This window comes from Mytilus trossulus, chromosome 7 (assembly GCF_036588685.1).
Source record: "Mytilus trossulus isolate FHL-02 chromosome 7, PNRI_Mtr1.1.1.hap1, whole genome shotgun sequence".
Classification (NCBI taxonomy): domain Eukaryota; kingdom Metazoa; phylum Mollusca; class Bivalvia; order Mytilida; family Mytilidae; genus Mytilus; species Mytilus trossulus.
Genome location: NC_086379.1, coordinates 22,525,120 through 22,590,384, shown reverse-complemented (window position 1 = coordinate 22,590,384; position 65,265 = coordinate 22,525,120). Strand labels below are relative to the sequence as shown.

General features: G+C 30.6%; 4 protein-coding genes across 6 annotated transcripts in view; 2 read left to right on the top strand and 2 right to left on the bottom strand.

Annotated features, from left to right (window-relative positions):
- Positions 1-6,762: 6,762 nt before the first annotated feature.
- On the top strand, positions 6,763-42,263 carry LOC134724792 (ras-related protein Rab-26-like). 3 transcript variants are annotated; one of them, XM_063588041.1, is made up of 8 exons: positions 6,763-7,055; positions 22,961-23,071; positions 23,475-23,516; positions 28,573-28,639; positions 33,466-33,518; positions 40,207-40,329; positions 40,715-40,791; positions 41,633-42,263. In XM_063588041.1, exons 1-8 carry the CDS (start codon positions 6,993-6,995, stop codon positions 41,733-41,735), a joined length of 639 nt encoding a protein of 212 aa, XP_063444111.1. In that variant the 5' UTR covers positions 6,763-6,992; the 3' UTR covers positions 41,736-42,263. The 3 variants fall into 3 exon arrangements, with proteins under 3 accessions (XP_063444111.1, XP_063444110.1, XP_063444109.1); XM_063588040.1 differs by lacking the exons at positions 6,763-7,055; positions 28,573-28,639 and adding exons at positions 18,397-18,625; positions 28,825-28,891; XM_063588039.1 differs by lacking the exon at positions 6,763-7,055 and adding an exon at positions 18,397-18,625.
- A 16,154-nt stretch (positions 42,264-58,417) lies between these two features.
- LOC134724791 (putative ATP-dependent DNA helicase Q1) lies at positions 58,418-61,475 on the top strand. Its single transcript, XM_063588038.1, has 3 exons — positions 58,418-59,491; positions 60,092-60,233; positions 60,869-61,475. Exons 1-3 carry the CDS (start codon positions 58,556-58,558, stop codon positions 61,441-61,443), a joined length of 1,653 nt encoding a protein of 550 aa, XP_063444108.1. The 5' UTR covers positions 58,418-58,555; the 3' UTR covers positions 61,444-61,475.
- Positions 61,476-61,942: 467 nt separating this feature from the next.
- LOC134726259 (uncharacterized) lies at positions 61,943-64,759 on the bottom strand. Its single transcript, XM_063590660.1, has 3 exons — positions 64,724-64,759; positions 63,352-64,438; positions 61,943-62,763 (listed from the first exon to the last, which is right to left on the bottom strand). Exons 1-3 carry the CDS (start codon positions 64,757-64,759, stop codon positions 62,021-62,023), a joined length of 1,866 nt encoding a protein of 621 aa, XP_063446730.1. The 3' UTR covers positions 61,943-62,020.
- Positions 64,265-65,265, bottom strand: part of LOC134724790 (uncharacterized) — a 4,494-nt gene continuing 3,493 nt past the window's right edge. Inside the window, exons 3-4 of the mRNA XM_063588036.1 lie at positions 65,072-65,148; positions 64,265-64,438 (exon numbers count right to left, since the gene is read on the bottom strand). Coding sequence (XP_063444106.1) covers positions 65,101-65,148 — 48 coding nt within the window. The 3' untranslated portion in view covers positions 64,265-64,438; positions 65,072-65,100. The remainder of the gene's footprint in view (positions 64,439-65,071; positions 65,149-65,265) is intronic.

The window sequence follows — 65,265 nt, the reverse complement described above, 5'->3', positions numbered from 1 at the left end:
CACCTACTTATCATTTGTCAAAATTTAAGCAGATTGCTGATTTTCTTTCTTTTGATTTGAGACCTAAATAATACCAATGCAAATATAAGGTAAATGTCCGAGTCAGCTTTTCCCGCCATATTTTCGAAATCAAATATCACGTAAAGGAGCTCTATGACCCATCAAGGTGTAATACCACCATTGATTTTCCCCTATTAGTCTTTGTTAAATTTGCACTTTTCAAAAATTGTGCAGAATTTATCTTTGTTTCAAATCAAGAAATACTTGGCATGAGTAAAGTTTTATCCTGTCCAGTTCTATAGAAAAAGTTTCACACAACATTTCATTGCATATAAGAAAATAACCATCATTGGAAGTTAACCAATCATATTTCTCCCCTTATTCTATCTGTGTACAAGGTTTAGTCACCATGTAACCTCAAGAATACAAAATTTTCTATAGAAATCACAAATAAAAATAATGGTGTTTCGAAATACCCAAGACATATGTTTATGACACAGAAATAGTTTTACTGCAATAAAATGTAGGATTAATTACCTACAACGGTCAAATTCAAGGGAATATTTTTTTAGACCTACTTTCGTACTTTCTGCAACCGGATGTGACGTACCATGATTTGGTGGTATTACACCTCAATAGTTTTAGCTTATTTTGAACTAAATTATACTCTTCCAGCGTAAAGTATCAATTTTGAATTCTTCGTTTATTTTTATTAGCTCACCGGGCCCGAAGGGCCAAGTGAGCTTTTCTCATCACTTGGCGTCCGTCGTCCGTCGTCCGGCGTTAACTTTTACAAAAATCTTCTCCTCTGAAACTACTGGGCCAAATTAAACCAAACTTGGCCACAATCATTATTGATGTATCTAATTTAAAGTTTGTGTTTTTGACTCGGCCAACCATCCAAGATGGCCGCCATGTCTAAAAATAGAACATAGGGGTAAAATGCAGTTTTTGGCTTATAACTCAAAAACCAAAGCATTTAGAGCAAATCTGACATGGGGTAAAATTGTTTATCAGGTCAAGATCTATCTGCCCTGAAATTTTCAGATGAATCAGACAACCCATTGTTGGGTTGCTGCCCCTAAATTGGTAATTTTAACGAAATTTTACTGTTTTTGGTTATTATCTTCAATATTAGTATAGATGGAGATAAACTGTAAACAGCAATAATGTTCAGCAAAGTAAGATTTACAAATAAGTCAACATAACTAAAATGGTCAGTTGACCCCTTTAGGAGTTATTGCCCTTTATAGTCAATTTTTAACCATTTTTCGTAAATATCCATGATCTTTTACAAAAATCTTCTTCTCTGAAACTACTGGGCCAAATTTATCCAAACTTGGCCACAATCATCATTGATGTATCTTGTTTAAAGCAGGTGTTTTATTACCCGGCCAACCATCCAAGATGGCCGCCATGACTAAAAATAGAACATAGGGGTAAGATGCAGTTTTTGGCTTATAACTCAAAAACCAGAGCATTTAGAGCAAATCTGATAGGGGTAAGATTGTTTATCAGGTCAAGATCTATCTGCCCTGAAATTTTCAGATTAATCAGACAACCCATTGTTGGGTTGCTGCCCCATAATTGGTAATTTTAAGGAAATTTTACTGTTTTTGGTAATTATCTTGAATATTATTATAGATGGAAATAAACTGTAAACAGCAATAATGTTCAGCAAAGTAAGATTTACAAATAAGTCAACATGACCAAAATGGTCAGTTGGCCCCTTTAAGAGTTATTGCCCTTTATAGTCAATTTTAAACCATTTTTCGTAAATCTCCATGATCTTTTACAAAAATCTTCTCCTCTGAAACTACTGAGCCAAGTTAAACCAAACTTGGCCACAATCATCATTAATGTATTTAGTTTAAAAAGAGTGTTTTTTTACCCAGCCAACCATCCAAGATGGCCGCCATGGCTAAAAATAGAACATAGGGGTAAAATGCAGTTTTTGGCTTATAACTCAAAAACCAAAGCATTAAGAGCAAATCTGAGAAGGGGTAAAATTGTTTATCTGGTCAAGATCTATCTGCCGTGAAATTTTTAGATGAATCGGACAACTTGTTGTTAGGTTGCTGCCCCTAAATTGGTAATTTTAAGGAAATTTTGCTGTTTTAGGTTATTATCTTGAATATTATTATAGATAGAGATAAACTGTAAACAGCAATAATGTACAGCAATTTAAGACTAAAAAATAAGTCAAAATGACCAAATGGTCAATTGACCCCCTAAGAAGTTATTGTCCTTTATTATCAATTTTTAACAATTTTCATAAAATTTTTAAATTTTTACTAACATTTTCCACTGAAACTACACGGACAAGTTCATTATATATAGAGATAATTGTAAGCAGCAAGAATGTTCAGTAAAGAAAGATGTACAAACACATCACAATCACCTAAACACAATTTTGTCATGAACTGTCTGCTTCCTTTGTTTAATTCTGACACATATACCAAGGTGAGCGACACAGGCTCTTTAGAGCCTCTTGTTTTTTTTTAACCTTAGATCAAAACTTGGCCGTGTTATATCTGATCCTGGAGGACTATCGGATAAAGTCCACACGAACCATATTTTATTATTTGATATAAGTCTTGTTGACGCATGTGATTTATGCTTATCAAATTTGATTTGCATATAAAACTCCTCATGATTTATCAAATTAACTCATGAGGAAAAGTTGTTTCCAGTTTATTAATCGCATGCACATTATAAGGGAAAATTTGATATGGATAATACTACCAAAACAGTTTACTGAATGAAACTCATGCTTTGTTTTTCGACAAAAATCAACAAATTTAATGAGATAGGCAAGAAAGAAGAACTTCAATCTTTAGTTTTAAATGGCCTTTTTAAAAAATGTATTCAATTTTGTATATCAAAAACACCATGTAGCAGTGGTTTTGCAATGTTATGTATTTAAGTGATTTTAGACTCATATTTCATTAGTTTATAAAAAATGTTGTTGTTAATTTGTAGTGACGAGCATAACCAACCTCGTTTTCATAAATCAGTTACCATTACTTCTGTGAATATTGGATGGTAAGGTAATAAAAGACATAAAAACAATATGGCAATATCCAAAGGGATAATTATGATGTGTAGTTATAGCTGCTTTAATCTCAGTATTACATAATTATGACTCATGGTTGATATTGATAACAGCGAGCTAGAGAAACAATTTGCACAATTGTATGTGCAGTGGTGGCAAAATTATTATGAATAAAAGAGATGTCGAGGAACGGTAAACGAGGCAGCAAGCATTCCGACACCAAAAATATCAAGAAACACATGAGTTTAGCATAACACAGTTATCTTCTTTGTATACAGAGGTATCGGAATGGCATCAAGTCGGAGTAAGAATAACGTGGCTTACTTTGACTGTTTCCTTGTTAGTTAGCACATTGAAAATCCGGCTCAGCGTGACGATCTAGTGCAAAGCATTGTTTAAATTAATGCCACATTAATATCATGTAATTTGTTTCATCGGACATCGGACGTAAAACAGCCATCCATCCATCGTCTCAAACAGTATACAGAAATCAACAAGGAAATAACAACACGTACTTTCTTTCTATCTTTCTAGTATATGGACAATAAGATTCTTTTTTTCCGTACTGAACATGCATGAAATGTTTGCCACTCGACGTTTAGTAACCAACAATAAATCTGTTTATTCATAGCAATCAACAGTTTGTAATTTACGTCTTTAGGAAGGATACTGGATCATAGACCAGTGTTTGCCTTTTCCTCGTTTTTTTTCCAGTTTTTGTTGTTGTTGTATATTGTCGGCTTAGGATTATATATGTCTCTAACGTATCTTTTATCTCTTTCTGTCAGTATTTTTCATCTCTTCTATTAAAAGTACTTATTGCCCACATCCACTTGCCTCAGAATGTTTTTTTTTTACCTTTTTTTACTTTAATGTTATATTAAGGTAAATATGCTGTTTTTGTCTGAGACAAGTTCCTGTGCTATCGCAAATCAAACAAATAAAATTGAGAATGGAAACGGTGAATGTGTCAAAGAGAATACAAGCCGACCATGAAGGCATTTTTAAACCAACATGTGTAGAGTTATTAATAAGCTTCTTTTCGAACTAAATATTAACCTTCTTGTGCGACTAAATGTTGACTTTTATAGCGGACTGTACGGTATGGATGTTACTCATTGAAGTCTCATGACTGCTTAAATCCGCTTCCTTATGACAATGTTTGATATGTTTCTAATGTCAATGATACACATCTTCTTATTATTTAATATCTTACGCTGTTTTTACTAATTTTGTTTACTTTTCTTTTTTTGTCGTGTCTGGTACACGTACTGTTATGTAGTACCGCTCCGTGCTGACATGAATTGTCATTGATATGGTCATATTTACTGTTTATATTACAAGTTTTTGAAATTTTTGAAATACTAAAGCTTTTCTATCTCAAGCATAGATTGCCTTAAGCTAGCTGTATTTGACAAAACTGTTAGGAATTTTGGTCCTCAATGCTCTTCATCTTCGTACTTTATTTTGCATTTTTAACTTTTTTGGATTCGAGCGTCACTAATGAGTTGTTTGTAGACGAAACGCGCGTCTGGCGTATATACTAAATTTTACGGAAGCGAATAGGGACATAGAAAAAATAAAATTGGCAGTGAACATTTTTTTTTAAAGTCGAAATTATGACTTTTCAAATCTCGAAATTTTGACTTTAACTTGAAATTTTGACTTTTCAAATCCCGAAATTTTGACTTAAACTTGAAATTTTGACTTTTTTGAAACTCGAATTTTCAACTTATAAACAGTCAAAATTTCCACTTTAAACTCGAAATTTCGACTTTTTAAAAACTCGAAATTTCGACCTATTTTTAAACTCGAAATTTCGACTTATTTAAGACTCGAAATTTCAACTTATTTTAAACTCGAAATTTCAACTTATTTTAAACTCAAAATTTCGATTTTTTTTTAAATCGAAATAGCGACTTTGATCTTAAAATTTTAACTGTTGAAATCTCGAAATTTTTACTTTTTCTAAGTACTTTTAAAACTTTGATGTTAGTATTCAAACAGGTATTACAATTTCAGAAGAAGTAGACATGGACGCAAATTATTAAAGCGTCATTTACTTATTTTGGCAATTTATATTCAGAAACTGGTTTTGTTCTTAAATTAAGATATGGATTAGAATAAATATTAAAGAAACCATTCGTAAAGAACATGCATGTTGACAGAATCCCCCCCCCCCCCCATATTCCATGTTTTAGTTTCCACGACACTGTCATAGGATCGTCAGATCTGAGGACATTTAGCATCACAGTTGCAAAGGCCTGTTTGGTATACCAATAGCAAGTCACTGACTTTGCCTTGTTTAAACAATGGTAAATCAAGTAGCAAAAAATGCCATGCATATTCAGAACGACCAATGAGCTGTCCCAGTTTTCTAGTTTTGGAAGTTTGCATTCTTATAACCCAAATATTAACCCTTGTCTTTATATATCAAACTGTTGAATAAAAGTATGTCGTAATATAGGTGTGTCGGAATAGCGGGGTTACTTGATACACATATCTGAAGTCCAGACTTGAAATATGTATTTGAACGTGAAACATATTTTATTTATTCTTTGGCAAGAACAAGATTTTCTATCTAAAATGACCTCTTTAAAATGGTTTAGATAATTAAAATATGCTTATGAATCTTTTGTGGATAGTTGTCTTATTGGCAATCATACCACATCTTCTTTTTTTTATTATGAAGTTTATGATGTAAATGGCTCTCCACCTCGTTGATATAAATGACTGTGAATGTGGTAATCGCAAACGTATAAATACTGAGGAAAAGTCGAAATTTTAAGTTTTAAAAAAGTCGAAATTTTGAGTTTAAAAGAAGTCGAAATTTTGAGTTTAAAAGAAGTCGAAATTTCGAGTTTAGAAAAAGTCGAAATATCGAGTTTAGAAAATGTTGAAATTTCAAGATTTTAGAAAGTTAAAATTTTAAGATAAGAAAAGTTAAAATTTCGAGTTAAAGTCGAAATTTTGAGATTTGAAATGTCAAAATTTCGACTTTGAAAAAAAAGTTCACAGCCAATTTTATTTTTTCTATGTCCCTAATACGCTTCCGTAAAATTTAGTCCTGGTATCTATGATGAGTTTATTTGACATGTGATTTGTGTTGTTCCTCTAGTTACTTCTCACTTTTTCTACCGATTTTGCTATTCAATAAAAGTAATTGGTATGCATGTATAATGCATTCAATTGTACTCGTTTACACTCGATAGATCATGTAGAAAATCGTTACTTGAATAGAAAACTGATAAATAGGCTATTGCTGCTGAAAAAGGAATTAATAAACTCTGTTTTTCTCATTAATACTTTAATTACCTGGGTGATGAACTGTTCTAAAGCCGAGACAATTATTTCTGGGTTGAAGTCTTTTGTGCATATATATCAGTCTCTGTAGCAGTTAATAATAATTCACCTTTATTAATGGACTAAAGTTTATATTTTTTGTTTTAAAAGATCACGACATATGTTAACGAATTTGTGATGTAGTTCTTAAAATCAAATTAATACTCGGGGAATCAACTGACATTTATTTCAATTGAAAACAGCAACTGTTAGCAAATAAAAAGTCAATTTGGAAGAAATCAGAAATCATTTCTATCAACAAGAAGATGATGAACTCACCAAAACAATTCAATTTACGTCTATACACAGAATTTATTTCCTAGAACTGTAATCATTATGTGTTTTTCAATTTCTATGCTTTGGTGACAGTATCAGTGAGCGTTGACAGGGAACAAGATGTCTGTCACATACAGTATGGGCTCATTAGGGTTTCACAGCTTGTAGAAGGAACCAGTTAATAACGTGAAATGGACATATGCTCTGTAGCATTTAGTTTGACTGTGATCACCTGTTGCGTCAAGAATTGATGAAATAACAAAAAAATCCATAGGTGGAAATTTACAACAGATAGTTCTGTATTAAAGGCAGAATATTTATGTATAATCAAATGGGGTTTGTCTACTCTGATGTTGAACATGCGGATGAAGTTTTTTATAAGGTAAATAACAGATTATTTATTTTGTTTATCTTTTTTTTTATATACATATCAGCTTATTTTTCATTCCTAGTTTATATGTCAAGTGTTTTTCCTAAAGTTGGATGGTTTCGATTCCATGTTTTTTTGACTTACATGTGTAACTTTCTACATAAAAACACATATGTTTATTATAATATATCCGAACGATTTTTGTTTTATCGTATCATACTTGAGTTAAAAGCTGGCGATTTGTAATGAGTTACTTCAATCATCAAGCTTGTGTTCTATATCGTGATTGCAATGTCATCTAGAACATTAAACACAAGTTTAAATTAATAAAAAGTGACATTGCATAGTATATGTAAATGAGACATCATACTCTAATATGATCAAACAAGTATGAAATAATAGAAAATCACACAGTGAACAGCGCGTGGTCTATAGCTCGAAACAAGTATCTGTATAGACCATACGGATAATTCTAAATCGAATATAGTCGAGATAGATTGAGAAAAAATATTGGTTTCTTAAATAACAAACACAGATGAAGTCCGACACCGGGTGCTGTGTTGAAGACCCATTGGTGGCAATCGTTTTTTTTTTGGACTGATTGTTGTCTCTTTGACACATTCCCAATTTACATCCTCAATTTTACAGATCAGTAATAAACCGTGAAAAATCTTTAGAGAACCATGCCACTAAGATATTAATAATTGAAATCACTGTGGTGGTGCGACGCAAGCTTTTTTTTTACCTACTTACATATGTGAATCTGTCGACGACTATATGAGTAGTCTTTCGTTCTCAATACTTTTAACAAGTAGTTTAACAATAGAATAAACAAAGGGGCTGATAACTGTAAACTCAGATAAAAATATTAAACCCACTCGGATTAAACCTGTGATATTGATAAATTTTGGAAGTACGTACGCCAAAATAAATGGTACGAGAAACATACAATAAATCATTGTTTTTACATAAGTAAAAGTTTATTTACTTTTAAAAAAAATGGATCTCAAGCTGTGATTCTTGACTCTTATTATTTTTTAAAGAGTGAGACAAAGACCGCTAGTATATATGAAACAAGAACCACGCATATCGATTGTATAACAGCATAAAGGAATGTGTACCTCTCGTAGTAAAACTCAAATTTGATTCTATACTACGCGACTTTGGCATCAACAGGTGCGAATTATTACTGCAATTTTCAACATAATAAATACTGCTAGTGGACTATTAAAGTGATAAATTGTTACCAATTCGGAGCACCACGTTATTGACAGGCAAGTGTGGTATATATTTTCTTCCACTTTGAGATTGTCCCTGGTCTCTTTTCCCGTTTGGTTTTTAGATCGTATCGTAATACCCCTCTCCGACAAAAAAAAAGAAATAAAAATGAAAAGAAAGACGAGGTAATTGCCTTTAATTAAGTTTTATATGATATTATATATGTTACTAACTTCTATGTTATTTGGTCTGCGTTTGAGAGTTGTCTCATTGGCAATCATATCATATCTCCTTACTTTTATATAAACAATCTGATAAGTTTGATGTAATAGGTCTGTAAAAGTATTATCAAGAACAACTACGTGATGTTTTGTTCATTTTGCAAAAACGTCCTTAAGAGATTAAAACGTGTTTTTGGTTTGAATAAGAAACCGCAGTAAATCTCATTTAGCTGTCTCTGCTGGTTTGTTTTAATTATTTTTCTTAAAAACTACCAACCATAGTTTTGAGCAACGAACAGTTCATTGCTTTAAGCACCAATAATAGACTGGGGAGTTCAGCAAGTATATGATTTCAATTACTGTAAATTACGGCAAGCAGAATGATTATACTGTATATTGGCCTATTTTGTTATGTAATAATTACGTTTCATAGAAATTTACAAACGGTTCCGTAATTTTGATTAGAAAATGCATTGTGAAACACAAACATTTATGATTGCACGTGCTCTCCTAGACAACATTAAAAGTAATGCATAGAAAAACAAACGAAGTGCTGCATTAAAACGTATCATAAAACAAATATTGAATAAAACTAAATGCCTCTTTTGTAACTTTGATTGGGATTTGAAAGTGCTGACCAACGCACATTACGTATGCTCTTAGGTGAACGATTCATACAAAATACGCTTCTGTCAACGCTTCAACACACATTAACATTATAAAAAAGTGTTTTATTCTCAAACAAATTAGGTTAATAAAAGCCCCAAAAATTTCTGCTATTTGTTATATATTTTTGTAAAAGACTTCAAGTTATAATCCCTAATCTTATCGACAGAATTTTGTTTCTCCTATGTAACCTTTCAAAGTATAGCTAGAAATCAAATAAAGTTTTTATAAGGTAGCCTTTTATAGGCTAAGCCTTGTGCATTTGTAGCTGAGGACCAACTCTGGGTGCTGTATTTTCTTGCTGCGTTGAAGACTCATTAGTGGCCTTTTTTTGTGAAAAATTATAATGGTTTAGCTCAACCCTTTAACAAAAAACGCCAAAGTCCTAAGAAAATGAAAAATATTTATACGTCCATAACTGGTCAATACATTTCACGCTGCCTGATAATAATTGTTATAATCACTAACATTACCAGGGATAATACCTAATAGTTACTATGTATCCATGATATAGATGACGAACAACGGTATATACAATAACTATTAGATACCAATAAAAGTGACCAACGATTTAATGGGCTCGCTGACAAGCTGTTAACGAATATATAAAACTCGTTCGCAATATAGACAGTTTGCTTTATAATCAAACTCTGTCTGTTTTCCTCGCAAAATTACAATTTACTCTGGTTTATAGACAGGCACCGCACTTATTCTTTATATCGATTTACAAAATGTAGTTCTCTGTGGAACAGTATAATAATTGGTGTAAATGTGTCCTTCACGTATAAATAAACAACTGCATTTCTATTGAATATATAAGTGTGATTTGTACAACATGAAACTACGTAATGAGATTGTGCAGATGTTTTTGTATTTTGTATTTTTATTTAGAACAAAATGCTGATAGGTTTACCATAGTTTACCTCACTGTTAACTATCAAGCTTTAAGCACTCAGTCTAGAAGCATTACTCAATTATTTCTAGACTATGACTGTGATTAATCAAGTTGGCCCTGCGACGATGAACCAGGTTCAAAAATAATGCTGATATATACCCAACCTTTTAGGGCCTAGTCCCTTTCAAATTGTTAAGGGTATCGATAGCATAAATTTATATAGTATCGATTTCTAAAGATACTATTAGTTACACAGTGTGTAATTGTCCTATTACGAGCATTTATCGGGTCAATAAAATTCATATCGGGTGAGGCGAAGCCAAACCCGATATGAATTTAATTGACCCGATACATTCCGTATTAGGACAATTGAACACTGTGAAACGAATTTATCCTGATTTTGTTATATTACATATTATTATATTTAAATTCAATATAAGGACAATATCAACCAAATATATTTGGATATTTAATCTAAAACTGAAAAATTAAAATATTAGGACTATGAAGCAACTCATTTTTTTTATTAGGTCAATGGTATAAGGGAGATAACCCAATTGACGTAATAAATAAGGGAGATAATTCCTATCGACGTAATAAAAAATTGTCCTGAAATTTATAAGGACAATATCAGCCAATTAAATTGCGAGAAATTTCTCTAAATCAGGATAAAGTATATTTTAGTGATATTGATAGGAGGAATAACTTTTCTGTTAGGGTGTTCTTTGCATCATCAAACTGTTGTTATGCCCAGTTTATGCGTTCGTTCGTCCGTCTGTCCCGCTTAAGGTTAAATTTTAAAATTTTAAAGTTGAAGCCCAATCAACTTGAAACTTAGTTCACATGTTCCCTATGATATGATCTTTCTTATTTTAAGGCTAAATTATACTTTTAACACCATTTTCACTGTCCACTGAACATAGAAAATGATGGGGCATCCGTGTACTATGGACACATTCAATAAATGGGACATAAAAACCGATTTTATGTTACCAACTTACCACATCAGCGTATATCATCGAAGTACGCCGGGCATTATCAAAAAGCATGTACGCTGCCAATCGGTGTTATCAATATTTTATTGACTATTCGATTGATGCTTGCTTAATGCCGCATCAGCACAAAAAGGCTTTATCGCGGTGATATCAGTATTTGAATTTACTTTAATAATATGTTTTGAGCAAAATAAAAAAATGTTGACCTGTCAATGAGACAACAATATAAATGCACCAACGAACAAATGACCTAGATGTTAGCAACTCTAGGTCACCGTGCGGCGGCAAATAATGAGCAAAGCCATATATACATTTGAAATCAGTTATGGAGAGACATTAGACAAGTATACACTGTTTTGATTTTCTTGAAATATCTTATAACCTCTAAATTAGCTCCCTCTTAGTGGTATGACAAATAGACGAAGGAAGCCGTAAAATAGTGTTTACTCACTAAGATTTTTTTTTGTTCATTTCGATGTCAATTTGTCAATATCTACAAGACGTTTGCATTGTATTTATAGATGGCTTCTTTCTTTCTGATAATGACAAATCACTACAGCTTTATCTCAGCACGTATTTAGATAAAAAGATAATAATTTTTCGTGTCTTTCTTAATTTTTCTTCTTGTCAATTGTACATGAGGTTTCATTTATCTCTTGCGTCTGACAATTACTGTTTGTTTGAGATTCCATTTATCATCAGCTAATATTTTATGTCTTCTTTTATGGTTTCCGATCTTTCAAATGATTTTGTCATGCGTCAAATCTATTCTGTTTATTAGACATGACTACACATTGTGTGAAATGCTTAAAAGAGGGGGAAAGTTACAAAACGCATACATAGAAAATAAACTGACAATGCCATGCCTAAAAAAAAGAAAAAGACAAACAGACAAAATTTATAATAGTACAAAGGACACAACATAGAAAATTAAGACTAAGCAACACAAACCCCACAAAAAAACTCCGGAAGGGTAAGACGTTACGCACGATATTGCGTCCCAATTAAATTGGTAACGTCAAAATTTGACGTTTTACGTCGGTAATCGAGTATACTTTGTTCGTTTTGATTGTAATCATTTTTGATCGATATGGATACTTCAAAGTCCTGAATAATATGAAATATTTGCTACTTGTAGATACGCAAGCAAATGAACTTTTCGGACTTCTGATTCGGCTTGTGTTGTATTTTTCTTTATATTTATTGTAACTTTTATTTTTTTTGCTCTTTTTCTTTTTAGTTTCTTTATCTCTTTACAATATTTAATTTTCTCTGTCTCGGATATGAAATTCTTTTGTTCCGTAATTAATATTTTACCTATTTATTGACAAATTACCATATGTGTTTTTTCATTATAGATAATTATTCATTTTCTATTTGATTATAACTACTTTTATATATAGCAGTTCTTATCGTGGTTTCTATGATTCTATCTATTTTCGAAATTTGTAATTTGGTTATTTTGTTTTGTCCTCTGATCTTAAAACATAAAATATAACCGTATTTGTTATTTAAAAGCAATGAAATATCGTTCATATATCATATGATAATACGAACTGCTTTCAAATTCGATGGCCTAGGAGCATGATTGGCCTAATGAGTTCATATAAAGTGATGGTAATTTTAAGATAGTTTTACGCTCGTGGCGAGATTTGTTCGACTCCGATCCTAATCGACAGTTATTGCAACTATTTTAACTTAAGGTCGCAGAATGTCTGGCTTCTCATACCTTTGATGCCAGGTCAATAAAATACAACAAATGTCGCTTATACATGAAGTGGTGTTTAACACCAAAACAAAGAACAAACTTTTAGAAATAATTTGAAAACACATATATGTATAGCGTCCCGAATCGAAAACGTTCAAAACGTAAGAAAATTGCTCAGTGGACAAACTTGCAAGACATTTGATTTATTATAAAACGAAGTCATTCCGACTTAACAGCTTATCAAAAAGTATGTAATCGTATTGTGGGGTAAAAGCACAATTACAAAAAAGTACTGTTTTATATGCTACAAATTGAATATTTAATAAAATGACGTTGAAACTGACAGTGTTTTTGTAAAAAGCGGCGAAATTCGACATTGGACAATCTTGCAAGACATTTTCCCGAGGCAAATGCGTTTTTATTTGTGGTGCGAGTGCTGTAAAATTCCTGATTTGAAATGGTCTATCTAAGCACATTTGTAGGAATAATTTATAAAAACAAAATTTTATATCATCTGATATTTTAAAAAGCGATAAATTTTGATAACTTACCATTTTCAGAAACCTGACCATGGCGAGGATTATTCATTTTTGAAAAAAATAAATTTTTACCGTTCGATCAACACAAAAAACAGCAATGGCGTCATAAATTATATTAGACGTTTATCATTCATGCGAATTTTCGCGGATTTTAAACTTTTTATTAGACCACAAAAATTCCCGCAAAAGTTATTTTGCGAATAATTTGTTACGTCTGACACTCATATTTTTGACGTTTTGGTAATATTTATATCATTATTTGAAACTATTATGAAAAATTAAAGAATATTTTCCATATTTTTGGAAACAGTAATACCTGCCTAATCTATGAACATAAATTTCATAAAGCTGAACTAGTTAGTTTTCATAGAAGAGCTATTTATCAAATTGCTCTGTCGCATTTCACGGCATTGACGCAATAACGTGCTTAACGTCTAAGCAAATCTTGTTCCATATGATCATATAGCTATTCACGTGTTCATTTATTTATGAAATCTTGGTTTTCAATTTTTATTATTTTCAATTAACTGTTTTATATCTAAATTATAACGCTTAGGACGCAACATATTTTCAAAGTGTTATTTTCAGTTGTGCTATTCGTTTTAGCTATTCATTTTAGCTATCAATTTTAGCTATCCATTATAGCTATTCATTTTAGCTATCAATTTTAGCTATCCATTTTAACTATCCATTTTACCTATCCATTTTAGCTATCCATTTTATCTATTCGTTTTAGCTATTCATTTTAGCTATTCATTTTAACTATCAATTTTAGCTATTCATTATAGCTATCCATTTGAGCTATCCATTTTAGCTATCCATTTTAGCTATTCATTTTAGCTATACATTTTAGCTATCTATTTTAGCTATACATTTTTATGGTAAATATCCAGATCCATAGAAATCATAGTCTTTCAAAAGGACATTAAAAATGTTGTATCTTTGTCGTGTGCTGAGATATTAAGACAAGTATCTCTGGGAGTACTGAAATTAACTCAATAAATAAGATTCTGTTTCACATGTATTTTTAAAAAGGAAATATTGCAAAGATGTCATATTTAGATAACTATATGTTTTGCACAACAACCGTAGTAGTTTTATTTCGCATACATATAAACACAGGATACCAGCCCCAAACCATACATTGTACCTCTTACGAAATAATAACAGGATATATTTTCGATCCAAAAAAATCAATTTCTTTTTTTTTAAAAGGTACTCGGTTAGACACTGTGTTGTACAATTATTTTATGCTCTTTGTGTTGAAATGAACAAAGTTTTTAAATTACATTGAGCATCTCTTTATCTGACAGTGCTACTGTAGGAATGTTGCGTTTTTTCAATTTTTCTACAAATATGATCATTTATAGAAATAACATGCAGGTTTAAATTGTGGATGGACCAACTCTTTGGAAATTCTTGTTGGTTCTCATATATATGACACATCATTTTCTTAATATGTTCTAAAATTAAAAAGTTCTATTAACTTTCAAAAAGACATTACCTTTTTTATTTGGCCATTGAATATTCACAAACGTATAACAAATTTGTAAATATTCGATACATGGTTTTTTTCTATTCATAAGATGCTGCAGAAGACAGATTATATATTTTCTGGATTTTTGCTCGTATATATATATAGTTCCCCTAGATGGTCTTAAGTTTCCAATTGAAAACTAAAATAAGATTGCGTGTTGGAAATAATTTTTGAAAATAAGTATTTCTGTGATTTTAGAAATATACATGAGACAATTATATAGAGGCATATTAATACAGGTCAATTATATGTAGTTACCATAGCACATTATATAGAGCAATTATATATAGAAGCATTAATTATTATGCAGATCTCTTTGTTATATGTATATAGAAAAATATGATACCTACAATGACCTTGCATTGATCTTACATGCAAAGTGATTATTTAGAAGATCGTAAATGGTTTGTGCTAGGCAAGAAGTTAAAGTGACAGACAGGCATGTTGATGCCCTCTGATTGTTCCTGCATTTGTTTTATCCACAAGGCTCTCTTTAAAATATTCTAAGATGTATGAATCTGGATAAAGATTTTATTATGGATAATATCAGCGTGTGTTGGTAGCGAACGTGCTTGAAAAGAACCCTCTTCGTTAACTGTCTAATTGGCACGAACCTCACATCTACTATAATTATTAATTGGCGTGAACTTTGCATCTATATACTATGATTATTCTCCAATGGTACTCTCACAAAATTCCGGAACAAATAAAGCTCTAGACTGACAATGCAAACGATTACGTCACGTTCATACGGGCATCAATGAAGATCTACATGACTGTTTTGCTCATTCAATCAAATTTATACGTTGTCATTCACAACTGCGACAACACTGCAACAAACCACCACATTTGTAACTGACAGTTTGTCTCTGGAGAACGTTCTAAGAGTTAAAGTAATTGATCAGTTCTGTCTAGACGAGGATTGATTGTTTATATCCCGTCATTTTCATTTGTTATTTATGTCTTTTTCTTGAAATGTGAAAAAAAATATGAAAATGCACTTTTCAGTGAAAATCTATTTTGATATTTAGTTAATTCTCCTTTCTTATCATTTGCATACAGATATACTAGATTAATTATCAGGCTCTCCGTAATTATGTAATATAAATATCACTTTGTCGATCAAGGAATTGTGTTTTTATAAAAAGAGATATAGTCTGACATGTCTAAGTTCAATAGAATCACTACTTAATTGTCATGATAAACTCGATGTAATTTAGAATTTAACTTGCATTAGTTTGTAAAATTTGCTTTCATCTGGTGCTCAAGACTACGTTTTAAGCTTACTAATTCTTAGATTACTATGCCAGGCACTGCCTGACTGGTGGTAGTCAATTATTGGTTCGTCAGTTTATCACAATTCCAAGGTTTTTTTTAAAGTCAATTAACGCACAAAAGCTTCATTAAGAAGAACTAAAGTTATGTAAAGAAACTTAGCCACAGAAACGGCAATCAGTTCTACTTGAGATTTTATTTGCAATTTATTTTGTTAGCTGAATGAGATTGACATGTAAATTGCATGTCCTAAAATCAATTGTTTTACAATTATTGTGATGAAAGGAAAGGACACACACTTCCTGCCAGACTTATAGGATTGTAAGCAGTAGTCTTTTTTTTTAATATAGTACCATTAATAGAAATCTCAGGAAAGAAAACATGTTCTGTGGAAAAATAGATAGAAAAATTGAGAACGGAAATGAGGAATATGTCAAAGAGCAGACAACCAAGGCACCAATGGGTCTTCAATGTAGCGAGAAAATCCCGCACCCGGAGGGGGTCCCCAGCTGGCCCCTGCATAAAGTTGTCACATTACTAGTTTAGAAAAATGGACGTCACACTCTTAAACTCCAAAACACACAAATGAACAATAATTAAAAAAAAACATACAAGACTTACAAAGGCTAGAGGTTTCTGACTTGGGACTGAGGCCGGAAACATGAGGCGGGGAAAACATGTGTTGTGATATCTCAACCCTCTCTCTATACCTCTACTAGTCAACAATTCGTATATGACTAGTGTAATTAATACAAGTATATCGTATATAATTATACCCAGTCATACGCCCGAAAAAGTACAATAGAAAGTCCTCAGTTTCAATACAATATCAAATCACAAAAATTGTTTAGCAACGATTTAGTCCACAAGAAAAAATTGCATGTTTGAGCAATTTCAAATAAAATATGTTTAAACTAATCCTCGTAAACGACCAGTGACAAAGTGAATTGTGCAATATGTCTAAAAAAAAAAAAACGAGAATGTAGTAAAATCCTTGCCGATTACGGAATGAGATAATAAATTGCAAAAATGCATTCAATCTATAGTAGATTTTTTTTATTTATTAGCTTTTCTAAGACTGTTTAAAAGTTTGACTTAGGGAACAGCAGATCTCGAAGCATTTGTCTTGTCATATTCTCTATCATACTTAATTACACTGCATCTGAGCCCATTATTCATTATTCTTTATGTTTTGCTCGTTTTTCTGTAACTTGTTTTGGCCTTTTATTCTTTACTTATGTTTTACATCTCAAACCTCTCATGATTATTGATAAGAAACATGTATGAGGGTCTGGCCATGATCATAGCCAGAAATGAGTAGTGGTTTTGCTAATTAATATTCATAATATGTAAATGAGAATTGTACCACGTGATAGTAGTTTGAACTGGACTGGCTTGATAGGCTTGATATCATTAAAATCTTTAAAACACGGATATTATAAGTTGCCCGTCACAGAGTCCTTATTTACAATCACTTTGATATTTCCGTAAAGTTGTCAGGCGGTCAAAATCAAAACAATGAACGTGAATTTAGTGATTTTTTCGTGTTTTCGTGAGTTTATTCTTCTTGAAATAGTGACATTTTAATTTTACGTGGGAACCTAGAGTTCAACGACTACACATACAAGGTTTGGACTTGCTTATTCTTTGGAAATTAAAGTTTCAAAATCCACCCCGGCAACATAATTTTGTAATGACTTTGTAAGCCAATTTTCAACACGAAGTTGGAAAATTTGACGTTTCAGCCATTTTAGCCTGTATTTTACACTGCAATGTTAAAGGCCTCTCGCTTCGATATTTAAAATAGCTCAGGAACCTGTATTTTTGAAACAACAGTCATAATGCTTCGTTTAAATGGTGTATATTGTTGTGTATATTCATTTTCTGCCCCGGCAACCTGTCTATCACTTAAATTAAAATTAAAAAAGGCATTTTTTTCAAAATTCCCTATCATTTTTAGTAATTTCCGTGACCCGTATCCGATTTCTTTAGTATAATATTCAAATAAGCAAAGTGGCGTTGATTTCTGGATATGTGGGGTTTACATATTACAGAATAATCAACTACAAGTATACAGCCGGCAAAAAGATGCAAACTGGCTTGAAAATCATAATCGTACAGAGACATATGACTTGTATTGTAATAAGATTGAATTAATTTTTGCGCTACTTATAGGCACAGTCTCATTAATATTTCGTTGAACAGCACACGTTCTTAAAATTTAATGTACTTCGCAGTACGCTACAAACTTGAAGTTCCGTTGGGGGATATAGACATATTTGATTCAAAGATTCCCGCGGTTTATAGACAGGGGAAGTAACTGCTTTGTTTTTGTTCATCGGGGACGTCACCAAAGTTCAACATGGCAAATCAAAATTGCTTCTATTGTACGTAGGGAATAACTCCTGATCACTTATTATCTGATTATGGGAAAAGAGAAAAATTGTTCATTAACTGAAACAAATGGCAGTACCCTTAGAGAACCGAAACGTCAAGGATCAACAGAGCTCTATGATATGGCAACGAAGGTAACACTCCTTACACTCACAGTCACACATAGTCCAAATAATTATGTTGTAAGAAGGCGTCCCAGAAAAAAATTAAAATAGCCTTGCCAGACGTCATAATTATTTGGACTAAGTCACACAGTGACATTTTTTTTTGGATACATCATTACCCGTACATGTGAAATGTACATGTGGACTACATTTTTAGGACCTCTGTTATTTATGATTAGGGTTTATTTCTGTTTAAAATTGAATATTGGAGGAAGGGGCATATGAGCTAGGGGATTGGGGCGGGAGGCAAAACTTTATAATTTGCCCCCCCTCCCCCCTTTTATTGCCAAAAAAATTAATGCAAATAAAAATTGATAATCACAAAAAAAAGAGACTTTTACAGATCAAATCAATGACAATTTCTTTTTTTCAAAATAAAACTCTTTTAATACTCCTCTTCAATACATTGTGTAATTATTTAGATTTCAAAGAAACTACAAAAATGTAATATTGATATTGATACATGTACATCTACATTTAACTAGAAAATCAAACAGCTGGCCTTTATTATTGTTGACCTCTTTTTTTTATATTAAGTCAAGGATTTGTATGTCATAGGAGCATTTAAATAACTGGACTGAGGTATAGAATTTCGCTGGAACTGCTGTCAGAATTCAATCTGAATATATAGAGTGGAGTTCGCATATTTTCGCCAGGGACACAATATCGCCGTTTTACTATTTTGAGGTGAAAATACTTCAAAAGATGGCTGAAATGGAAGAAATATGTCGGTGACTTAAGATTTTTATAACAAATATGTTTATTTTTAAACCATGGCACTTACATCAAAGGCTTGAAAAAGGACAACGATTTTCGCCCAATTTTCTGAATAAAAAATGAAGAATGTCTGCTGTTGCCATCTATGATGAAGTTAATTTGAAAAATATTGTTTAAAGCTGCAGTTATTTGGGTTTAAATAGATACATGTACATGTACATTTTTTTTGTACATGTACATTGTATATAAAAACAGCGAATATGTGTCCCCCATTGACAAAACATCAGACAATTTCAAACACCCTTTAATCTAACTTTTCAGATGATTATTTTCAAACAAACACGTTTTCAAGCTTAATAATATTTTGCATTTGAAGTTATCTTCATATAGAAATATCAGTATAAAAAATACTTCAAAAACATATAGACCTGAACATAAACTGTAGAAAACATGGAAAGATATGGCGAAAATGAGCACCCCACTCTATGAATATTAAATGATAAACATGATTCAATTGATGAGTTTAATTTATGATTCAAAACAGTATACAGCATACATGTACAGTATGTATACCTATACATATATTATTTATTTTAAAATTTAAAAATAGGAAAGGCACCTCTGCAATTTAGCAAGACACCAGCACATACATTTTTAACATTTGTTAAACATGTGTTAAAAAGATTGACTTGAGAAAAAAAAAATCCTCTGGAAAATGTGAAAACATTTACAAAATTGATGTATTTCAATAATTTGAATACTAATCACATGTACATGCATGACATTTATTCCCCTTTTGGTGAATCAAATTGTCTAAACAAATATGTTTCAACATCAAAATATGGCACTATTAAAATTTAACTTGTCATGATTTCACAGCCTGGCAGATTTAATATATCCACTTAAGCGTGTTAAGGGGGAGAAAAATGATGTACCCTCTTGTGCTGTTGTGAAATGCATGTACAGTTATTACTGTAAACAAGTTTTTGACCATTTCAAACCTGTTTTTATAGATAGATATAGGAAGATGTGGTGTGAGTGCCAATGAGACAACTCTCCATCCAAATAACAATTAAAAAATTAAACCATTATAGGTTAAAGTACGGCCTTCAACTGGCTCACACCGAACAACAAGCTATAAAGGGCCCCAAAATTACTAGTGTAAAACCATTCAAACGGGAAAACCAATGGTCTAATCTATATAAACAAAACGTGAAACGAGAAACACGTATATTTTATGTTTGAATTGTTTCTAAATACCATAATGACCATAATAAGACTTATCCGTTAAAATATGTTTATTAAAACACCTAAAATGTCTAAAATGCCATTTGAATTACATTAAATTGGACAAATTATCACTCCAATAGAAGATTACATGTACATTTCATGTATTAGAGAAGATATATACAGCAGTGGTCAATATCAATTGACTAGCATGGATGAAATATTTGGTTCTCGGACGGTAACTTATCTTTTAAAAATGCTAACCAGGTTAAAAATTTCATCTCTCATTTTCAATTTTGTTCACATAAAATGACATACATATATATATAATTATATTAAATGTACATGTACATGCATATCAGTTACCATTTTGATTTTCTGCAATAATCTTTTTTTATACCCCACTTAGGATAGTAGAGGGGCATTATGTTTTCTGGTCTGTGTCTCTGTTCGTTCGTCAGTCTGTGCGTCCGTTCAGGCTAAAGATTTTGGTCAAGGTAGTTTTTGATGAAGCTGAAGTCCAATCAATTTGAAACTTAGTACACTTGTTGCTTATGATATGATCTTTCTAATTTTAAAGCCAAATTAGACTTTTGACTTCAATTTCACGGTCCACTGAACATAGAAAATGAAACTGGGAGTTTCAGGTTAAAGTTTTTGGTCGAGGTAGTTTTTGATGAAATTGAAGTCCAAACAACTTGAAACTTAGAACATATGTTCCCTACAGTATAATCTTTCTAATTGTAATGCCAAATTAGATTATTACCCAATTTCACAGTCCATGGAACATGCAAAAGGATAGTGTGAGTGGGGCATCCGTGTACTTTGGACACATTCTTGTTTTATCATGTTTAAACAAAACATATTTAATTGAACATTGTATAAGAACAATCATGTTAGTCATTGTTAGTCTTGTATTATTTCAATTTTAGTTTCTTGTGTACAATTTGGAAATTAGTATGGCGTTCATTATCACTGAACTAGTATATATTTGTTTAGGGGCCAGCTGAAGGTTGCATCCGGGTGCGGGAATTTCTCGCTACATTGAAGACCTGTTGGTGACCTTCTGCTCTTGTTTTTTTTCTATGGTTGTTGTCTCTTTGACACATTCCCCATTTCCATTCTCACTTTTATGATTAAGTAAAAAAAGTGATACCTAAAAATGTACATGATCATGGTGATGAACAGTCTATACATGACATACAACATGAGATATAGTATGAGCAGACAATCAAACTACATTGTACTTAGAAAATCATGGAATTTTCTTGTAGTGAAGTGTGACAAAGTAGCTACATAAGAACTTTAATCTAGTGACGTTTAAATGTCACTAACTCTGAGGTTTAAATGAGAGCTTATATCTAATGTCACGATTCAATTTGTTCACATTTTAAATATATTCATACAAGATTTTAATTAAAGATATACATGTATATACCAAATTACCTGAAGGAAATCACATATTTATCCTTACTTCATGTACTTGGAGAATTCAACAACGTGTTTAATCATAGTCATTTTATTTTTTCTATATATATATTATAAATTATTCTATTTATCTATTATAAAATTATATACATCATGTACATAGTGTTAATAGTGCATGTGGGAGAAGAAATGTACATTTACTAGAATAAAATTATTTAGGCATGTTACATGTATGAAAGCATAAATCATGTAAATTGTTGTAACTTTGATATTATTATTTGTAGTAAAATTGCTAATGATACATTTTACTCTTCACAAGCATACAAGAGACCAAATGATACAGAATGGGTTACTTCAACAATAGACATGAAACCCATACTGCATAGTCATGATAGTTGGCTATGAAAAGCCCTGAAATGACAAATGCAAAACAATTTTAACAAGAAACTTGACACTTTTTGCTTAATGTCCTAAATTATTTTCCCAAAACTGTATTAAACCATTTTTCTAATTCTTACTCGATTTATCCTTTTCCTGACCTGTTGATTTATGTTTATTTAACATGTTTAATCATAAGATGTCAAATTTTGTTACTTTCCACTGAATTTCCTATTGTGAGGTAATATAAAAAAAGGCTACCATGTCTGATGACGTCACTTAGAAAGAACACATCTTTTTTGCAGATCATATGAAAGGAAGGATTGAATTTGCCAGCGTATCATTCAAAAATCGTAAAAGAAGCAGATTTTTCAACCAAATAATGTGTATTACAACATGCATTTATCCCCTCTCCACATTTGAATTTTAAATATCTCAAGTTGATAAAAATGGTATCACACTCAATACTGTGGTAGAATATATATTTCTCAGACAAACATTGATGAATGAATGTTTTATCTTAAATCTTATTTTGGACACTTTTATATCTTCTAGGTTATGCTGATAGGAGATAGTGGAGTAGGAAAAACATGTCTACTAGTACGGTTCAAAGATGGTGCTTTTTTATCAGGAAGTTTTATTTCCACAGTTGGTATAGATTTTAGGGTAGGTAGTAACACACAAACAGTCTTTTTGGACTGGATAAGGTAAGTGGCCTTGGCCTGAGATTGTGCATACTGAAGTGTAGATATATATATGACCATGAAAGCACCAAGTTAATCATATGTAAGTTATCCCCCTTGAATTGTTCAAGGGAGGTTACTTATAGACATTGTAGAAAATAACAAATTATTTTGATTCAGATTGCAGTTATTACAAAATGTATTTTACATGTTATAAAAGCTAGAAATTTACTTGTGATGTTGTTTTTAAAATCTGTAGTTAGAGAGACATTTTCATATTTATTCAAAGTTGTATTTATATAAAAAAAATAATTCTGGTAAATATTATTTGCTACGTATACATCTGTTTGATTTAAAATCATGAAATGTTACTTCTTTTTTTTCAGAACAAAGTTGTTGATGTAGAAGGAACAAAAGTTAAATTACAGGTAACTCATTATTATCATGATTATGTCAGTAAAAGAAAGATTGTGTAAGATGGTGTTTTAGTTTGTTTAGTCAATGATATTTGATTTTCAAATTTATTGGCATTTGCAAGTCTTGTTTCGATGGTGATTATATAGCCCCACCCCCTCATCATGGTTAATTGACTCTGAAAATTTTACATAGTTTTTCAAGTTAATGTTAATGTTTGTGTTAAGGTTCATTTAAAAGGAAAGACTTATGATAAGTCAATGGTATTTGGTATGCAGTTGTATTAGCATTTGCACGTCATTTCTATAGATTGTTTAGTCTGTTCCCTCTGTCATGGTTCATCGACTTTGAATATTTGCATTACTGAAATGTTAAAGACATTTGCATTATCAAAATTACTCAAAGGGAGAAATATCTCTGTGTTTGCATTTTTTTTTTATTCCTACATGATTTGAAAGGGGTCCAATAAGGATATTTAGATGGTTTCTATATTCATGCAAGGGAAGTAATGGGTATTATATGATATGTTTACAGTTGTTTAACATTTTCAAATCAAAATTAAAAAAATTCTAAACATTTTTGTGAAAACTTGAACAATAAAAATATTATGAAATTGAAATGAAAACATGGGATTCAATTAAAAGTACATGAAATGAAAAATGAAATCAATATTCTGGTTGCTAAGAGATAAAGATGAGTTGATGCATAGTAATTGTTGTAAAATAAGAAATTAATGAAATTTCATATTATTTTATGTTTATTACCATGTTTTTAGATGCTAGATAAAATTTCTCACAAGTTTTATATGTTCATTTCATATCTATGGTTATGGAAGCTTATCAATTTTATAGGAAAAATATCTAAGAAATCTTTATTAAACACATAAGCACTTTTTATTTTATCTTTAATCTCAGTAACAGGCAAATGCATACATAATTATAATGATTAATAGAAATGTGGCTTCTGTTGTGTTCATTATCCCCTCCCCTAAAAAATGTATTGAAAATTGCAATGGTTAGCATACCCGTAGCCAGGGGGGTTCGGACGAACCCCACCCCTGGAAAACAAATAAGCACTGTTAAAGTCAATGTTCTGTTCGAATTGTGACTGTTAAAGTCAAGTTTGTGAGTCCAACGAAACCCCCTTTGGAAATTCCTGGCTACGGGCCTGGTAAGATGGAAATATTTAAAAAATATTTGGTTAATTATGCCCCACCTTTTAGGTGAAGGGTGACATTAAGTGATTTCATGAGTTATGGCCCTTTAAATGAAAAATGGTTAAATCTGTATTTTCTGTTCTCTCACTTTAGTTTGCCTCATTAAAAAGGAATGCTTATACACAGTAAACCTAATTGCTTATTACAATGTACCACAAAACACAGAACAAAATTGAATTTCGGAAAAGTCACAATTACTGTTTCAGAGTTATGTCCCTTTGCAATTTATATGCTATAATGCTAAATATTTTCTTTCTGTTCTCTAACTTAAGTTTCTTGAGTTATGTCCCTTTATAATATTATCAGTCCACAATTAAAAATATTTTCTTTTTTTTTTTTCAAAAAAAGAAATTGAAGTATTGGTGTTTATTAGTCTTCAGGCCTATCTGATTAAAAAAATTCTTCAAATCAGGACAATTTAAAGAATTTGAGCAGGCAGCTTTTATCGTGGTAGGTAGCGTTTGGGCAAACAAACCCAAGGCCGTAACCAGGAGTCTTATTTTAGTGAGGCAAAATAATTGAACCGAGCGAAGCGAGGTGATATTTTTTTGGAGGGTATGAAATGAATGGTGCAAAATCCTGCATTCTAGGCATTTTTAGAGAGTTTGATGATGTTTTGAATTTGGACACTTTTTATATAATTTTTTCATATTTTAAGACTTTTACTAACACCAAATTTTGAACAACTTTATTTAAATTTATATGTAAGATAATCATCCAAATATCACTGATTTAATTGAGTCTGCTGCCAGAACATAGAACAAATTAACATCAATTCAGTCGAGTTTGCCAAATTTTTCTATGGCCGGTTCAGTCAAATCGTTTCAGAATCATAATTTGGTCTGCTGATATCCTTATCACGATGAACATGGGGCATGGCAGGAATGCTCAATCTCTCGCCACTCATGCATGCTTTCCAAGTTTTCAGTCGTTTCAGGGCAGTCTGTGTTTCTAAAGGTAGCACATTATCATCAACACATTGATCAATGTCTTCTTCCAATTACTTCTCCATCAGCAATTCGCTAGCAGCTTTTGTTTTCAAAAGGGAATTAAGCTTTCCTGTAAGCGCCATCATACTGTCGCAGTTACAAAATAATAAAACTCGCTTAAAATTATGCTGACAAAGAGTAGACAAACTAGGGATAGAATGAGATATCATACATGTATATGATTCTATCTATAGAGTAAGTATATATGATATGGGTACAGGGGAATTGGAATAGAGTTTTTGACGTTTACATGTAGTTCCGTAATTTCAAATTATTTCTGGAAATAGTTGGTGGTATTTTAGTTCTAGAATCTATAAATTTAGGGGGTTAGGGGTTGGAGGTGTCCAATTTCGAAACCCCGAATATAAAGAATTTTTGTAGTCCCGAATAAGTAAAGACAAAATCTTGAAGGTTCTACTATTCCTCAATAATATCAAATTGGAATATGGAATATTTTAAAAATTTTTAAGGTTAAAGAAACATGGATAAAAAATAATCCATGCATTCATGTTTCATATCATTTATATTTTATTTATCTGAAAAGAGAAAGATTAAAGTTCGTGAAATGAATATGCAGATATGACTGCCCTCTTGTGATGCCCAGTACTTGATTTGTCAAAAGTTGGTGAAACGGAGATATGAATACGCAGACAGGACTGTCCCCTTTGGAAGACCAGTACTTGATTTGTCAGTCTACTCATCGTTTTTGGATTGTTCTTATGAAGTTTTATGCAATACTCAGACTCTGTTCACAAAAAAACCCAACTAGTTTACTAGATTTATTCCTTCTTTACCTTCAGTGTTGCTTTTCCTTTTTCTGAAAGCCTGTTTTTAACTAGAGATCCATGATGGTTATCGTTATACTAGATATATAGGTTAATGTAATCGAGAAACATCCCCCATTGAGATGCTGAGTTATATCCAGGAAGAATATTTTAAAAGGAATGATGAAAAGTTATAGCAATTAAGGTTGAGACAGAACAACAAATGACTGTTATATTTATATATATGAAAAAAAAATAATAAGTTTCGAAATTTTAGTGAGGCAATTGCCTCACTTGCCTCAAGGGTAGTTACGGCCTTGAAACCTATTCTTTTTTATGGCCTCATCTGTGTCATATGTTCTCCATCTTTTTTTATGTGGTTGTTCGGAAACAACAAAATTGGCACAAAAATGTCTTTTCACTCATCACAAGTGAGGAGAATTTTAATAACCAATTATAATTACTGCAGTAGGTCAAATTTTCTCTTGTCACTTTTTTGTATGTTTTGTAATACTGTAAATTCAGAAATTATTGCGTGCATTTATTATTGCGATTTTGTCATTTTAGACTTGAATGCGATTTTAATTTTTACGATTTTGAGAAAAATCCTGTTAAAATCATATCAAATATTTCAAAATGCGAGTTTAAATTATTGCGTTTACAACTCAGTCGCATTTTTCGCAATAATAAAAACCTCGCAATAATTTCTGAATTTACAGTACTTTATATATCTGTAAGTTTTAAAACGTAAGAGTTACATGTACATCATAATATAGTCTTTTTTGTGGAATTTGTGACTTCTTGAAATTGAATAGGGGTTGCTTTGAAATCTGAGATTTCCATATATTTTTGTTTGTATATATATCTTCCATCTTAAAGTTTGAAATTTTGTAAACAGTCATAGCACAAGAAATTACTGATCAACTTATTGGTCAAATTTGCTCTCCTGCAGTTTAAACCATGCAACTATTTGTGATATTTATGCTGCAGAAGTTTCATTTGTGTGTTATACAGACAAGTTTAGTTTGTAATATTTTAATTAAAGTTAAATGTATCAGAATTAAGTAGGTGTATATCATCAAAAATTATCTTTTTTAATATTGTATATTTATTACAAGAATTGAAATAATGGAGGTGCCTTTGAACCACATGATTAATTTCTTTCACTTGTGTGGGTTTCCGATACCACTGTTAATAAATTATTTCTGTCTGATCTTTTTCTGAGACAATGTCTCGTCTTAATTGTCTGGGAAATGGTCATCTTAACCATGTCATAAGTCAGATTAATTGTCTAGAGATGACCACACACAGATCTTCATTGCTATTTTATTAGTTGGGGAAACCAGCTGCCTTATTTTCTGATTTATTTTCAATAGAATAACTCTCAAGGGATTGTTTTTTGTATCATTATCATGATATTTATATATATGGAAAATGGAAATCATATTGATTAATGAACTTGAATATAACTCTTTTTTTTTCTTGTTCATTATTCGGTCATGATATATTTATGTATGGAAGTACATTTGTACTACATTATTTTTAGAATTTTCAAGCATAATTTTTGGTCTGAAAATGTGTTGAGGCTTTATTAAGTATTTCAAGAAGTTTTCAAAATTGTTATCACACAATATTCATTTGATGAATCTTCATGTATAAAAAGTTAAGTTGTTATGCAAAGAAATGATAAAAGGAAAACAAAAAGGGAAATGGTATGAATTATTAGAACAAACCAACGTTTTTATTGGCCTAAATATCAGTGAATTTTGTATTATACCATTTTACTGATAATCATTTTAAGTTAAAATATTTGTTTTAGCCCCTGAAATGCATGCAACATACTTTTCACACAATTTTCTATTTAAAAATGCAAAGTTTCTAAGAAGCACATTATGTAGGAGCAATTTTCATTTGGGACAACCAATTTTGACTGTTTAGTGTAAATCAAAGCTCAATCCATGTTGAAGGCAGTACTTTGATTTATAATGGTTTACTTTTACATATTGTGACTTAGATGGAGAATTGTCTCATTGACTCTAATACCACATCTTTATCTAAATATTTGTCATTCTGCATTCCAACTGAACCAATTCTCTTCCAGATCTGGGATACTGCCGGGCAAGAAAGGTTTCGTAGTATAACCCGAGCATATTACCGTGATGCAAATGGTATGTAACCATGACAACAATATTTAATGTTTGATTTAGAGTGTGTTGTCTCTATATTCTTAGATTTATATAAACATTTATATTTTCAGCTATAAAATGAGGAAAGTTTGAATGGAAAGCTTCACATCTTCAGACATTTGTTTCCATAGTAACCATAATCATGACCTTGATCTTGTTATTTACAGATTTGGGACACAGCAGGTCAAGAGAGATTTAGGAGTGTTACACATGCCTATTACAGAGATGCTCATGGTATTTCCTTGATGTGCCTCGCCTCCCCCTTTTATATGTTTTCACATTTCAGCGCTTTTTTAATGATTATATATTTATTTGTTGTTTTACTGATGAGGAACATGATTCTACTGCTTCTTTCTATCTAAAATGTTTACTGATAATATTAAAAGAAATACAATAATTGTACTTTTAATTTTGAGTAATTATTCTACAGTATTTACTTGAATTCATGTCTCTCATCAATATTTTTAGTGTATCCCTCTTTTTTTGTCAGCCTTTTATCACAATTTTACATTTTATCCATGCCTTTGTGAGGTTAAATGAAGCTGGAATATTGTTTTGCAGTTTATTTTGTATCCTCCCCCCTCCAGTGCTTTCTAGGATAGGACATGATTAAAGGGGTATTGAAGAAGCACCTACTGAACATTTTTGTTAAAGGATGGAAAAGGAAACAGGTGTACACTAATAACTTAATAATAATACTGGGAACACCCCTTTTAAGCTTGTAACCCTCCACTCTTTTTGTCTCTATCAGCTGAGATACAAAAATTTTGAAAAGATTAAACATTAAAAATCAGTCATTAAAAGTATTTAGCTCAATTGATTAGTATTATTTGATTTCCAAAGACAAAAAAACATATGACAAGCTCATGATAAGTTCATGTGAAATTAAATATATCCAGATTATAGTAAATCAGTTAACAATACAGTTACCTAAGCATTTGTCCTACTGATCAGCTGAAGTACTTCCAAATAGATTTCTTACATAAGTTTTGTGGACAAGTGCAGAAAAAAAACATAATTCAATGCTATTTAGTTTTCAAGTTAGTATTCTGTATAGATAATAAAATGTCCTTTTAAGTAATTCAAATACAATTTTGAAATGTCGGACAAAATCATGAAAATGTAAATAGATCTAAGAATTTCATTTACGTTTTGAATGTAAAAGGTTGATTTTGAATTTTATCATGCTCATGTTGACATGTGATTTTATAGAAAATGGAACAAATTTGAATTCAAAACATTTTTTACTGTAATTATCTTTGGCAAACTGAAGAAATTTGATTTTGTTTTTCCCTTGTTGCTAAATTTGTTTATATTTTAAAATGCTATACTGAAATTTAGTAGAGTTTTCTGATTATCATCACACAGCATATTGTTAACTGCGATGAAATAATCTATTAAAACATGAACCTTTATGCAAAAAAAACCCCAAACTGTGTTAGTGTATTGCCAAAAAAACAACTGTTGGTTACTGCATGTGATTGGGTATTGAAAAAATATCATGAAGTTGTCCGAAATGGAACTTGGAATTTTAAACAAATATTTAATCCCTAATTAAGTAGAACATATCTATAAGTCATAAAATGTTTGTGTTTGAATTGCTTAACAAAATATGGCTTCCAATGAAAAAATCTATGGCATCATGGGTATACGTAGCACTGAAAAGATATCATGGGTAGTAAATTTTCTTTTGACTTACAAAACATCATGGGTAGACAATTTACCTTGGTTACAAGGGAGACGACTATATTACTAAGAACACAATCTTTTGCATGATTTTATGTGTTTGTAGTACATGTATTTACCATTTATGTAGCTGCATGATGTTTATGTATGATTTTTATTCTTTTGTGATTTATTATCTTTTTTTCAGGAATATATAACAATTTTCTTTCCAAAAAAAACAAATACATGATTGTCGAGCCTTCAACTTTTGTCGAAAAAGCGAGACTAAGCGATCCTACTTTCCGTCGTCGGTGTCGGCGGCGGCGGCGTCCACAAATATTCACTCTGTGGTTAAAGTTTTTGAAATTTTAATAACTTTCTTAAACTATACTGGATTTCAACCAAACTTGTACAGCAGCTTGTTTATGATCATATGATAGTATCCAGAAGTAAATTTTGTAAAAATAAAATTCCATTTTTTCTGTATTTTACTTATAAATGGACTTAGTTTTTTTGCGAGAAACATTACATTCACTCTGTAGTTAAAGTTTTTTAAATTTTAATAACTTTCTTAAACTATCCTGGGTTTGTACCAAACTTGGACAGAAGCTTGTTTATGATCATAAAATAGTATCCAGAAGTAAATTTTGAAAAAATAAAATTCCATTTTTTCGGTTTTTTACTTATAAATGGACTTAGTTTTTCTGTGGGAAAACATTACATTCACTCTGTGGTTAAAGTTGTTAAAATTTTAACATCTTTCTTTAACTATCCTGGGTTTGTACCAAACTTGAACAGAAGCTTATTTATGATCATAAAGATAGTTTCCAGAAGTAAATTTTGTAAAAAGATAACTCCATTTTTTCTGTATTTTACTTTTAAATGGACTTAGATTTTCTTTCAGTTAACATTACATACAGTCTGCAGTTAAAAGTTTTCAAAACATTTATTAGATTCAATAACTATCCTAGATTTTTACCAAACTTGGACAGAAGCTTCTTACAATCAAAAGATAGTATCAAGAGGAATATTTTTATTGATTTTTTTCCTCATTTTTGTTGAGCCTGGGAGTTACAGAAAAAGTAGGCGAGACACTGGGTTCCGCGGAACCCTTACAAATTTTTTTGTAATTTTCAACAAAATAGAGTGAATAGTATCTTTAAACTTGAATATCTTTCAATTATATTGTTCCCAACATGTGTTGAGAGCTCTGAGTATTCCTATATTCTCTTTTTTACTCCCCAAGATGTATGACATAGGGTCATCTGGATTATTCTTCTTGGAGAACTTCTATTTTTTAAAGGCCATATGATGAATATTCTGTCCTTTCTGGTTGAAGTGTTTGTCACTTGGTTTACATTTGTGGCTAAGAAACTTAAAGATTTCCAAAAAGAATTAAAAATAATTATACCTTGTAAAAATACTGGTCTTGGTAAGAAAAATTTGGAAGATTGACCTCTGTTAAAAGTGATATTTGTTCATTTTTATATGATAAAAAAAATGCCGATTTTTTACATGTTTGTCAATGTGTAGACTACACCGCAATTACAAAATACAAACTATTAAAATGTCTACAATTTGTCAACGTTTATATCTGAGTACAGAAAGGTTGTGGAAATATTTAACAGAAATTAGCAAAACTCCCTAAAGATAAACTATCGCTAAGATATAATAAAAGGCAATATTACCATTTACCCTGAAGAGTAATAATCTTCTTTATTGATAAATAATGAAGTCAGCAGTGAATCACACAGATATGCTATTCCTTTCAATGAAACATATGGTTATGAATTTTATAATTGTTTTTATCAAATATAAAATATTTAAACTTACTATTTCAAAGATTTGAGGCTTATAGAATAAAAGATGAATATTATACATTTGAAATAATCATGAATTGAAGATATTTTATTAAATTTCAAGTAGATTAGTATCTAATATTTTGAATAACATTATATTAAAAACATGATACTAGCTTATTGGTGCATGTTGATGCATACCTTTAAATGGATTTAGATCATATTTTTAAAACTTTTTGTGTGGTTAATTTGTTTTGCCTTTTGTAAATTTTATAAATTGGGATATAGTTGTAATAATAATGTGTTACCTATTCACCTTATGAGTATTTAAGCCTTCAAAACAAACAAATTGTACTGCTTGAAAAATATTTTTATTATCGATTTAAAAGTTTCAACATATTCATTGAGATATATTATAAGATGTTTGCAACAACACTTAATGAAATATCTTTTATTTTGATCTATCAATTTATGTTCATTCAAGTAAAAAGATAAGTTTCCATTTTTAAAAGTCAAATATATCATTGATAGTAAATAGTTATCAAAGGACTACCAGGATTATGATTTAGTATGCCAGACACGCGTTTCATCTACAAGACTCATCAGTGACGCTCAAATCAAATTGAGAAATTCACCTTTATCATAAAATAGGACAATGGCCATAATTTGGTACAGCACATTTATGATAAATTGCAAAAACATGATGATTTGTGCAGTTTTTGAACCTCAAAGCTCTGGGTAATCCTTTTAATTAATCAATTTATGACTATTGATCAGTGGTTTACTACTGTTGCTACTACTAAATAGAATAGTTTGAAACATTTATGTATCTTATAGAAACATGATGTATTTTAATTCTGAGCTATTATCTGATTATTAACATAAGATAATTTCATTCATTGTGATTAAAAGCAGTTGTTATATAGCAGCTACTGTATATCATGTATATTGCAGGCTAATGATAGGAGTTACTTAAATTATATACATGTAGTTATAGAAATAGACAACTTCTAATTTCATTCCAGAATTTTTTGCATATAATGAAAAGAGATCTAGATGAGGGGTTACGATACGTCAATGAGACAACATTTCTTTAAGAAAAAACACCATAAAAAACATTTTCAGCACAGGTTTCTATGTAATTTTAATGTGATATTGAAATGATCACTGACAACTCAATAAGCAAAAATGTACAAGAAATTGGTTAGGATAGGTATCACAGAAATAAAAACTTGCATACTAAACGCTTCCATTATTTGAATATAGCTTTTTGTCCATTGTTCAATACATAATAAATTCATTCAAGAATTACTGTATTATCAGTATTTGGTTTTGTTTTTTCAGCACTACTGCTGTTATATGATGTTACAAATAAAGCCAGCTTTGACAATATCAGAGTGAGTATACCTAATGATTAGGCATCAGAAGCCTTTAACCTTCAATCAGGAGGGGGAGAGAACACCCCCAACCCTCCCTGTTTGCATCTTTATTGTCTTTCAAGAGATGAGAGTCAAAATGTATAAGGGAGGGGTTTTACTTTTTTGCACAGACCTGACGGGTAGCATTTTTTTTTAATAGTAAATACTACCCGTCTGGTCTGTACCAGAAAAGTCAAACGCCTCCCTTACACCTTGTTAAAAAAGTTTCCTTTTCATTTTGAAAAAAAACCCATCTTGTTTGTAACCTTTGAATGATAGGACATTACCTGTCAGATTTTATAAAAAAAATCACATTTTGTTCCAAAAATCCTGAGAAGAAGGGGTTTGATATAGATTACTTTTGGAATTTGTCAAAGGGAGATAACTTTGAATTTGAAAATTGGAACTCTACCTGTCCTTTTTTACACATACATGTCAGTTATGCAGTATCTCTAGTATGCTTTTATCAGACTAACTCAAACCTTTCATTGTTGTTCGTATGAACAAATGTAGATTTGCTTTTGATTTTGAAATATTTTGCCTTTATGATATCTTGATGAAAGTTTTTCTACAGAAGGATTTAACAAACATCTGATTAAATGCCTTCTAAAATACCCCAGCTGCTTTTTAATTTTTCATCACATTTAAAGCATTATCTTGCATACATATACACAACCTATCTTTTCGTTTATCATGTTTTTGATAAGTTAAACATTCCTTAATATAGTTTCATCTAAAATTTCCCGAAAAGCAATTATTGGAAGTAAGAAGTAAAATAGACAAATTTACTATAATTTAAGTACATTTATTTATGTTTGATAGAGGATAGGTCAAATAACTGTATCTGAGTAGATTGTTTAGAAAATTGACATGTTTCTCCCTAATAAAATGGTCTGTTTTTACTTCATTTGACAAATTAACAGTATAAAATCTTATTACATTCCATTTGTTTGCAATCTTGCAGATTTCAAAAGCAATTTCTAAACTGTATTGGAATTTAAATATCTGTTTTATTAGTTTTTGAAGTACATGGTTTCAGTCTAACTTGGCATTGCAAGAAAGTACATCAAATAACGTTCCCCCTTGACAGTTAATAATGATTTACTAGCGAGCATGACTAGACTATAAATCTCTATAGATGTGGCTGCACTTTGGAAGCCTGAGACTGCTCTAAATGCAGACATTGTGTAAGGTTTGTAATTTCATTGAGACAAAATCCATGAAATTTAAAACCCAAATAAAAAATTTACCTTTAAACAGCATTACTTTTTTGAACTCAAAACCTTTAAAAATTGATTTGTAGAAACAGATCTTGGAAATAAAACTACAATTTTTTTCCTCATAAATAAACAAGATTTTAAGGACGGCAATATCTGACAATTTAGATTCATATCTATCATGTCTATGATTAAAGTCAATTTTTAGTAACTAATACATTAAACCTTGTATAAACCTGCTTATAACTGTAATGTTAAGTCTGGAAATATTTTTAAAATCTATGTAGCGTAGAGATACTCATTGCAATGTTGTACACTTTAGTAAATTGAAACATAACAGCAATAGTATGCAATGAAATAAACTTGACTGTTACTGTGTGAGCATCTAAATCATTTGGTCTCTAGTAGATAGTTGTTTTGTCATGATTGTTGCCAATCAGACCACATCTCCTTATTAGTCCCTTCTGACAAAGTCGAAGTGGACTTTAGGTTTGCATTCTGTCAGTATGCCTGTCTGTCAATCCAACAGTCCACCATATCAATCTTACACCTTTTTATTCTGCTAGATTGAAGATATTGATTTGATATTTGGTATACTGTTTTATCATAACAAGTTACAGATCAAGTTTGAACTTTGTCCTGGTCTGATAATTTTATGCAGAGTTATGGCCCAATTGTACTTACAAAATTCACTCAAATATTCAGTTTTCCACACTTTTTTTCGTCATGTTTGAAGATATTGATTTGATATTTGTTATATAATATAGTTTACACAATCAAAAGTGATAGATCTAGTTTGCATTTTGTTCCAGTACAATTGATATTTAACTGGTAAAGGACTATGTATTGCCATGCAATGCAATACTCTCAGATTTATTATGCTTGTTTTATTATAATAGTTTTAAAGTTTGACACAGGAGTCAGGATACGAATATCACATTACTATGTTTTTTTGGTAATATGCTTTCAATTTACCCTTGGATGTTAAACCGCCATCAATCAACATCCTTTTATTCATGTGTGCATTTATGCTATCAGATTATATAATTATATGTAGCATATTTTAATCACTGTTAACGTTAATCCTTTTTCCTACAGATTCCTATCAGAGAGAATATTCACAATTAATACAGATTATTTGATTAAATTGTAGAAAACAAGCTTTGGCAGAACATTTATCCTTTATTTGATCCATATTCTGGGCTGATTCCTTTCAGAGAAAATATTCCTGATTAATACAGATTATTAATTAAAGTGTGGAAAACAAGCTATGGCTTTTGTAATATCCATACCTTATGATATATTCATGAAGTTTCAGATTTGAAATGTAAAAATGGTATTACAGTTCATGAAGCTGATTCCTGCAGCGTTTTCAATCATTTACAAAGCTGAGCCTATAAATAATTAAATGGACAATTTAGTTCTGAAATATTATATGAAGTGAATTATTGATATATCTTCATTGATCTTCCTGTTTTAAAAGTCAGTATTTAAAAAGAGAACAGGTTTTACACTTTCCAGCTGCATTCATATGAACATTGGTGACCCATATGTTGCCTTGGGCTTTGTAAATTCTGCTCTTTAGTCTGAGGATGTTGATCTCTATGCTCAAGATGCAGTACTTTTAATGGACAATATTGCATTTGATTTCAACAGTTAAAAGAGTGGAATAGCACTACAAAAGGAGATAAAGATTGTTATGGTTTTATTAGAATTTGCATTTTAAATGTATGTTCTTATTACCATATTCCAGCTGGTTGCATTTGCACTGGTGAAAAATATGGCTTTTGGGATCAGTTCAATTTTATTTATCGGTATTAAACTCTATTAGTCTTCTAAATGACAGAGTATAAATGTCTGTAAACAACTTGTTATGGCATTTAAAACACTGCAGTTGGCGATATTTATTGCAGTAAAATTCATTAACTCATGAATGCATGAAGAATTACAATTATCACTCCCTGCTTAATTTACCTAATTGAAATAAAAGTCGTTTCAGTTAATTGAAAACTGTCATACTTTTGAAGTAGCTTGAATTAAGTGGTTAGAATTAAAATGTTCAAGTGACATGATCACATTGTTTCCACTCTGCGACCTGCTGATTCTTCAGAAGGTGGGTGGATGAATCGGTGGGTAATGACATTTATGGGTTGGTTTTGATTTTATGGCCATATGATCTTAATGTTATGGTGATATGTATCATAGCTTGTTGATGATGATGGAAGTTTTTAACAACCTTGACTGGCTATACAGCCCTTGCACTGTCAGTAGCGGCGTTTTGCATTTGCGCCGATTTGCACTTCATTTGCGCCGATTTTTTCTTTCATTTGCGCCGATTTTTTTTTTCATTTGCGCCGATTTTTTTACAGGTAAATACAGGTAAAATACAGGTAAACTACAGAAAATATATAAGAATATGACAATGAGACAACTCTTTTTTTTATTTTTCATTAAAGACCTCTGCCGTTAGCCAGTTGTACACATTTTATGAATTGTCAATCATAACATGTATACAACTGTTGTCCCCTGCTCACCACGGGGAGGTGGAAATAAACATTAAAATTATAAGTCTGTTCTTGCAGAGTATTTGTAGGCATTACATCTTATGTATTCCTTTCTTGTTATTTCGTCATTTCTGTATTTGGCATACTTGTCGATAACAAAGTCCATCTTTTCTTTGTCTGGCTTGCGTACAGATGCTGGCATGTCTAGAGTTCGCATTTTTACATATGTTACGGCCTGGATTTTCTTGATAACATCCTTAAAAACATATATGTTAGGATGGTGAGAATAAAATTGCTCGTTGTAATGAGAATGAAAAGATTCTGGACCGTTATTCGTCCTCTTGTAGTTCTCAACGGGTGCAGCTGCCCAGAATTGAGGTGGATAGCGTGACGTTGTGCATATATATGTACTTCGTACGTAGTCTAAGAATGTATGGCATTTGTCATCAGAAGGAGCATCGGACATAATGTCAAACGTGAAGCAGTCCTCAACTTCATTTGGGGGAAGGAATGGTAACCCGAAAAATTGGGATATCCATTTACCTATCTCAGTGGATTTGTCTTTGTAATCGGTACTTAGCCCAACAGTCTGGATTTTCCTCCACCAACTCTGAGCAAGATGGAAACGGCAGCAATCTATTTTACATTGTGGGAAAGCAGCTTGTTCGAAATCTATATGTATAACATTAGGCACAAAGGAAAGTTGCTTTTGACTGCATAGATCACAAATCATTTTTCACATGATTTCGTAACACTCTTCATCTTTTGATGGCAAGAGGGCATACATAAGAGGAACATAATTGCCATTCTTACAGCCGTGTAACGTATATAATTGGTAAAAGTTCTTCGGACACGATGTCCCAGAACAATATGAAATAAAACTAACTTAAAACCATAAGTGAACAACGTTTATAACCAGATTTTACCAATATACCTTCAAGGTAAAGTAGATGTAAAAGTATAAACTTACCTGTAACTTACCTGTAAATCCAATTAGTAGAAAATATAAAATCAGCGCAAATGTCAAAATGAAATCGGCGCAAATGAAAGAATGCAAATTTTCAAAATCGGCGCAAATGTCATACGCCCGTCAGTAGCTAGTGCACTGTTGTTTCCAGGCCTAATACAGGTGCATTGTGGCCAATTTGTGGGAGGACTATGAAGTGGATTAAAACTCTATAAACACTATGAATTGTCTCCTGTTATTGTCTGGGAAAAGTTTTTAATTGGCTTAATTGAATATAGAACAAGAGAATTGCCATTTATGTATATGTGTCTTGTTAACTATAGGATAGTTTGCTTATAAGTTATACTCTATAGCCATATAGGCATATTTTGTTTTAACTTTTACAACTGCTGTACTTTAAACATACAATAAAAAGTATGGCATATCTGCTGAACTATATAACTTTGTTGTTAATTTATCTGTCTCAAATCATGATTTTGATGCCATTTTTTTATTATTACTAATGAATTTTGTAGATGAATTGTCTCAAAACTTAAAGATTAACAGCTTGCCATTTAAAATTATTCATTTGTTTTAGGTTGCATTATGTAACTTGTACTATAGACAAATGTAAGAAGAAGCAGTATGAGTGCCATTGAGACAAAAAAACTGTCTGTTAAAATAATAAAAGATGATATTGTATGTGAATCAATATGGAATTAATCAAAAGATAGACTAAAGAATAAAAAAAAAATCGTCTTAATTCAACAATAAACATTTATTGTGTCTGTGCAAGATGTTAAGCTCTTTATCTCTCATAGTCTCCAAAAGTTGTAAATAGATTTTAAGTTGCGTAGGCTCAATTGTGCTGTTCTGTTGTTTATGAATGTAAATGCCTCATATTGTTTCATTCAAATTGAATAAGTTATTTTATTGAGAGATTCTAATGAAATCAGGACTTAATTACTGTGATGCATCTCTCATCCTACAGACATTGAAATTTCCATACAGGTTTTAGATTGATAAAGACAACACACTGTATCTGCATTAAAGCATGTTTACATCCCATCATAGTTTCATTGCATATTTGCACATCAGATTAACTTATCTCTATCTGTTGCACAAACAGACCATTGTAATAATTAGTTGTTTATTCAAATTAGATGATTTTTACAACAAAAAAATATTTTTAATTCAATAAGTTGGATTTATGAGTCAACAGAATTGATATGATTTTTGATTAATTTATTTAATTGAAAAACATGAACCAAATGAAAATTCTAAATTAAATATTCTGCATATATGGCGTATGCAGTATATATTGCATAACAAAATTGAAGTTGAAATCTTTGAATAAATTTTGTTTATGCTGCGTTGCTTAAAAAAAACACATTGAATTTTATGAAGTTAGTATTGTTGTAATAGTTTCCCCAGGTTACAGACATAAACATCTTGTATTTTACATAATGTAGAAGATATCTTGTTGAGCTTAATTTCAGTAAAAAAATGAAAATCAGGGTATAAAACCTTTTCCCAGAATCAGTTGGTGTTCTCAGCCTATTTTAAAAATAACTTAAATAATGATCCTTTGCATAAGTATGTGTCTGTGTAGTTCATCCAGTGGGAATTTTAAGTTTATCCTGAAAAAAACAATCAGTCATTTGGGAAAGGTTTAATTTCCTTTGCAATTAGAACAATATAAATTTCTTCAATCTTATCTTCAAGTTGATAGCAATTTCCCAAGAGTAGGACCAAGATAAATTGATCACAAATCAAAGAGAAAAATCGGTGTACTCTTTGAATTGGTAATTAATTTGGCAAGATTTATTTCTTTATTTTGATTTTTAGGTTGCTGTACTTTTTATAAAACTAAGTAAATTACTCAATATCTTTAGCTTTTTTGAGGATTCCATTAACCATTTAATTATTTATAATTAAAATGAAAGAAAATGAAAACAAAATCACTTCTACATTTGCCAATTGAGTTTTCCTCTTTTCAGGCATGGCTGGGAGAGATAAATGAATATGCTCAGGAAGATGTAGTTATAATGTTACTAGGAAATAAAGCCGATATGGCAGGGGAACGAATGATTCGAACAGAAGATGGAGAAAAATTAGCAAAGGTAGTACATGCATTACAGAAAAAAAATTATTTTTAATATTTCATTTCTACTTATTCACAGGTGCAATATAATTTTTGCTGAGCCTATGAATTTTGTTGCAAAAGCAAGACAAAGGGATTCTACATTCCATTGTCATGGCATCAAATACTTTTGAGAAAAGTAAACGGATCAAATTCTGTCCTTCCACTTTTTTTTAATTTCACTATTGATTGAGAGGATAGGTTGCAAGATATCTTGCCAAATCCCTCAAGATTAAAGGCCGGATTTCATTATCATTTAATCATGATTAATTTTTTAAACATAGTTTAAAGTAATGCATTTGGGGTTCTATATATAGTTATATGGTTAAAGGGAGATAACTCAATCGGTTTTTTTTATCTTTCAGGAATATAATGTAGCATTTATGGAAACTAGTGCCAAGACTGGAATGAATGTAGATCTGGCTTTTATGGCTGTTGCCAAGTAAGTCAAATAATTAAGTAGTGGTATTTATTTATGTTTACTTTGATCCATGAATGTGAAATTTAAAGGAGAAGAAACAAAATGGTTGGTTGAGCATTAAAAGAACACACTTTCTATAATTATCCTTATATACATCATATGTTCTAGTATAAGTGTGGTAGTAAAAATCTTAGTAATGTAGGGTGTCTGTTTGTCTGAGGGCATTTTTTTATTTAGTTTATTCACCATTTGCAGGATATTTTATATATTTATGTTTTGTTCTTGCCCTATTTCTAAAAAAAAAGATGTGGTATGATTGCCAACGAGAAAACTCTCCACAAGAGACCAAATAACAAATTAACAACTATTGGTCACCATATTGTTTTCCTTATTGAATTATGAAATAATAAAGAAATTGAGGTTTCAACCCCTTCATATGCAAGTTAACCTAAGATGGACATTTTGTTTTTCTAGTCTGTGCGTCCGTCCGTTTGTTCTTTCCCGCTACAGGTTAAAGTTTATGGTTGAGGTAGTGTTTGATGAAGTTGAAGTTTAATAAACTTAAAACTTAGAACACATGTTCTCTATGATATGAATTTTCTAATTTTAATGCCAAATTAGAGATTTCCGCCCCCATTTTCACAATCCACTGAACATAGGAAATGATAGTGCGGATGGGGCATCCGTGTACAGGAACACATTCTAGTTTTAGAAACTTTTTGCTAAAAATATTTCAACTGTTTTATTCTTAAATATCATTGGCTTTCAAACATTCAGCTTTTAGCTTTCCGGATGAAGGTAAATCCAGAAAAGAGCTCTGGATGCATTAAATTGATAACATGTTGTTTTCATTATTTTTTAGAGATCTGAAAATGAAAAAGACTAGAAAACCTGCCGACCCAAAATTTAATGTTGCTGAATATGTTTTACAAGAAAGAAAATCTGGAGGCTGTTGTGGAAGTTAGCCGTTAGATTTAAATAAATTAGATTGTCAATGACTGCTAACTAATGCTCATGATACTGTTTTATTCATTGGTGCAAAGAGGCATTAAGATAGATTGTTTAAAATTTTATTTTTATATTGATTGCAGGGTATTTTAAAATGCCTGCTATTGTCATTTCATTTATACATTATGAAGGTTGACATTTTTTTTAAAATTTGGAATAAGATCTTGTTGCTAAATAATTTTTTTATGATGAAAATTAGTTAACTTTTTTAATATTTCACTTAATTATAGGGGGAAAATTCACCTTTTTGTTATAAATTCTGAATAGATATAGGAAGATGTGGTGTGAGTGCCAATGAGAGCATGTTTAGTACAGTGTCCCCAAGGAAAATATTTTTTTCCAGTTAAATTTGAAAATAAGATAAATGTTAATCTGATATTTAAAAGGATGCTGCCAAACTGTGCATTGTGCAAAAATAGTACAAATAAGTTTTATTTGTAAAATATGAAAGGTTTGAAATACAAGCGTGTTAAAAGTGGCGCTTAACATGATCTTTTAAGAATCAAGTTTAGATTGAGAATTTGCTTTTGAATTTTGAACTGATATTAGATTTATTTGCCCAACCATACTTTGTTGAGTTGGTTATATTTGCTAGCAATATTAGAAGATTATTGTATGTAATCAAAGATTTTGTGGTAATCTTGGAATATTTTTTTTCATGGTCTAATGACTCTTGATATTATCACTTGTTATGATTCGTCTCCAAAGAGAAATTTAAACATAATAGGTGCTTTACATTGTATATATATACTTGCCTAATAATTGTATGAATAGGGAAATGCAATAAATGTGTTTGTCTTAAAAAGTTATTGTTTCAGATTTAATTACTGTAAATTCAGAAATTATAGCATAAAATTAAAGCGAGAGGGTTTTAATCGCAATGATTTTTTTGTTGAAATTTTGTACATATATCAATTATACAGGATTTTTCTCAATTTCGCAAAAACTGAAATTGCACTTTAGACTAAAATGAGAAAATCAGAATAATAATTGCATGCATTAATTTCAGTACTTACAGTACATTTATTATTGATATAGAATTTATAGTTGTTTTAATGATTAGAAATACAAGGACTATTCCACAACAGTATACTTTCTTTTAGTAAATAGTTGATCTCACAAAAAGTACCCTTTGACACATGTCCAAAAATTAATTGTTATATATGTGACTAATTCTGTGTTGAACATAAGGCTGGCCACTTCCCTCTCTAACCGTTGGTATTCGTTTTAATGGATTATCCCTAATTTATTACCAAAGACTACAAACAGTTTAATTGATGATAAACAGAACCTTGTATTTTTTCCAAATTCATGAAATGTTGATAAATGTAAACCTGTATTTTATAAACTTATTTATTAAAATATTAGCAGGTTTATGATCTTAAATTTCTTTTTTGCATTTTATTTTGAGAATTATTTTGTAGATATTTCTCTTTTTATGTATTTTTCTTTTTTTTTATAATTTATGCTGCCAAGATAAGAATGAAATACATATTACATTTTGTAGCTTTAGTCAAATGTTCAAACCTTAACTATGATATTTAGAATACTGTGGATTCATTTATTTTCGTGGGTATCAATTTTCGTGGATTGCTGAAAACTTGCATTTTCGTGGATATTTGATTTCGTGGTTTTGCCAATCTCTGTATACAAAGCTATTGAATATATGTTATTCGTTGAACATTTAAATTCGTGGTTCACCTTTATCAACGAACCCCACGAAAATTGGTAACCAACGAATAATAATGAATCCACAGTAGTAGATTTTTACTTATTCATTTGAAGTTACAAATGTAGTATAAAGATTAGTTTTTCTGTTGGTGTATAGGAGGTATTAAAAGTGCCTAGTTGGTCTAATTTGAACTGTTGTGTCAAATATACATTTATTTTTCAAAACGACTTTCATATGATCACTTATAGTTCTCTGGAAAGGAAAAATGTATTGGACGATTTTGTCATTTTCTACAACGACAAAATATTTTGTCTAGGTTTTAATTGGCAGATGTTGAGGTTGGAAACTTTTCATTACAATGAAATGGTATTTTGTTGGATCAAACTTCATTTATTTTTATAACAGGATTTCCATATTGACCTATTCAATAACCTCTTCTGTGGATTGATTTCTTGTATTAGAAGTTAGAAATGTAATGTATGACTATTTTGTACTAAAAATAGTCCCTGACATTTGTAGAGTTTCTTCCCTTGAATCTTGATTAATATTTATAACTGAGGTGAAAAGTCTTGTCACAATGGTATTTGTGAGTGGTTTTTATTCCATTTTAACAATTTTTACCTCAGGTTTGTTTAGTCAAGATAGAGTAAACAAGAATGGTGTCATTTTCATATAATACTTCTAGTTTTGCATTTGTGTGAATTAATAGTCATTCCCTCCTTCTATATTTCTCTGTATATTTAATATATATTTTTTCCATTACACTACAAATTTACACATTTTAAAAAAATATAACATTCCTTCCATTTTATTCCAAAGTTTTTGGTTTTTTTTTTCATCATGGGTTAAATCTAAATTTTCTTGTTTTTTTTATCAATATTTATCATGATAATAAATATTGTTTTCAAGTGTTTTAAGGATCAATGTACATGGTATGGCAATAATTTGTGTTTTGATAAATATGTACTCATTACTGTTTACTTTACTTTTTACATATTTGACTGTGAATCCTGACGACCAGGAGCATTACATTCCATTATATCATTCCTTATTACCTCTGTATTTATTCCCCACCTACATATTACTTTTATATATTCATTTAATTTGTTTTAAATTCTTTTTTATTTAAATCATGAAGTCAATCTTGCAGTAACGCTCCCATTCCCCCAAGAAAAAAAGGTGCACATGGCATTTAGTTTATTTAAAGCTGTATAAACGTATACAAAAAAGTCGTCTCTAAGCACATTTGTTATTTTCTAATCAAAAGTCATTATTTTGAATCTCATCTGAAAGGTTTCATTTTGAATTTCATGTCTTTTATTACTATTTTTTTATTATTTGATTTTGAAAATAGATTAGAGATCTACCTCGTAATATTCTCAAAATCAAATCTTACTACCATTCATAAAAATATTGTATGAAGTAAAATCACAAAAATATTGAACTCTGAGGAAAATTCAAAACAGAAAGTCCCTTATTAGATGGCAAAATAAATATATTGAAAAGATTCTCTACATTCCATGCTTTTGGAATATGTGGGACACCTACTGTCAGTTTTCAATTACTTTGAACTATAACAGAGTAAGCTTATAAAATAACTGAAAAACTGACACATAAGTGTATCATATGTGTTGAAATGTCTCTTGAATAGCTATAAAGAAATATAAGGAAAACATTGATATATATATATATGTATGTAGTTGTCTAATGGAAGCATACTGTAAAATGAAGTAACAGATTTATTTTTGTCTCCTCATATCTCATACCAATAATAAGAATATTCCACAGCAAGATGACTTTTATTAATTATGTATTATTCTAACATTGTAGTTAAAAAAATTGCTAAACTTTCATTGTGTAGATCTGTGATTTTGTTTGTGAAATCCATATTTTGTTAAGTTTCTGTTTATTTACATTGGGTTTGTTTTTATAATGAATATGAAATGCATTCAGGTTAAGATGGTACCTTACACTACAGAGAGAGAACTCTGTAAAATCAGCTAAACATTTTGATTACCTTGCGTCCTTAAGGGAATATTAAGCTTCTCAATGATCAAAAATAGTGTTTGTCGAACTGCTATGTAACCAGTGTAATTTTCTGATAAAATGGTCGGTTCAAATTTTTTGCAATTTTTATTTTTCTGTCAAAGGGTCAAAGTAAATACTTTGTCAAAGTTTTATGAAAATTAAAGAGACCAATTAATTTTAGTGAAGATGTTGGGTACCACCTTAAACTAATTTGTTGGTAGTATAATGAAACATTCCACAAAAGAATATTCCAAGGATAACACAACAATGATTCAAATTCAGAATGTTCACCTGCATTGTTTTTTATATTAACTTTAATAGCATATATTGAAATCCATTTTTTTGTTTAAATAAACTTTAATATTGTATATTGAAATCTATAATTTATCTAGTTTACAGGACCACAGAATTTTGTTTCATTTTCATTTGTCCATTGACCATGTTGACAAATCATGTTTATCTACACTTTTTTCAGTTTATGATATATTTAGACGTTTTTTGAAGCGATTTTCACCTAAAATCTTGTGAATTAAAGTGCTTATGTTGTATTAAGATCTTTTCAAATGGAGTAATAAAAGTACCTTTCATGGTCAAGCCCTCAATTATGTTATATAAATTGATATTCCCATAGATTGAATGACATGCTTTGTCAAGCTTATTTTCTGTAGCTTAAAATACCAAGATTCAGATAAAAAAAAATGCATGTTGAAGGTCAATATTTAGACGTTTTTATTGGTCAAAGTCTATTATACGAGGATCCTAAAACTGAACAAACTACTGTAAACCAACTAATTTTCGTGGATACTTTATTTCGCATTTTACCCTTTGTAAACTATTTCACGATTTTTTAATTTCTGGATATAGTTTAATAAGGAAAGATCTAAGTTTTACATATTCGCGACAATTTATATTGGCCGTAATTTTCTACTCACAAAAATCATGAAAATAAATTGGTTTGCAGTATTCACTTTAAGGAAGTCAAATGTCTGCAATGGTTCATTTCTTAATAACATAAACAATCAATCCATGGCATATTACAAAGTACAATGTAAATGTGATGTTATTTGATATAGTTATGAATATTCAATGGATTCTTTAAACATGGTGTAACTATTTTGAATAAGGTTGTGTCAAATATTTAGTTGTTGATTATATTTATTATATATATATGTATACTATTTTTATTATTATTATATTGGAATTAGGAGAATTATGAATCATGACAATATATTTAAAGAAAGTAGAACTTTTTAGCAACTTCAGTGTAAGTAGGAAATTTGTCCAGATAATGTCAAAAAAACGGCATAGGTATAACTGAAACAAAGTTGTCCAAATGTTGCTAATGAATAAATTTCAAAATCTGATTTATTGTTTATATTTATTGAGAACACAAAATTCTAAACAAAAACAGCATATTGTCTCCTCTACAACGTCAGACTAGTATATCTTTTTTTCTATGATGAGAACTAACTTAATGGTATCATGGTAGCATATTTATCTGAGGTGTAGGAGTTACAGCGATCAGCAGCTTGGTAAAACACTTGTGAATTGTAGTTTGCCACTTCTCCACTTCTCCGCTTCTGAGAAGGAGTAAAATCTAGTAGGAAAAGACAAAAAATGGTGTTAAGTTTATTTGTCTTTTCTTAGAGTCTTACCTTGTTACGAACAAAGTTTTTGCTGGTTGTGAATGGAAGCAGTTTTTTGGTAGTCTGTTTTAAGAAAATAGTTGTCTAGAGTATGCCCAATTAACTTGCAATCTTACCAATAAAGTAATCTATTATAAAAGTGTAAGGAAATGACCAATTTTTCTTGAAAAAAGAAAACGAAATCGGTATTTGGATTGGTTTTATTACCTTGACGTTATATTCATTATCCAGAAGTCAGGCATTGTCGAGGGTTGTGTTTGATCTTCACTTGAGAGGGCAATAATACTGAGTTAATTAGTTTAATGTGAAAATACATGTTATAGTGGTGTAACAGCTCAAGATAAGAACGACCTGTAAACAGACTAGTATAATTACTTTGGTGAGTTTTACATGTTTTAATCAACTTCCAACGTTTAGGCACTTACAGTTAACAAAGGAATAAATCTGGATACAGTAGCAAATTTTATAAATGGTTCAAGAATACAGCGAATGCAAAACACATTTCTATTCAAATTTGTTAAACTTGAAAAGTATTTAAAATGCATAAGGGGTAGTAAAGATTGTAGCATTTGAATACAACACATTATGATAAAAACTCAAACCCAAGTTCTCTGAGATTCTGTAGTATTAGTATTTAGAACATACTCACCCCTTCTCGTCCAATGAAAAGTCAGTTTTTTGCCCTCTAATTTTCATAGTACATGGTTTTCCATGCACTATGAAATGCTATACATGAATGACTTTTCCTTGTCAGTTAATTATGAAAGTGAACTCTTCATAACTGCACTTATGAAGTGTACAATCACCTGAGGCATTTTCCCTTGGAAAAGAGCTTACTGATTAAAGATGAAAGAGCAAAGATTAAAACAAATTATTTTGAAATCTGCAAACTTTCATAAATTTTCTAATGGTACACATATATAGAATAAACAAAAACAATGGGGGTTAGGATGTAGGGTAAAATAATATTTATTCATTATAAACCGTGCAGTTGAGGGATATTTTTTTTTCTTTCAAGAAAACAATTTCAGGCTGCTGATACATAGAGCAAAGGATTTTTTACGGAGAAACAATACATATAAAGTTATCAATAAAAAAAGTAAGCACTTAACGTTGAATGGTCTAAATTTAAATGCTTAATATACAGAGTTTATCTTTATAAACAAAAATCAAATTTCAAAAAAGGTGATTTATATAACATTGTGTTGCTTTTAAAATAAAAAAATCTCAAGATATATTAGTATTAAATTTTACCTGAAGCAGAAGAAAAACAATTTATCCGTTCGGTCCTCACAAACAACGTCAGTGCTATTTCATTCTATCCATTGAAATGATTATTACCTATGTTTTAATTCATTATAAAATGTGCACTCTTTTTAATGTTTGAATATTACAATGGGAAAGGCTAATTTTATAAGGTCACTTGGGCTTAAATCTTCATAACACATGACCAAGTATTGTCTAACCTATAAATAAATACCAGCCCACTAATCAGCCATTTGACCAGGCATGACCAATAAACAGTTTCCAGAACAATTTATTACAATTGGTTTTCAATAAATCATACAATTGCACCAGTACTGATCATTGGGTTAAATATATTTCAGCTTAGCTTGGTACCACGTAATATTTTTTATTTACAGAAGAACCGATGTTTAATACTACACAATTTTCCTTCGATTCAACATATTTGAAAGCCAAGAATACGTAATAATACAAAACCAATCAGGTCATGCTTAGGACCGCAAAAACTTGTAAAAGTCATCTTTTCCGAAGGAAGCTACATTTTTGTAATTCGTTAGATGTGGCTATTTTATAAATTGATATTTAAACTCATTTAGTAAACTGTTTCAGAATGTATTACCAGTTTAAATCTTACACATGTATTATATCAGACATTTATTGGGAATAATGCTGAAATCAAACCATGAATATTTTGATAATAAGTTTGCAAAATATATGACCATTTTTGTGTTGACAAGTTTTAAAATCATTTTGTTTTCAAACTTTATTCAAAACAAATGTATTCTAAAAAAGCATGTTTCGAGGAAAACTATGCCATTACTGAAATGAAAGAGAATACGAAACTAACTAGTTAAAACTAATAGTACAAAACATTGTCTTATATAAGTATATTATAAGATGTTATCCAAGCAAACTACAGCTGAAGGTTCACGTATGGCACAAAATGGCCTTAAATATCAACTTTATCGTAAAACACCCAAAAGGTCACGATTTGGTTCGTAAATGGATCTATTTCAAAAGTCGTATTGTTGAATATATCAATTCTTCTCATAAAAGTACATTATATTCTCCAAAGTGAGCTTATTTTGAACATTTTGTGATTTTGTGCAATTTTCGGACCTAAAAACTTTAGAAACACCTTGGACGCCACCTACGATCAAAAATGTGTTGTATTTAAAACAAAAGATTCCAATTTTGATATACAATTAATCACTATGAAAAATATTTGGATCGTGGTTGGCGGCCAACGTTAGTTATGCCAAAAACAATTAAATTTATAGGAAAATAGTACCAAATTTGACCTTACAATACTAATTATATTTACTTAAGGGAAAGAAATTTATCCTGTTGAACTTACTTTAAATAAAGCTAATTCTAACAACGACCACTGCCCTTTCCTCGATCTTGATATATATATCACTAACGGAAAGCTGAATACTAAAATGTATGATAAAAGAGATGATTTTTCATTTCCTATCGTTAATTATTAATTTTTAGATGGTGACGTTCCCGTGTCACCATCTTACGGTGTTTATATATATCAACTTGTACGATTCGCTCGCGTATGTATCAATGTTTTAGATTTTACCCAGATAAATTTCCGATTACTGAAAAATTATTACACCAGGGTTTTCGATATCACAAACTAGTCAAAACATTTACTAAATTTTATCATCGGTATAAGGACATCATTCGTAAATATAGCTCAACATGCAGACTTCTTATACGTTCAGGTATTTCACATCCATTTTTTTATGGCAATGTTCTTTATAAAGCACAAAGGTGTCAGTATTCACCTCAGAAACTAACAAAACCTTTGAATAGACTTATAAAGAAGGGATATAGTTACGATACTGTTGTCAGGTAATAAAAGATTGCATATTTTGGCGTTAATATTGATTCGCTTATAGGGTATTTGCATCGGAACTAAACACATTTATTTAAAAACCAGTTGTTGACATGACACAAGTTATGTTCTTCTCATATATATATATATATATATATATATGTTATGATGGTATGATACTAAACCCCTAACGGGAAGGATTGTGCATGATGTTCATATGATCAAATCATAATCTTTCAGTTTTATTGAAGTCTGGAGCTGGCATGTCAGTTCACTGCTAGTAGTCTGTTGTTATTTATGTAATATTGTCATTTTGTTTAATTTCTTTGGTTACATCTTCTGACATCAGACTCAGACTTCTCTTGAACTGAATTTTAATGTTCGTATTGTTATGCGTTTACTTTTCTACATTGTCTAGAGGTATAGGGGGAGGGTTGAGATCTCACAAACATGTTTAACCCCGCCGCTTTTTTGCGCCTGTCTCAAGTCAGGAGCCTCTGGCCTTTACTGGTCTTGTATTATTTTAATTTTGGTTTCTTGTGTACAATTTAGAAATTAGTATGTCGTTCATTATCACTAAACTAGTATATATTTGTTTAGGGGCCAGCTGAAGGACTCCGGGTGCGGGAATTTCTCGCTACATTGAAGTCCTGTTAGTGACCTTCTGCTGTTGTTTTTTCTTTGGTCGGGTTGTTGTCTGTTTGACACATTCCCCATTTCCATTCTCAATTTTATAGCTTCATATATTGTAAAGGAAAATGCCAGAAAAATATATTTTGTCTTTATAGTATTATCACAAGTATTTCTATTTTCTATAATTTTTTTGGCCTGAAAAACTTAAAGAAAATTAGGGCCAATATTAGCACTTCGTTTACCTTCTCTTTTCATTACAAAAAATATGAACAACTATTTCGATTTTATGTATCAATTTAGACTTTAAAATGATCATTACTAGTGTATACGTATGGATTTTGTGGAGGGATTTGATCAGCTGTCCCGTTACAAATTCTGTGACATATTTAGAATTATATATGTTTGTTATAATTTGACCGGTGAATCACCTTACGATAGAGAGCCAATTTCGAAAATAATATAAACTCGTCAAGTTTCTCTTGTTAACAGCTTTTAAATAAGACAAAGATGAATGATCTCTCAGTGTGACATCTCCATTGATATTGAATCTCGTTTCCATTCCACTCAGATATATAAAGCCTAGGTTGTTTATCAAATTAAAAACATTAATCACATATTGGCATACGTCATCATTTGGATTTACGTTGTTTTATTTAACGTCGTTTTGTTTATGAAAATTGCAATCGAATTTCTTTTCTTGAATTATCTAGCTATATTGATAAAGGTTATTATCTTTTCCCTGCTAAGAATCTAAACTCCGATTTATGAAAATTATATATTTTTTTTCTAAATGTAAAAAAAGTTCCACATCGTAACACCTCTTTTTATAAACAATCAATAAACTATCTAACCTTATTCATAATAGCAATTATAGAATAGAAAATACCAAAAGTGCTTATAAAACTCTATAGTCGAAAGTAAACTGTAAATGTGACAAAAGACAAAAGTATACAAAACACAACATAGAAAATATAAGGCTGAGCTGCAAGAACCAACAAAAAAACCGGAGGGTGATTTCATATGCGTTCAGTTGATCATGCACGTACCAACCAGTGGATAACTTTAAATAAGTAAAATTTGAGGAATAGTGGACGTAAAATATTTCTTTATATTGTTTATGTGTTTGGATACTAACGTGTATATAAAAGTCCTGCCTAAAACCATCTTTTAAGATAATAATGATAATAAGCCAGATCACCCCTGCAATATAGCAATTTTGCAATGTGTTTAATCTTATTATCATCATTAACACCAATACTATGTATCATCAGTAGATTTCAGCCGCTGCAATTCCTCTTGGAAGAATAGTAACTCTTTAATCATATGTGATTTTAAAAGTTCACCAATCAATTAGTTGTTGATCACCATGCATATTTTTTCTTTACACTACGAGGATGCATGATAATAGATAGTAAAATGATAAGGAGGATCCAAAGAAAATGAAAACCACCAATTGAAAAACACGAACATTAATGCCTTTTGTCCTAAATAATCGAAAATATAGGTAATACTTATTTGTTTTTGTTGTTCTTTGTTTGGTGACCTGCTTTTTCGAGATTGTTTTGATAAAATAAACGATTAAAAATTATTTCTGAAGAGATAATGAAAACCCGCCGCGCACAGCTCCATGAAATTAAACTAAAATTGTGTATCATATCAGATGCTACGGAAAGGGAACATATTCTAATCATGTTTCATGGCCTTTGGTAGATCCAATTTTTTATTGAAATACTATTGTTGAGTTATCCCGCATACTATGCAATAATAGTGTTTTGAATAAACGACAGCAAAAATTTGTAAATCGACTAAAACTAGTTATATCACGCTTCATACAAATGCAATTACTATGTTCCTGAATAGTGTTTTTGGTGTTTTTTTCAACGATTTCTAATAATTGGGTCGCTCTAAGTATATCCGTTTACTGACTACGATTTGTTGATTTAAAGAATTGAGACTTTAAAATTATATAATTTGATTAATATAAAAAAAAATGTTACAATCATCTGCATAGAAAATCATTTAAAGGTGAAAGACACAATCCATTTTTTTAAAAACTAAAGTTGTATGACGCATGCTATATAGGAAAATTTACATATATACATAATACATCACATATGTACATATATAATTTCAAATATCGATTACAATTTCCTTTCTGCAAAAAGTACCTTAATATATAAAGTTTACTCTAAATAAAGGCAGTATTAAACTTCTGTTCGAATTAATTAAATCGATTGAAACAAAACCAAATCCGGGTTACAAACTAAAACCGAAAAACATTAACTATAAGAGGAAAACAACGAAACAACAAAAACTAAAATACAATGAGTTAAAATATTTACAAATGGAATCGAACACACCTGTAACATAGAAAAGTATATAAAGTATTTTCACTTATCTTTTTTCGCTGAATTTTTCTTAAAATGCATAAACAAATTTTTGTCAAGAAGTTATTCATATCAAGAGTAATATGAAACAGTAAATTGCATCCAATTGACTTTGAATTATGCAAATTATATTTTTTTCGATTAAAAAAACATATGTTTGCTTGCATAATGCCTATGTACTTTATATCCCAGTTTAGAAAGTTTTAATTCTTTTTCAGATGCAAAATCTGTACATCTGTATAGGCTCTATGATCAGTTTATTTTTTATCGCATTTGTATTCATTACATATTTTACAAAAGGCTAATTTAAAATTGAACATTATTGCGTTACCAAATGCTTTCTTAGAGTTATCTGTACAAACTCCTTAATTGGATATCTTTTTCAACAAGTGTCTCGTTATTTTAAGTTTTACAGTGGTATATTTTAGAAAACTGTTTATATCAATGGTTTAACACTGTAACACTGATAACATAAATGCTAAAGATCTTTCTTGTGATAAATGCATTATATATTTCTGTTCTCAGTACATATAGGCTATGTATATATTTCCTTTTACATACATTAACTTTTCTATTTGTATCAATTGTACTGCGATTAAGCTAAATTGTTTCCAATTTATAAATTTGGTATACAAGTTTTCAGTTTTGTTTTAATTTTAGGGTATCTGTTCTATTTATAGTTAATGAAACAGTTTAATCAAATCTGTAACTTAAATTATCGGGATTAAGGAATCAAGTTTTCTTAATCTTCGACTTTGTGGCTTTCTAAAACGCGTTGGACATCGTATTTTTGTATTTGCTATATAGTAGGTGGTATTCCGAAATACGCTTTGTCTCTGAAATAAAATATATAAGTTTCAAAATAAGCTTAGTTAGTCTATGTCGTTTAAAATACCCTGTGTGAATGCCGTCAACTTTTGTTTTTAAGATATGAAATGTCGAAACATCTGCACAAAAAAATTCACAACCATAATGTTTTGAAAATAAATAGATATTGCGTTCCAGGTTGATATTGGCATGTTAAGTAATGAATATAACGAATCGATATATTCAATTTCTTTCCAACTTATCAAATTTACCATCCAAATTCCTCATGTTAACATCGTTACAACAAACATTTAGGTCTGCTTGATTCATTTTACAATTATAAATACAATCCCGTAATATCTTAATAATATGTGGGTCCTCTTAACCAATCACACAAAGACACACAAATCTTGAAAAATCCATTGTTACAATGGAATACCAAAAACAAAATCACAAATCTTTACACCGTAGATGCATTGGCAGTGAAATTTTGCCATTCTTCACTATTTACGATGGGCAAAAGCATAACGAGCAGATAGGTTTGACCAAATTATCAAATAGACGTGAACCGAAAAGTAGATCTATTGATCAATGTAACCTTTAATTTTTTTTATAGAAGAAACCTTTCAACAATTTTTGCTATAGTTTTTGCGAAAATGATGCAAAATTGAATTACCAAATAACAATAAAAAAAAACCCAGACAGAAACAAAACACAACAAGTGTTTTACAAATTGCGCGTCTGCATTTGTAAATTGTGAACCATCATTGTAAGACTTCCACAAGGTCAAACAACTCATCTAAACTAGTTAGATAAAACATTAATTGAAAACTTTAAAGAAAAAAAACACATCCAATTTATCTGTCGTATTGGTGATTTGTTTTCAGAAATATTAAATAGTAAAAAGATTGATCAGTTTATAAAGTGTTAATTTCTAACAAACTGCAATAGAGAATCTTACTGATAACACCAATTGAGTAAGACAAATTACATGTGTAAATATTGCAACTACAATGTAGATCTTTTAAGACAAGAAGTTTCTGAAAATACAAGTTTAGGAGGATAAATTGCTGGTAAAACAACTGAAGTTATTTATAAATATTTTGGAAGTGCTTACTTCAAAAGATGATAAATACTAAAAATGGACGTCTGATAACGATAAAAATGAGATGTATTCATAATTGTATGGCATAATGATGCAGGAACACATCAGGAAAATAAGGTACACGTGGAAGGATAGAACACATTTTGTGGATTTTCTTCTTTGATGACATTACAAGATACGAACGAGAAATGAGAAACTGTAAACATCAAATTGGACCGGTTTAAGACATTTCATGTTGCCTTTATTATATCATAAACAGCCAAATCATAGTACAATTCAGGAAAATATCTAAGTTGGACTAACGTGTATTTTATTTTGATTTATCAGAGATTGCTACTCAGACTTTGTAAAACTATTTAGTTTGAAAACATGATAGTCGTTAAGAGACTTTCGAAATACTCCCTGGTACCAATAAGTCATTTGAAGTGATATATGCAGACTTCATTTTGTCATATCTGCCAATAATACTAGCCATCTGGTAAGAAATTGAAAAGATCTAGTAAAAAAAAGCAGTTACGACTTTATTTAAGGGAAGATATGTACGTCTTTGATTAAATTTAAATCCAATTTTGAATTGTTGATATTCTTAAAGCTTGTATTTGTTATTTCATTCCTGTAACTTAAGCTCACATGCGAATAAATGTGTTAATCGTGTAATAACAACAATAAAAGTAATATGTTGTTATAAATTCTCTATCTACAAAAAAGCAATGACCTTAGCCCGATTGAGAACTGTTAAGTTTTTTAATTTAATTGTTTTCAACGCTTTTCACCTTCATCAAAATTGTCTTCAAACTGTTATAATTCGAGCGCTCTTTATGTAGGCGAAAATCTGTACTACTTTAAAATTCTAGTTTCTTTGATTCTTTAATAAATATGTCAGTATTTTTACTCTTTCATACCACTTACCAAATCCCTATCCTACAGCACTTTGGTCTTCAACCTAAATGGTCTAGACACATTACGGTCAGTGGTCTTAACAATTATAAAAAAAACATTACTGTTATGAATGTAATTTAAACGACTTATCTGTGCAAGCGTAAATATCATGGTACAATGTAGATTTGACAAAATCCATAGGAAATTGACAGATAAATCTAAATTGCGACATTTAATAGAAACGATGTATAAGAAGATTGAAATGATCTAAATGAGAACCGAAATTACATACAACAAAATAAGCATTAGTTAACGGTAACACATCCATTTGTCTGCAAAAACAGCAATTAAGTTTGAACTTAATAATACAGTTCATAAATGCTTTCCAAAAAAGGAAAATGCAATGAATATTCAATGAGATAATTATATAATTCTGGCAATGAACATGTGATAAAACATGTTGCTTCAGCTGGTTTATGTGTGAAATTCTCATTAAAGACAAATTAGAAAGAACAAAAATATATCAGATTTTGTATTAACGAAACTGATGTTTACTGGCCATGAAAAACTATGAATAAAGGCAATACATCGATTGAGAGAATTTAAAACAAATGCGGGTCTCGCACTAAATCGAGGGAAACAAATCAACTATGAGAGGAAAACAACGGAACAACAGTAAACAGACTTAAAAGTCAAAGTAATATTCGTAGAGACAAATATAACAAAAATATAACACGTTATCTGGACAAGAAACGCATTAGTACCCAGAATCTATACTTCAAGACCATCGTGTATTATTTGTGAAACTGATACAAACTACTTTTCAACAACGCGTGGATATTCAGCACAACGCAAATAAATCGAGAAATATGCACTTAAGAATCAATGCAATTAAACTTTATATGCAGGGTTTATCCTATTATTTCACAAACTAAATCCTTTTAGCCTTATCATTATTAGTTTCTAAATTTAGATCACTGGTGCATATTTCACAATCTACGTCGGCGAAAACTTAATTGAAATCAAAACCTTTTGCAATAATTCTTAATGACTAATTACGAATGCAACCTTACTTTTACAAGTTAATGATAAAACATGTTTAGCTTAACAGCAAACAGTATGAATATACCGCTTGCAGAAATTTCATACACTGACTTTATATAAAGTAATTGAAAAGTAGAACAGTGACAAAAGTACTCGATGTTGCGTAATATTGTTCTCATTAAATATCAAATACTATTCAAGCTTATTTTTTGAAGAATAAAGCTAACAAAATCTGACAAATGCACATCGCTTTAGGGTTTCCGACCAACAATGTTATAACATCTTTTTTGATAATTAATCAGGAAGAAAATACCAAAAGAATTTTTAATGAAAAAGAAAATACATTTTAATCCACAAAAAACTATAATAGTAGAACAAAAAGTCAGCAAACCTTCAAACATAATAGCATACATAATGATACAAAGAGAAAAGTCGATGACCTGAATGGTCTTGATATTCTGCAATATGTTGTTGGTAAAGATGTATAATTTAACACTAAAATAAACTTTGTTCAGGTAGAACCTAACACTACAGGGAGACAAATCAGCTAGTTAGTTTCAAATTTCTCAATGATTACAATTAGTGTGTGTCAAACTATTGTATAACAAGTGTAATTTTTCTGATAAATTGGTTGGTTCAAATATTTTGAAATTTTTATATTTTTGTCAAAGGGTCAAAGTTAATACTTTTTTTCAAAATTTTATGAAAACTAAACGATCCAAATCAATTTTGGTGAAGGTGTTAGGTGCCACCTTAAATATTCATCTGTGATTTAATATAAAATACAATAACACTAATATACCGAACTCAAAAGTTTAAAAAAAAAAGAATATTCTTTGCAAAACAAAATATGACAAAATCAAACCCTATGAATCAATAGAACAAGTAATCTGTTTCTTTTTTCACCAGGAGAGCTGATGCCAGATATCGAATAAATGTCTCACATTTCCCTATCAACAGAAACTTAAACAATACCATATTTTCAATTACCCTCTCCTCTCTTAAGATATAAATCATAAAGTATATACAAATAATTTGGTCATATATTGATTTGCATCCGAATCTCACATGTTATTTGTTTTTGATATTTTATTTTACGCAAAAAATTATTTGTAGCCACGATTTTTCTTAATGGTTTCACTTATAAACAAATTAAGGCATTGCCTGTTACCGGAATTCATCATGCCAAGGTTGCCCTACTGAAATTTTAATGTGTGTAAGGAAATTTGACAGAGAGGATGACGCAGGATTACATTATCGATTATGTTTTTATTACCATAATATATACATGCTGTTAATCCTCTGGATACCATCTAGTACATGTAAGTGTTCCCTGTACATATTAACTGGCCACCCGCTGATTGATACTTCGACACAAACAACGGGTCAGTGGTAAACTGATATCGGCTGATTAGACCATCGCATTGGTCAATTGATTTTTCAGTGACTCTAGAGATATTCCGATACGTAGCGTCCTAGATAAACATGGACGACTTTGAAAAGAAAATAAGACTCGTGAATGAAATAAAGTTAGTTTTGGCGACCATCAACAAATTAAGGGGCACTGAATTTCGAATTTTGAAACCAGCTCAGTTTCTGTGTATCAGAGAAGCGTTGATTCGGGACACATTAGCCGTTCTACCTACAGGATATGGAAAATCATTAATATTTGAGACACTGCCGTATTTCAGAAATTCATCTATTCTGGTAATTTCTCCGCTGAATTCTATCATAGAGGAACAGTTAGTTCGCTATGGAGATAAAGCTGTACATTTGAACTCAGATATTGTACGTTGCTTAAAAACTGGTGTATTATCTGAGAACTGTCAAGCTGACATTGAAAAATTGAAAAGTTGCAATTTTTCTTACATCTTGGGTCACCCAGAACAGTTTATTGACAAAGCTGTGTTTGGACTTTTTAAGTCAGAGAAATGGCAGAGTAAAATCTCACATATAGTTGTGGATGAAGCTCACTGTGTAGTTCAATGGGGTCATGGATTCAGGGAAAAATTCACTGAACTTGTAAAGCTGAGGTCAATGTTTCCAAATGCAAAAATTTTGGCTTTGACTGCAACTGCTACAACCAAAATGCAAAATGAAATAAGAAAGCAGCTTGGAATGAAGAGCGCATTGACTGTCCAATCATCAATGGACCGACCAAATATAAAATTGACATTGGTCAAAAGACCAGCTGGATGTGGTGGAAAAAACACTGTCCAGCAATCTTATGATTTTATCTACCAACCATTAATCGATGAACTACGGGCAGACAAGTCACGTTTTGATAGGACAATAGTTTATTCAAAAATAAATTGGTGTGGCTATGGTTATGAGGAAGTGGTCAGGCCGTTGAAAAATGGAGACAAAGAGGACAATATTGAGAAATGTGTTGCCCAGTTTCACAGCCCATGTACATCAGAGGTAAATGTCTTATAAGTTTCTTTGGTATTCAAATTCAAAAGAAATTTAAGGTTTCTGTCCCATTTCATCAAAATAAGAAATTATAAAACATTTTAATTGCTAAAATTATATTTCTTTTCAAGGCTCCATTTATGCATGTACATGCATGTTCAGCTGGGTCTGTCCAGTCACCCACTGTATCACACCATTAATTTTAAAACAAGATTTTAAATCAAATATGACAAATCAAAATTACTTTCAAAGCTGACCCGTAAAAGTATAATTCTATATAGCTATATTATTATAATACATGTATATAGTTTCATGTACATTGAGATTTAAAATGAACGGCAGCTCTGTCAAGCCTGTCTGTATTATGTTCGTTTTTGTACCACACCATCAACAATTTTGAAACTGAACAAGTACAACAAACATGTAACTGTACTGTTACTCATTTAGTCTGAGATTAAGAGTTGTCACTTCAGCAATCATACTATTTTTTGGTTTTTATATTGTAAATACAGGTGTATAATATTGCATCGGTCTGACAATGTACATTTACCCATAATTTTTTGGCAGTATGATAAATTTTCAAATATTTCTATTTTTTCTATTTTCTAGATGAAGAGCAAAGTTTTGAGCGACATGGCAAGTCCTGGAAGTCACCTTAAACTGCTTTTTGCAACCGAAGCATTTAGTATGGGAACAGATTCACCAAATGTCAGAAGGGTTATTCATGCTGGAGTTCCAAAAACACTAGAAAGTATGTTTCAAATACAATTGCAAATTAAGTAGTCTATAATAAGATTTCACTGATCACTGAGGATGAATTTCATTGAAAGTTGGATTTTGTCCTTTTACTATATATTCTACAGATATCACGACGAAACAAAAATAAAGCCTCATTTTCGACCTGTACACCTTACAAGTTTACGATAAAATTGAGAACAAACAGACAAGTAACTTGCATATTATAGTTTTTAATATACATGATATATATATACATGAATGTATTTCAAAACATCATAATTCAGTGGTACAAAAAAAAAAGCAATAAATAATTATAAACAAATATATACATACAATGTCTATACATATGTACAATTAAATTCATCAATTTATACACACAAAAAAATATTAAATACTGTGATACAGTATTGGAATGTCCATTTATCAGATTTTGTATAAATTTATTGTTTTATACAAAAATCTACCAGTAAAACCTCTTCTCAACTTTTCAAAATTTGGAATGTTCTTAATTAATTGAAATTAACCTTTATACATGTACAATGTATATGTACAAAATGTACATGTGTGTTATACATGTGTTTTTACATGTATGCAAACATAAACAATGATAGATAACAATAAAACATGTAAATTTTATTTTCATTTCAGTATACATACAAGAAATAGGTAGAGCTGGAAGAGATGGTAAATCATCAACAGCAATTTTGTATTATAACAAGTCTGATATTTCACAAGCTGTTCCTGGTATGACAGATGGAATGCGAGACTATTGCAATTCAAAAACTTGTCGACGTGCCTACTTATGTGAACATTTTGGTTGTGAATTCAGTGAAATGATCTTCAAGCATGAATGTTGTGATTTATGTGAAATGGAATGCACATGTAATCAGTGTTCTGAAACAAATACTGAAATTCCAAGTGAAATGGAACAAACAGACAGTACCATTGATGTGCCACTATCTGCTACTGATGTTGGTTTAAAAGGTTCAATATTAGCAACTGTTATTGACTATTTTGAATCTGAAAATGATTGTCTTAACATGCCAAATGCTGCAATTTATACAGGTCTCACCAAAGAGCTTGCAAATTTGATATCTGAGAACTATCAAGCCTACATTTCTGGTACCATAATACTAAAACAATATCCTAAAATTGGTCCAGAAATTGCAGAAAACATTTCAATTATTGTTCAAAGTATTGTGCTAAACAATTCAAACTATTAAAATCTTAATTAATCATCATCATTTATTATTGTTCTTTGCAGACCACCAGTTTTATAGATATGGTTTTAAGCTTAACCAATTGATTAGTTTTTATAATTCATGCACTAACATGACTAGCTAATGCTGGAGAAAAAAAAAACATTAAGGTGATGAAAACTATTTTTTCTGCATTTAATAAAGAAATGTCAAGTCATATAGCAAATGTATAGTATAAAGACAATGAAAGAATGGAACTGGGGATGTGTCAAAGAGACATCAACCTAACCAAAATATACAAAGTCAACCAAATGCGAACAAAAAACAAAAACAGTATATATAGCTGTAGTGTGGAAACATGCCCCCCCAAAAAAACACCACACTGAGGAATAAACCTCATTTATTAAGATAACTTTTTTAGAAAAAAAATGATTTGAAAAAGAGAGGATCTTGGATAAACAAAAGAAATTTTATCACATTTTAAAAAAACATATAGATCTATTCTTTATATACATGATATATCTTTATCTATATCTTGTAAACTACATGCATATTGATAACATATAAAAAAAAAATTAAAGTTAGCATGATGAGAGGAGAATTAATTTCCGAGTTCAGTAGCATGTTTGTATACATTGGTTTCTATCCAAGAATGAAAATGATGCACATCCAAGAGCTTGTCCATTCTACTAGAAATTGTTTTAAATGAGTCATGAGATCTGCCTGCTGTAAAAGTGAAAGGATTAACATTTTGCAGGTCGAATATTATGTCCAATTCATCCTTGATGGCATCAATACTGGAATGTTTTTTACAACGGATGATTACTCCTGAAGTTTTGTCAAAATTTTCAGCTATATCCTTTATTGCTGGAAGAGCACTTGTTCTTGTTGTTATGTTTTTATCAGTCTTGTTTGAAAACATGTGTTTGATATTACGTTTTACGGACTTCACAATGTATTCCATTTGTAAATCACATGGTATATGGCTGTCTATTTTCCCTTTAGTGTTAACGAAGAGTCCATAAAACTCTTCATGTGCCTCCTGCTCTGACAATATGCACAACTGATGGACCAATAGTCTTAAAATTTCATAAGCATACTTTGACAAGTTGTTGTTTGCCTTGAAATGTATCGTGCAAACTTTCAAAAGTCGTAGACCACGATCCCTATCTGGCAGTTTGCAAAGATCCAGTATTGCCTTGAACTGTAACCCAAGTTCAAGACATAAATGTCCATAACTTTTTACTTTGTCTTCTTGTTGTGTTTGTGATTTCTGTGCCTTTTTAATAACATAGGACCGTCTCTTTCCATTACTCAGTTGAATTGGAATGACAACACCATCAACTGAAATGATAAAATTATTTGTAAAAATTTATTAAAGGGGCAAGTTCACCTTCATGACCTATATGACACAAATTCTTAAACTAGATTTATAACAATCATATACACAATGTTGAACATTTACCCAAATTATAAAAAAGTGTAAAATAAAATAATCAATTTACATTGAACATGTTGAAATTTTTTTTCCTTTTCTTCATCTTCCTATTTTGAGTTTTTTTTATCATCACAACATTGCAATTGAATGAGAATAAACATGATACACTGATTTTAATAAAATCATAATTCCTATTCAGAATATAATATTTATTAAATATTCAATTAATTTTTTTCAATTTCTCAAAATATTTGTTTCTGTATTAACATGTTAACCATTTGCCCATTTTGGTTACTGATCAATTAAATATCAAAATTTCACTATTAGAAGCTACAAAATGTATAATGTACCACTGATTTCAAAGAAGCTACAAAATGTATGATGTACCACTGATTTCAAGACTTTGAATAAAACCTTAAGTGCTGAAATTAAGAAACACACTTCCATTTCTCGATTACTGTAAACTTTTAATGTATTTTAATGATTAAACATACCTTCAACATTATCCTCTTGGTTATGTTTATTCTCCTTATCCCACACATACTTTTCAACAATTTTTTGGAACATATCCATCACCCATTCCTTCTTTTGATCCTCTGTACAGACATTGTCAGGCAATACATTTTTTCTTGGTGCAGAAAAAAGACTTTCCATATAAAAAAAATGGGTAATGGCCTCAACAATATAGGAATCTGTGAATGACACGATAAAGTCCTTATCTGCATCAAAATGGTCATTTACATTTGGATTCAAACTTGTTCTTAGAACCCTATTTGCCTCACATTTTAGGGTGCCTTGTTCCTGAAGTCCTTCTTCGCTATACAAACGTTTGAATATCAATTTAAAATAGTTCATTTGCATGTGAAATAATTCGAAAGTTATTGGGGATAAATGTTCAAATCTATTGGATGGTGTAGCAGCTCCTGATCTTAATCTTTTTGCTCCAGAATACCGCTCACGCGTCAACTGGTCACCCCCGCAATGAACGTGTGTATTGTTGTTAAAGTCCAATCCAGCTTTTTCATAAGTGTCACTTAGAAAATTTTCGTAATAGTCCATAATCTGAACAACATCATCATATTTCTGTTCATTTAAATGCAGCACGGGTAAAGGAACAACCTTGTTTTTCTTCTTCAATTGCTCACTAAATTTACCAACAATCTGTTTTGTTATTAATTTTTCAAAAATTTTAAAGTAGGGAATATGTTTGAAGGCAACATGAAGCATATGTATGGCATATTCCTCCTTGATATGCTTCCAATCTTCCGACGAAGGAAGGAAAAGCTGGTGGTCTACTTCATAGAAAAGTTTTTGAGGTTTAATTCTGCTTATATTGTCAAAAGATAGGGTCTGAACAATCACAGCAGATCCAAAAGCATGATGCATTTTACCATGGTTGTCTTGCCTCTCGTCGTGTACATTTGTCTTCCAATTGATGTTGTCTCCTACCAAGCGAATCCTTTTCTCATCTTTCAGAGCATCAATGACAGCAGAGTTGAAATTTCCAGAAAATTTGTCCAATATGGTCAAACCATGACCATAGCTCAAACAGACACCTATAGGTTGCAATCTGTCAAATACCTGTTGAAGAGAAATTCACTTGTTAAAAATGATTTTATACCAATGAAAACAACTTGACAACATTTTTAATATTCATTCTATTTGCACAGGTGAATAGCATTTCAACCACAGGCGTTTGTGTAGTGGACCTCCCCCTTTTTTATTTTTTTGTGTCTACTACTTTTTATTTGAAAATATTCTTTCATATTTGAACTTATTAGAACTTATTCAGTGTTCTTACTCTTAATATCAATGCAATTTAAACGTTTCTTTGTGTGTCATGCAAGTTGCACCTCCATAACCTACTTCTGTATTACAGTGTATTAATCTTGTGTTCGACATGTTCACCCATTCCACATTAAAACAATAGTCATTTAATTCCACTATGTACATTACATGTTTGTAGTCATTCAAATGCTTTGTATGTAAAGCTTCATTTAAAAATAATTGACATACTCAAATTACCTTTGACATTTATTGTCCTATCAGAATAAAATTATAATTCATGGTTGCCAGCTTTAGTTTAATTTAGTGTAAAAAAACAGCATAAAAATGCCTTCTATTATGTACAATATACCTCAAAATTATGGCTACATGACCTTAAATTACTGCTTAAATAATATTTTAATGCATTCAATTTACAGAAATACATACTTCTTCACTCCTGTTTCATATTCTTTGATTCAGGCTTGAATGAATAAAACTTCAATTTTCATACATGCATTCAGTCCCTGAAAAATAATCAGCATATTGGAGAATGTTACATGCAATGCTGTTAACAATATGGTTAATGTGCAAATCAACGAATAAAAATATTAAAAATGTGTAAACACTTCGACTCAAACCAA

Excerpts from the sequence above, each read along its gene's own strand:
- LOC134724792 (XM_063588040.1), top strand. The coding sequence starts at position 18,524 with ATGGGAAAAGAGAAAAATTGTTCATTAACTGAAACAAATGGCAGTACC. Across the intron at positions 33,519-40,206 it reads CCAGCTTTGACAATATCAGA|GCATGGCTGGGAGAGATAAA; the intron begins GTGAGTATACCT and ends TCCTCTTTTCAG. Across the intron at positions 40,330-40,714 it reads ATGGAGAAAAATTAGCAAAG|GAATATAATGTAGCATTTAT; the intron begins GTAGTACATGCA and ends TTTATCTTTCAG.
- LOC134724791 (XM_063588038.1), top strand. The coding sequence starts at position 58,556 with ATGGACGACTTTGAAAAGAAAATAAGACTCGTGAATGAAATAAAGTTA. Across the intron at positions 59,492-60,091 it reads ACAGCCCATGTACATCAGAG|ATGAAGAGCAAAGTTTTGAG; the intron begins GTAAATGTCTTA and ends TCTATTTTCTAG. Across the intron at positions 60,234-60,868 it reads AGTTCCAAAAACACTAGAAA|TATACATACAAGAAATAGGT; the intron begins GTATGTTTCAAA and ends TTTTCATTTCAG.
- LOC134726259 (XM_063590660.1), bottom strand. The coding sequence starts at position 64,759 with ATGTCGAACACAAGATTAATACACTGTAATACAGAA. Across the intron at positions 64,439-64,723 it reads TAATACACTGTAATACAGAA|GTATTTGACAGATTGCAACC; the intron begins GTAGGTTATGGA and ends TCTCTTCAACAG. Across the intron at positions 62,764-63,351 it reads CCAAGAGGATAATGTTGAAG|TTGATGGTGTTGTCATTCCA; the intron begins GTATGTTTAATC and ends TTATCATTTCAG.